This window comes from Bidens hawaiensis, unplaced genomic scaffold (genome assembly GCF_021521415.1).
Source record: "Bidens hawaiensis isolate Kalapana, Puna unplaced genomic scaffold, B.hawaiensis_p1.1 tig00017861_1, whole genome shotgun sequence".
Taxonomy (NCBI): domain Eukaryota; kingdom Viridiplantae; phylum Streptophyta; class Magnoliopsida; order Asterales; family Asteraceae; genus Bidens; species Bidens hawaiensis.
This window is the reverse complement of record NW_027492698.1, coordinates 426,692-498,283: the sequence shown is the minus strand read 5'-3', so window position 1 is coordinate 498,283 and position 71,592 is coordinate 426,692. Positions and strand designations below refer to the sequence as shown.

The following is a 71,592-nucleotide window of genomic DNA, read 5'->3' as shown; positions in this document are numbered from 1 at the left end:
ACCCTCCTCGTATGGCTCAAGAACACATGATTTTATTCGTTGGCGTACAAATATAAAACTTCGGTCGACAAGCTTAAAAAATATAATACGTGATATCGACGGTTGTGATTAGTTTATTTTATAAAAAGCGTACACTTTTCTTAAATCACGAGATGCACGTGTTAATTTATTTTGTCATGACAAAAATATGCATAATATTCCTTATTTAATGAATTCATTTTAATTCTCTTTTAGAAAACGTGAAAGAATAAACCATAAAAAAACGCGTAAGAATACATACAATACGTACATAAAAGTTTGATGTTGGTCTTAGTTCTTACTACGAACGTAGGAGAATAGGAGATAAAATGTTTGTTTTGAAGTCACGCCGTATTTTTATTAACATATGGAATCGTCAACAAGTCAACACTGTCTAGTTGTAAATTATATTTATTTATGTTATTTCGGATAAACTACTTCGTAATTACCGGATGTATTTATATGAACAACCCAGGTGTGAATATTTTAATAGTAGACAAAATGGTAAAACAGATCTTTTATGTTTTCATGGTTTTTCAATAGTCGTCCTCTGGAAAACTTAATGGCTGAAATCATATTCTGTGTTTCCAAAATGTTTCACGTTACGTCCTTTTCCACTAACCCAGTTAAATTTTTTCGTTAACTCTGATCACATGATTTGCACGTGAGGGTAAATGCGTAATTTCATGGTCCAGCTTAGGGTAGTTTTGTAAATTAAAGTGTTTATTTAAAAATTTGTAAATTAATGCGTAATTTCTTACTATATTTTTATAAAATAATTAAAAAAAAAACACCACTTGAGTTGTTTTACAAAATATTGTAGAAATAAATATGACGAGTAAGGTAGTTTTTAACCTTTTATTTTATTTCGTGATGTTGTCATAGAAATCGGTTTCAATAATATGAAAACCAGCTCAGGGAATAATTTCTATATTTTTGTTTCCATTTTACGCAATAACTATAGTCTATAGAGGTGTACAAACCAGTATAAAACTCAAAACCAGTTTGGGTTGAAACTGGTTCGGTTTGGACAACAAAAGTCAAAACCGGTTAATAATCGGTTTTGGTTCGGGGTGAAACCGGTTTCTTACCATGTTACGATCGGTTTCGGTTCGGGTTTTGGCCGATGTCAGTTCAGTTAACCGGTTTCGGTGGATAAAATTACAAACCGGTTCCGAACCTACGGTTTCAATTGGTTCCAAACCGGTTTCTACATAATCGGTTTCAAACCGGTTCAGTTTCATGTTGATTTAGCAAAAAGGTTAATTTGCCCACCTCTAAATAACTAATTTTCATTATTTACATGCTTCTAAATGTTGCATTGATTTGTTAGTTTTAAACTGAAATATGCTTTTATAGACTAGCAATCAGGGCCGGCATGTGCAACCTGAAGTCTATAAACTTACTCTCTAATTAATGGAGAAAATGCTTACTAATGCTTTAGGTTCAATTTTTAGGATGACATTCTCGTAGATGGCCTTGTCTAGTCAACAACTTAAATATGTAACGGGGAAATAAAGGAAATAAAGGTGGTAATGAGCCGACGTTCTTTACAAGGAATTAGGTTTTCGAGTTCAAACTTCTGTTCTTCACAATTCACAACCAGGTAGGTCACAACAAGTCAATTAGGTTTTCGATTTTGGGCTGCCGGCTGCAATTATGTGAAAGATGGAGTAATGGAATTCAAACGGTTTTTTAGTTATGATCATTCTTTTTTATTTATTTTTTATTAGTTTGGGCCCAATACCACAAATGAATCATGGTAACACAAAAATTGGGCCCGATATATAATAAGGGGATTAAGATTTAATCCTATACTATAAAGGAATATATATATATATATATAATACATATATATATATAATATATATATATATATATAAAATTTTATGCCCCCAAAATTAGGTGCCCCGGCCGGTTGTCTGGGTTGCACCACCCAAGAGCCGGCGTTGACAAGGATGTGCATAGGGGTGTAAAGCGTAAACGATCGTAAGCTACTTAAGATTAGTTTGTTAAAAACTCGAAATGAGTTGAGTAGGGTGACGGATCCAGGCCCACTCTCCCGGGAGACTCATAATTATTAAAAAATAAAATTTTTATTTTATATATAACTTTGTTTTAACAAAAAGCCTATTAAATGACTCTTTAATTGAATAGAAAGTGTTCTACTATGGAAATAAATTAAAGGTTAGGGTTGAATTCTCAAAATTAGAGTTTTTTTATTTATAAAAAAACTTTCATTTGTGTTTTATATAAGTCATTATAGTAATATGTTTATTACATTATTATTTGTTTGTTTTGGCATTTTGAAAGGCAACCTGTATAGTAAAATTGTCAAATTATCTATTACATAATTGAGAACAAAATTTTAATGTCCGTATTTTTACTCGTCTCATGTCCCAAAATTTCAAGGGGATTCTGAAGGACGGTTCTGGATTTGAGATTAAACAGACTTGAGCATAGTTTGGATCTCATTTAATACCATATAGTTTTTATTTTGTATGATATATGTATGTACATATTAACATATATAAAATTATGAAAAATAACTAAATAACATTGTCTTGTTATATATAAATTAACTAGTTTTTATACCCCGTCTTACGGGAGTTCTTTTATCTTATTTGTTTATAATATTTATTTATTTTTTGAATTTTTATTTTTTTTATTGTATAAAAGTTAATAATATACATATGGCTTGATGATAAATTGTTTCATAAACAAACGAGATATTATAACCCAGTTTAAAAGCTATATGAGTTTGATGAGACCCAAGACCTGTTTATTTTTTTACTATAAAGTTGGTTTTTAATTATAAATAATATATCTTTTTTAAATAAATCAGATATCAATTTTGGGTATATCCCTACTTTATATGATTTTTAAATCAAATATTTGGTGAGAGTAGTTTTTAATTTAATGAGATGTTATAACCCGTTTAATAAATATTTGGGTTTAATAAGACCCATACCCGTGAATTTGGGTCAAATGCATGAGAAGCCTCCATTTAAAAATCAAGCAAATCTAGTGACTCATAAAAGGGGGGAGCGACCACATCGCAACACATAAAATTTTTGGGTTTTCGTTTATATAGATTATAGATAGTTATATTATGCATAAATAACTTTTGTTTTGTATTTTATAACTTTTTTTTTAACAGCTTGTATTTTATGAAGTTAATAATTATTTTGGTAACTGGTAAGGTACCAAAGGCTGATTAAGTTAGTCAAACACGTTATGGCTGCCTGGCTGGAAGTATTGTGGACTTTCTTCAATCATTCAAATATTATTTCCATTATTCCATATGTTGGCGCGTATTATCACTTAGGCTGAGGGGTGTGGGGCTTCAGCGGGGGGCGCGAGCGGAGGGGCGCGAGCACCACACCACCGGGGCGCGAGAGGGGCGCGAGCGCGGAATTCAAAGCAGGCGCAAGGTGGGTCGCGGGAGAAAGGTGGCGTAAAGGAGCATTGGGGTGCGTGACATAGCCGTTGGAGTGTACACAAATGAGCCGTTGGGCTCTTTAATTTAATAAAAAAAAATTAAAGTTTTTTTCGGTTACACAAACTAGATTCAGGTTATAGTTACGACGATTTATGGTCGTCACCAGACCAATCGATGTTTTTTTCGGGGTCGCAAGAAACATCCGGCTTTCAACAATCCAACATACAACCGTCTCCTAACTTTGTTGTTCCGGAGACACAAGAATCACACGGTGATGCTACGGGAGCAAGAAGACGCGTCCACCGAAAAAACAACTTGCAACGTTGGGAGTACAGAGCGAAACGCCGATATGATTTCGGGTCGGTGGTCCGAAATCAGAAAATTTGTCGGCTTGTTTACTAATCTTTTCAACAGGAACGCCGGTCGTATGAGACCAAGTGGCAGTGATGATTTGGCGGTTTACAATTTCACTGTCGAAGAGTGGAGGCAGGAGTGTCTGCGGAGGTATGGGACGGTGAAGACGTGGGACGATGTAAAGTTGTGGGAGAGGTTGAAAAGGTGTTCCAAGTGGGTTGAGCTGGTGGCGCCGGACCATGATGCGGAAGTAGGGCCGAAACGGACTAAAACTAGTTCGTCTGGAGCGTATAGCACTTCTGCCGCGTCGGATTGCCGCGTTGGATTCGACCTAAACATTGCGGGGGAGGAAACGTCTTCACCGCCGAGGAGGCGGCCATTGGGACGGGACGCCAAGGGGAAAAAACCGGCTGAGGGGGGAGCCGTAAACATCGTCGATCTTGTTGAATCCCTCAATAAATGTGTGTTTTTTTTAATAATTTATGAGTTTTTTTAATAATACGTTTTTTGAATATATTTATAAAAAAATAAAAAAAAAAATCCGCTGGAGCCCCTGCTGGAGTCCCTCCACACCAGGGCCAGGGGCTCCAGCGGGGGCTCCATCACTCATCTTATCCAGTTTCTCTCTCTGCCACACGTCACAATATTATTGGCTGGAGCCCCCACTCGCGCCCCCGTTAGAGCCCCCCACACCCCTCAGCCTTAGAAGTTTACATACAACTTCTTCATGGTGATTGAAAATGTTCCATTCCTATCAAATAAACTCGTTTTTTTCAGTCCCACTTTATTTTACAATTTTATATTATTTAGCAATAATAATGTTTACGATGTTTATATTGTTCAAAATATATGTTTTACGTGTTAATCTTTCGACCATTTGCATATAAAATATTACCTAAATCTAAAGCAGTTAGTTCAAGGTTAAAACTAATCATTTATAAATGTAATTATCATATTAAGTGAATGGGTCGTAAACGAGAGGGTAAAATGTAAAGTTAAAACGATACGGATAAATATCATGTAAAACTTGGTGCAATATCAACTTAAAGGACCCAATGACTAATACGAAAAGTGTAAGGGTGGTACGGAAGATCTCAATGGACGGTTTGAATTACTTGGTGTCATAGTTATATTTTATTTATTATTAAATAAAGTAGAAGTCTAGTTTGATTATGTTTCTTAGATTGAGTAAGATTAGAATTGTGGATGTTATATAAACTCATTAAAAAGTTTATTTTTAGAAAGGGAGTTGAAAGTATTTTGTTATTGTTTCTTGTTAATAAAAAGAGTCGCATAAACGTTTTATGCAAAATCGTGTTTGGTGTTCTTGATTCACTTGTCTAAGGTTTAACATATCAAAGAAGTTCTATGCGAACACGAGGTTATTTGTAAATATGAGACCGTGCTCGGAGATAGTCGGGTATAAATCATGTATATATATGTGTTATTTGTTAGTTTATTTTAGTTTATTGTACGAGCGATGATGCTTCATACATACTTATGTGTTTCAAGACATTAACATTAAAGATGCTAATTTGGGACTGTACGAGCATGGAATGAAGTCTCGGGAAGATTGAAGCACGATTCGAAGTTCAAATATTAAAAGAAAATAAAAATCTGTCAAACGTGTTCTTAGCGTGTTCTTAGCGACACCCAAAGGATATAAGTAAAATCCTTAGCGATGCGTGATCGCCGTAGCGACATGTGAAGTAGCGAAGGAACCGGAATATGGAAAATTAAATTAGTTACTACACAACTTGTTTTTTGAATTCATTTACAAAGATAGATAAAGGTATGTAAGAGACATTATGAGTATCTTTTAACATGTTTAACTCATTCCATAGGTTCATACTTCAACAACGCTATTTAGTTTTGCCGATTTGATATGAAGATAGAACACAGCCAAAATCAAACGTTTTTATGTTAAACAGAATGAATTGTCATTTTTACACCATGAGATAAAAGTTTTGGAAAGAACAGTTAATCATGTGCATAATAGGGTAGATTATGGGTATCATTTGTGACCCATTAGGTTGAATAAGTTATAATAAAATGTATATAATTGGTAAGAAAGGTCAATCTAAAAAAAGAAAATGATTGAAACGGATCAAAACGGGTTGAAATTTCTCGAGTTTTTTTATTTTTTGTGAAACGAGTAAAACAGAGAAAACTTTTTAGTATGTTTATTTTTTTAGTTTTTTATTTATATTTCGAGTTATAGTTTTTTAATTATTTTTTTTATTTTTTTATTGATAGATTTCTGAATTCTCAACTCATTTTGACGCATTTCAAATACTCTTCTTTAAAAAATTCAAAAAAATATTAAAAATCATAACTCGAAGTATAAATCAAAAACTAAAAAAGTAAAATTACTAAAAAGTTTCCTCCATTTTTCTCGTTCCATAAAAAAAACACTCGAGAAATGTCAACCCGTTTTGACCCGTTTCAATCATTTTCTTTTTTTAGTTTTGACCGTTCTAATTTTTCTCGTTCCATAAAAAAAACACTCGAGAAATGTCAACCCGTTTTGACCCGTTTCAATCATTTCCTTTTTTTAGTTTTGACTTATTCTAACCCATTATATACATTTTATTATAACTCATTCAACCCAATGGGTCACACTTGCCACCCCTAAGCTAGATTAATTGACTCGAGAGTTTGCGCAACGAGATAGACAAGATTACAATCACATATTTGACATGATCCGGATTCCGGATAATTTGAAATAATATCAGAAATTTAAATCTATGTATCATATAACATCGTAACTTAGTAACTTAACATATCTATAATATATATAAACAAAAAACCTAAAAATCCTACTTGTCGCGATATGGTCGCTTCCCATTTTTTTGAAGTCACCAGAATTGCTTGAGTTTTAAATGGAGGCTTCTCATGCATTTGACCCGAATTCATGGGTATGGTCTTACCAACCCGGATATTTCTTAAACGAATTATAACATCTCATTAAATTAAAATTATTCTCACCAAATTATTAATGTAAAAATTCTATAAAATAGGATATACTAAAAATTAATATCTTATTTATTTTAAAAAAGATATATATATATATATATATATATATTATTTAAATTAAAAAACCAATTTTATAGTAAAAAAATAAACGGGTCTTGGGTCTCATCAAACCATAAGTATATTATTAACTATCATAAATATTATTTATGATTAAAAAAACCAATTTTATAGTAAAAAAAATAAACGGGTCTCGGGTCTCATCAAAACTATATAGATTTTAAACCGGGTTATAACATCTCATTTTTTTGTGAAACAATTTATCATCAAACCATAAGTATATTATTAACTTTCATACAATAAAAAAAATGTAAATTTAAAAAATAAATAAATATTAGAACAAAAAATATAAAACAACCCTCGTAATACGGGGGGATAAAAACTAGTATCATCATAAATATCTGTTAGAAATAACATATATCTTTATAAATATATTTTTATTAAAATCTCAAAACTCCACAAAACTATAGAAGCGTGACAATAGGGTCACAACTTTAAAGTTGACTTCATGTAACCAAATTTATATAAACGACCAAAAATGCCTCTACTAATAAAATATGTTGCAGTAAAGTACAATAGAAATTTGGTGGTCCATATCTTGTAACCAAATATGAAGATATATGGTTAGGGGTTGGGGGTGAGTTGTTGTCAAAGTGTGCTCTTAAGGGGGTGTTAGTTTTTAACGGTTGTTTGTAATGTATGGCTAGCTCACTTGATAGATGTATGTATCTTTTAAAAAGAGGGTTACATACTTACATGGTCAAACCTGCATAAATGTGTGTATTTAATGGTGCGGACTATGAGTAAAAAATTTGACGTTAAAAAAGAGTTTTTAACCGTTATGAAATTTTTATATTATTATTCTCGTTTATTAAATACAGTTATAAAGTTAATTACTTTTTAATGATTTTTTTAATCTGATTTTTTAAAAAATAATTAGTTTATGATAGACTGCTAGACACACTGAGAAAAAAACAATAATATTAATAAAAATCAAGTATTAACTGATTTTAGTTATTCAAAAAGTAAACATTTAGTTTTAATGAAAAACAATAACAAAATCTGATTATTAAGTTCTTGTATTTGATAAATAAAGTTGAAACTCATCTATCGTTTAAAGGCACACTGGATTATAATATTTGTCCGTTGATAATAATGCATACTATAACTTGATCAATGCAATTTATAACTTTTATTTTAAACGTTTAAAGCAGTCACAATAACATAACTATCATATATTTACATTTAATTTTTACTCAACCGCATTTGTAAGTTTTCTTATTTCATTCATAATCATCATTTTAAGCAAAATCAAATAAAAATTAAGCTTGAAGTGGGGCAATTGATGTAACTTTATATTTAGAGCTCTTAATCTTTTTTATCGTGTGCATTCTTGGCTTCTAGCTATTTAATTTTTCTATAATAATATTTACCTTAAAAAAAGTAGGATATTTAGAAATTGAAAAGTCAGCGTGGGCCTGGTTAAGACAACATAGTCTGACCAGTCCAGAGTGGGACAATGTGACTTTCCAAATTTGAAAGTGCGGTGACCTAGCACGCATGAAAGTTGCCGTTCAAAAAGTAGTAATAATAATTAATATTTGGTTTAACTAAAATTGAATTTTCTACAAATTGCAATTTTTATTTTATAAAATCTAACTTTGATTATAATTTTAACAAATAAATTTATTTATTAGGTTGGACAAAACAAGTAAACAATCATGACTTATTTGGGCTTGTTTACTTTATTAAATGGTTCGAGCTCATATGGACGTGGAAAGGCCAGAAACACTAGACATGACTCTTCAGATTGTGTATATAGGCTAGTTTGTTGTCAGGCCTTTTCAAGTGATCCATCCAAACTTCAAATTGTTGCACATTCTGGCCCAAAAATAGTGAAATGGATTCATGAGAGCCTTATCTAGGGCCGTCCAAACCGCTCGTGGCTCAAACTCGCTCGCCGTTTATAATTTTATACACCTAATAATAAATTTACTATCAAATCCGTTAAATTGTTAAATAGTGAACCTATAATTCTCATAACTTTTTATTCATTAAATTTATTCTAATTAGAAAAAAAACATAATATTTACGTAAAAATCATCTTTAATTACACGTAAATTCATAATTTTATATTTATTCAAATAAACAATCATATGTATTTACATTTACCAGACGAATTTATTCAAATAAACAATCATATGTGTTTACGTAAATTCATAATTTTATATTTATTCAAATAAACAATCGTGTGATACACATGTCAATAACCGGTATGGTTCACTGAGGGAGGGTAATGGTCCTACATGGCTGCTGATGTGGCTCCCCTCACACGAGGGGTCTCATTTGAAACACACACCCCTTACCTCATGCATGACCTGAGCCTACTAACGGCACTCAGTGTCGGCACGAACTTTTGTCTTTCTTTTTTGACCATTCTAACGGTCATTTTTTTAAATAAAATATTATTTAATATTTATATTATGAATACATATATTAACCAATTTCAAAGCCATTTTAACCTATTTCAACCAATTTCAACCAATTTCAACCTATTTGAACCATTCTAAACTCTTATACAAATTACTATACAACCAAAATGGATCCCAACTTTAACCCGAAGGTAACGCAAGGTGCAGTTTTAGTCTTTGACGAATGGAGCAAGTATAACGCATATCTCCAACAACAAGACATTTCAACTCAAACCCTTCATACCGATGACGATGTTCAAGAGGTGGTGCCGGAAACTCAACCTGAAACCGAACCCGCGAAAAAAAACAGTCGAAAAAGCGGGGCCCTAAAGACCCGAAACCTTTGAACCTCCGGTTCGAGAAAATGTTATCATGTGGAACACTACCGAATAAGTCGCTTTGGCAAGAGCTTGGGTTAGCGAAAGCGAGAATGCGTCAGAAGATATTGTTTAAAATTTTATAAATTTTTTAACGATCTCAATTTTTTAATTTTGTTTACGTTTTACATTTTATTTATATGTCATTAGGTAGTGCTCAAACGCGACCGAGTTTTTGGAAGGTCGTCACGCTCAAATATTATGAAATTTTACAACTCCCGACGTATCCAACACATGGTTCCATAAACGAAAAAATTGAGGGAGATGAATAAAAAAGTGGGATGGTTTAACAATCTTCACATCAACGCCAAGGATAATCCAAAGAGTGGTAGTAATGACGTCGATATTTACAAGTTGACAAACGATTTATATGTTGACAAACATAATCATGTTTTTCCCTACCCACAAGTTTGGGAAATTGTTCTACGGTGTGCGAAGTGACATTCGGTGTCGATCGAGGTTGAGTTGGTGAAGCGTGCAAAAATGTCCGAAAGTGGAGACTTTAGTGCGGGTGGTTCGGATGCCCGATGTAACCAAGATCTTAATATGGATTTTAGCGATGTCGATCTGGCTTAACCGGAACATCCGATTGGGGGGGAATTCAAAGGTAAAGGGAAAGGGAATCAGATCGTCTTCAACCGATGACTCGAAGTTGAATTTTATAAAGGATGGGTTGACATGGTTTAAAGAGTTGCAAATTGAGAACGGGAAAAACTTCGTTTAATGGGGGCCGAGCAGAAAGACGAGGCTGAGCGGAAAGATTTCGATCTCTTAACGCGAGATTTAGCCATCTTCAAGGACAAGAGCTCGACTTAGCGTTGGTTGAAATTTAAATTGGCAAAAATATAACTTAACTTTTCTAGTTTTTTAGTTATTTATGTTTACTTTTTATTAGTTTTTTTTTCTTCTAGTTTTTTAGTTTATGGTTTGTATTTTTTTAATCAATGTAATCGTTTTCACTTTTATAATTTATGCAATTTTAATTTATTTTATTATACATTATAATTTCAAATATATACTTTAAATATAAAACTAGTATTAAATAAAAAAATATAGGAAATAGAGAATGATGAAGAATGACCAGAGAATGATGTTGAATAATAATGAGAATAAAGCGGACGTGACGAATAAGAAGAATAATGTTAAGAATGAATATCCCTTAGCAGTTAGCAGTATAAGCCTATAAGGTGTGAAGTTATTACACTTGAAGACGCAGTACCCATTTTCCGCCATTCTTGTTGGCGTTCCTATCTTTTCATGGAGTTACGTCATTGTACCTATTCGACGTATTCAATTCAATGTTGTCTTATTGTTGGGCATCTATTGATTTAGTCATAAACTACCAAGTGAAAGGTATTATATATGTTAATATTTTAAACTCTATTAAGGTTGATAGAGTTAGTGGTTGCTGCCTTGCTGGAACTAATCACACATTTAATTAATTAGTTGCTTAATTGTTACTTGTTAGCTAGGGTTTGTTAAATTAAACGTTTATGAAGTAGGCTTCTAGAATGAAAATTAAAAAGTGAAATATTATATGTATGAGTATGATGTGTAGAAGTACTGTATAATTGCACTGTCACGTGTTTCACGTGTGTACATACATATATAAATTTGTGAAGGTACATACATGAATGAATTTTAGAAAATCTTTTTCAAATATATAGCTATAATATACTCGATCAGATATGTTGCACGATACAAATTGTCGGGTCATCAAAATCACTCATATATATAATATAAGTAGCAGATGTGACTTATGAGAATGTTGTTCACAACAAAGGTTAGATATTAAAAGGAAAGACACATTAAAATGGTTTGGATATTTGTAAAGAATGTGAATAACGATGCCGATTAGAGCTGTGAAAACCCACTCTTTCACCCTAAACTCCATATGCAACCCAATTCCCATTTGATCTTCTGAATTATATGGGAAAATAGATCCATACATGTTCTCATGAAACCGCAAAATCTATAGTTTTATGTTTTATACTATGACGACTTCCAAATAATAGTTTGAATATGATGAATATAAAAGAGAACAATTGTTTAACACGATTATAAAATAAAGTGTTTCTTATATACTCTCGATAGTGATCTCCATGAACACTTCATTGTTTACTAATTCACATTTAGAAATGGTGTTCATGTTTATAGGATATATGACCTTTATTAATAATACACTACACATAAGAATTATCATGACACATTTTGGTACAATTTAGTTTTCTTAATTTAGAGTGTGTATGTACTAATATACAAACACTATCTAGACACGCAACTAGTATATATGGAGATTTTCTCATCAACAATTTGATTGAGTTGCCAATTGCCATTGATTTAGACTTTTGGTATATTTTCTCTAAATCTAAAGCATATTCGTATAAATATCGTAATTTCGTGACAGTGGCGTTTTGTTTTGGAATTACGAATTCCTATAAACATCAATGAATTATCATGTCCAAACACATGCATCCGCATGAGATAGTTTATAGAGACGCTAAAACAATATAGACGCGATATAGTTCATGTTGTACTTTAAACTATGTAAAATGTATATTGTACTGTACTTTTAAATATGTAAAATGTATATTGCACCATTTAGTAACAGATATATAATTCCTTCTTCTGTCATTCATTTTATTTCATCAATGATTTCTTAAGTTTTAAAAATTTTCAGAGTAAATTACAATTTGGTCCTTACTGGTTGCATTCTTAAATCGTTTCAGTCCAAAATTGAATGTTTTAGCTCATGAGCAGGGCCGGCTCAACGTCCTCGGATGCCTAAAACTAACTAAAATGTTGAGACCTTTTTCTTTTCCTTTCTTTATGCGTATAGCGCTAAATAGTATACAATAACTATAGAATATGGATGATATGCACTGATAATGGACTAGAAGGGTGCCCGCACGATGCAACGGGGAATACGGACATTGGTAATTACATTATATATTTATGGGTGTTCGTCGTTTCGTTTGTAACTTTGAAACCATTTATTGGTATATGTAGATTCATAGTTCTTATTTTAAACTTATTTTAATATCGAAGTACAAACGAAACGGAACCTAACCATTGTTAATGGATTTTGTTGGGTAATTTTCAACAGTTTAGTTTCAGATTTGGCAACCAAAAGGCGTTAATAATGGTTTGGCTCATGGTTTAATATAAGACCATTAAACCAGACGACAAACAGCTATATGTAAAAAAAAATTAAACTGAAAAGAAACTATGACAATATCATACTCAAATTAAAGAGAATTAAATGCTCGTTTTTATGATGCAATTTTTAAAAAATAATATTAACGTATGAAAAAGTTATAACCGTTTAAAAATCATTGGGGTATTTGGGTTAAAAATGAAATTATGAAGAATAAATATTTAAAAGATAAAAGACCAAAGTTATAATCATTTTTAAATTTGTAAAATATGATTAAAGTTAAAGGAACATTTTTGTAACTATTTTGAAGAATAATCAAACACACGTGAGATTTAAGGTTAGAATGACCATTTTGTCCTCATTGTTGTACCATGTGCTTGAATGTTTACCCACGAGACGGACCTGATCATGAGGTTTTATTTCTATTACCATTTTGTTTTCTTTTCCTAACTCATTTATATTTTCCAGTTAAATATGACTGTGTCACTCACAGGTTTTATTTCTATTACCATTTTGTTTTCTTTTCCTAACTCATTTATATTTTCCAGTTAAATATGACTATGTGTCACTCACAAGAGGGTTATTTTAATGCTAGATTACAAATATTTTTATTTAATTAAAAGAAAAAAACACATTATAAATGACCAGGCTGGACCAAATTTTTTTTTGGAACGGTCAACTAAGTAACGCCGTGTACCCCGTACGTGGCCTCTATTGGCTAAAGGTAGCCTGAGTCGGCCACTAGTCCGGACGGACGGAGCCCTTAGCGGTCCACCTGTTGAGGGATTCACCGGATAAAACCTGACCCCACGCCCGCCAAACGGCACGACAACGAGGAGTCGGTAAAACCGGGTGAGATCATGACTCGAACCCTGGCACGCCAGGGTCATCCTCATATCTCCCATAGTCCCATATAAGTTGGTGGTAGTGAGGTTTGATCCCTCCACCTCTCACTTATAAAGTGAGTGCTCTACCATTGAGCCACAACCAACCAAGCTGGACCAAAATGATTGTAGAATTTGTAAACCACGAAACTTTTTTTTTTTTTGAATAAAATGGTTAAAGAAAGCAGATTAACCAAAACCATAATCTACTATATTATTTATACTGAAGTAAATTACCATCTCTCATGTTTGGTCCAAAGGTAGTTTGGTCTTTACTAAAGAAGTAAACATAAAATTTGTAAGGGTTTGTAAACTGGACTTTAATTGATACGAAGATAAAACTAATGAATTAAAAAAATCAAATTTAAACTAATGGACTAAAAAGGTTATCTCGGTGAAACGTTTGGACTAAACTGGTATTAAATCTGTATTATAAGTAGCTTTATGCATAATGGGTTCCGTTCGGTTATTTGTTATGCCACACATCAAAACCAAAACCAAACCATAGTTTTCCGTTAATCAATAATGACTTACCCTAAACATAAATTAATTGTTCAATTCAAGTATTTTGATTATTTGCTCACCATTAGCAATGAACTCATGTGTTCACGTTCTATAAAACCCTATAACTTGTAAATATTTATCTGATTGAAATATAGTTACAAGTAGATTGCCACATAATCCTCAAGCAAGTTTACCATGTTTTTGACATACCATTTTATCTAAGGATTACGTCTTTGCTTGTGTGGATTATGAAACTTCCCTTTCCTAATTTGTACGAATCTTTTTATGCATATATTATCACTCAATAGTACGTCTTATCTCTTTATTTTTGTCCAACTATTTGTTACTTGCTTGTGCTCGAGGCGTAAACTGAGAGCCCGGAAAATTTCATGTGCCACCTAACCAATTTCACAAACCGAATGCTCTACCTGAATGTACTAGGGGAGAAAGCCAATCAAGTTGATCTCCATCATCCTCCAATTCAATTCGTTTTCACCAAACCGATTTCACAAGCCAGATCCTCCCCCAAGACCAGCGCCCAAGGCCAGTGTTTTTGAGTAAACCGATCAAACCAATTACCTATGCTGAAGACGCCACGGGCACCCTTGAGCTATGCTGATATTTTTAAACTGTGAAATGTAATTAGTATACATCTTTATACACTTTTATGTGTTCACATTCATCAAGTGGAATTGATCCATCTAACACGTGTCTCTAGAATAACCTTCACTATTTTAGTATTTTCATCTAAGTAGTTAGATGTGAAACACCCTCAACAATTCAATAAAATTTATATTTAGTAGGAACCAATTATTAACTATACGAATAAACAACATTTCTTTAATATCAAAACAATAATAAAAATTTCTAAAGAACCATGTGTTTCAACTCTGTAAGCATACGAGGTACATAACAATCTAACATACAATTATCACTGCACATCGTACATGTCATCACGATCCTACCAAGTACCAAGATTCGATTCATTCTTATCCAAAACATAAATAAAAAAAAACAAAAAAACCAAAGAATCTTCGCCACTAGAAATGAAAAAATTATAATAAACCTTTGCCTGAAGTGTCTATAAATACGCGGCGAACAATACGGTTAAAACAAACATAACATAACAATAGTAATAATAATATCCATTATTATTATTATTATTATTTTGAACGTACGTCCACATTTCATTTTCACCCATTCCGGTCGGTCATCTTCCGCATCAACATCTTGTAATCTCTGCATTGCTAGTTGTACGTTCAGCCGTTTGTACGATAGCCATGTGTGGAATACTTGCTTTGTTGGGTTGCTCCGACGATTCTCAGGCCAAGCGGGTTCGCGTCCTCGAGCTTTCTCGCAGGCATGCATTAATATTATTCAAAACAATAATATTCATATTAATCGTAATAATATAACAATATTAATAGTACATTGTATATATTTTATGGGTTGAAGCACCGTGGGTCGGACTGGAGTGGGTTATATCAGCACGGGGATAATTATTTATCGCATCAACGTTTGGCAATCATCGATCCTGCTTCCGGTGATCAACCCTTGTTTAACGAAGATGAAACCATTGTTGTAACGGTGGGTGCATTTGTGCATATGAATAATCTGATCATGAAATGAATAAATTGTTATCTTAATTTGTCACGTGTGATTTGGCTAGTCTTATGAGTCATTTGGTCCATAATGAAATTTTTGGACATATAGTCGCTCACGTTTAATAATTTTGTTAGAGGTTCATAGGTCATTTTTTGTTGGGATTTTGTAGGTTATTGGCGAGATATATAACCATGAGGAGCTCCGGAAGAATTTGACCGGTCATAAGTTTAAAACTGGCAGCGATTGTGATGTCATTGCGCATTTAGTAAGTAAATTTTAAGGAATTGTTTAATGTGGTATAGGGTTCTACGAGTCGTTTTTGGGCTCAAACTATAACATTGGTTTTTGAGTTTTTGAAGACGAGTTCAGTTTTTTCAGTTTTTGGTTTGTGTACAATTAATTTCGTTTCTAGCATCTTGACCGGAATATTTTAAGCTGAAAAAAAGTATTGAATCAGGGTCAACTTTTTCTGGATGGCGGGCCACCAAGATGTTTACCCAAGTAGGGTTTAAATCTGGGTCTCCGCATGGAGAACCTAAGACCTCAATAGGAATTGGGGTCTAAATATTTTTGTTAATTCATGTTTACTTGATTATTTAATATTCGGGTTACAATATTCGTGAAGTTTCTAGAAGTTCCTTAACTTACTAGATAAAAAAATGTAAATCTTAAGTTCGATTCGGCATTTTGATTTTAAATTTTAATTACATGCAAAACCGGTTTACACAAAAACATAAAACCACACATCAATTTTTATTTGGGTTTGGTTATTCCATTTTTTTTTGTACACCATATTTATTTTAAATTTTAATGCAACTAAGCTTAATATATTTGTAGTATGAAGAACACGGAGAGAATTTTGTGGACATGTTATTAGATACACGCAATAATACTTACATGGCTGCTCGGGATGCAATCGGGATCACATCCTTGTACATTGGTTGGGGACTCGACGGTTCGGTTTGGATTTCATCGGAATTAAAAGGTTTAAACGATGCTTGTGAGCATTTTGAGGTGTTTCCACCGGGACATTTGTATTCCAGCAAAACCGGCGGGTTTAGGCGATGGTACAACCCTCTGTGGTTCTCGGAGACCATCCCGTCTACACCTTATGATCCTCTTGTTCTAAGGCGGGCGTTTGAAAATGTGAGATTTGTTTTGTTGTGTTTATTTGATTAATGTTGTTTAAGGTCAAGTGTTGAATTGTGTTTATGGGATGTGTAGGCGGTGATTAAAAGGTTAATGACGGATGTGCCCTTTGGTGTCTTGTTGTTGGGCGGGCTAGATTCGTCGTTGGTTGCGTCTGTTACGGCCCGTCACATGGCCGAAACGAAAGCTGCTAAGCAATGGGGAGCCCAGCTTCATTCTTTTTGTGTCGGGCTTGAGGTATTATAAATTATGGTTAAGATCGTTAGTGTCGAGCTAAGTAGGGTTTAGCAGGCGTAATTTACATATTTGTTAGTCGTGATTATTGGTGTGCATGAGTCGGTTTTGGGCACAAATGTAGCTAAAAACTATAGTTTTTAAATTTTAGAAAATCGTACGCTTTTGATTTTCTGGTTTTACATTTGGGTCTGAAATTTTTGGGCATGGTAATAGCGGGACCAAAATAATGGATTCGGGCTTGAAAAAGGTTGGCGCAAAATAGTGAACTTGGGCCAAAAATGTGGTTGGCCCAAGATCATGTTTGGACATAAAATAAGGTTGGAATTTGGGCCTATAAACTTCCAATCTAAATAATTTTTCCTTTAACCACCTATTATTGAATGAACCAAAATAATAAGTTTAAGCCACAAGTATAATAACAAAAGTTCGGTTTGGTTCGGTCTTGAAGTTCGATTCGGATGTGGAGCGAGGCATAATCGTAAAGAAACCATAGTTTTTATTTTCTAGGAAAAAAAACCGAACCGTCAGTTGTCTGTCTGGAGCGCTTACTCGGTTCGGTTTTTCAGTTCGTTTGACCAATGTGTTGGTCTGGAACTGGAACGAAAATAAACATAACAAAATTTTGTAACAAAATAAGCATTAGTCGAAAGTGACCAACTTTGTCGTATAATTAAACAGGGCTTGCCCGATCTTAAGGCCGCAAGAGAGGTATCCGATTATCTAGGAACTGTTCATCATGAATTTCACTTCACCGTTCAGGTACTTTCCGAAAGTTTTATGTCTGGGTTGGGCCGGGCTAGGCCGGGCCGGTCCACGGGCCAGATATGGCCCGGCCCATTCATTGCGGGTTGCATTTTTGTAATCTATAAGTTACTTATCTTGGTATTATGTAGGATGGTATTGATGCAATCGAAGATGTGATTTACCATATTGAGACATACGATGTGACCACAATCCGGGCCAGCACGCCTATGTTCTTAATGTCCCGTAAGATCAAATCTCTCGGTGTGAAAATGGTCATCTCGGGTGAAGATGCGGACGAGATATTTGGCGAGTACTTGTACTTCCACAAGGCACCCAATAAGGAAGAGTTCCATCAAGAAACGTGTCGCAGGATCAAAGCCCTTCATCAGTATGATTGCTTGAGAGCCAATAAGTCCACATCCGCGTGGGGTTTGGAAGCCCGAGTCCCGTTTTTGGATAAAGAATTCATCAATGTAGCAATGAGCATTGAAGAAACGTGGATCGACTTACTGGTAGACGATCAACTTTCCTCGGGTATGAGTGTACTATATGACCGATGGTTTTCCGGAGTATGAATTCTTCCACCTACAAAACGAGCAGCACCGTGAACTTACCCCTCAGAAAGGGACAGAGGGGTCCTCTTTGGGGTAACCCTCCGGTGTGAGAATAAGATATTGTAGGAGAAGATAATAATAATCTGAAAGTGAGTAAGGACTTAGAATATATTTTCTTGCTTACCTCCCCTTGTGGAGGTGGTGTGGTATTTATAGTGTTAGGGTTTCCAATGATTGGGCTCAGACCCAATTAGGGCCTTTTTGGCCTCCTCCTATTACTTCGCGCCACGTGTCCTTAGGACACCTGGTGCTTTTTCATTGATTATTCTCTGACCAAGATATTTCACCTGACCCATGTGCAATCACGTGGTAGCACATGGGTTTTGCTGAGTTGCCCACCTTTCATTGGCAGCTGTCAACATCAGCATATTCTTTATTCCTTAAAGGATACCTTCTGGAAGGTTGTCTGATGAGCACAATCATGGTTGTCCTTATCCTGATTTGGATAAGGACGTGGTTGATTATGTGCATGTGTGATATGCGCCTATCCTGGGGATGCGCGAGGTCTTCTCTTTATTCTCACGCGCAGATGTTTCATGCGCAGATGTGATATGCGCAAGCATATGTAATATGCGTGAGCATATGTGATATGCGCCACGCGCAGATTTCCGTGCTTAAAGTAACCGCTCTTTGATTCACCATTGTATGTCTGATAACCCAGACACCACAATTTCCCCCAGCAAACGCCGTGTAAAATCGTTAGTTATGTCCACTTTGAAGAAGACCGGCAAGGGTAAACGGGCTGCCGAGGCCTCGTCGGAGGAGGTGGGGAAGAACAAAACAGTGAAGAAATGGGATGAGATTCCCTGCAAATTGAAACAATATGATTTCGACAATCTCATCGCTTCTCAGGGTTTTCTCCCTGAGTATAGCTGTCTGCTCCCGGCGGCCGGGCAAACGGCGGCAGCTCCGCCCACCGGCTATATCTCTTTATACTCTCACTTTTTCACTCACTGTAACATTCGTCTTCCGATGACAAGGTTTATGGGTGCGCTCCTTCAGTTTTATGGGATTCACATATCCCAAGTCCATCCTTGTGGACTAGTGTGCATGACTCATTTTGAGTTCATGTGCAAAGCTCAGCGCGAGGAGCCCACCCCTCGGCGCTTTCAATATTTTTACAAGCCAAAAATCCAAGATTCTTGGTTCTCATTCATACCGCGCAGTCAGAAGGTTAAGTGCTGCACTGTTTCCTTCAAAAGCCTTCATGACTGGTCTGAAAATTTTTTTTATATTAAGGCTGGTGTGGTTCCCATCCGCATGACCATGCGCGCGATCACTTCTGCGCCCGCGGATGAGAATGTTCTTAAGAACCCAATGGGCACATGGGTTAACAAGTTAACTGCTGAACCATCCCCCGCCAAGAATATTTGCGAGGAGGCGCTGGTGGGGGTTGGTATGAGCAAGAGGTGGAGCGACAGCGCGACTGAGCTTGTCATCCAAGTTGATGGCTTAGGTGAGTTATTAGCTCATTGCATTATTTCTGCGCGAATATAATTCGTTTTGCTGATATCATTTGTCTTGTATTATGCAGTAAGCAAGGAATACGTCCACGCCGCCTATGACGAGCATATGGAGGGTGGCTCTGTCGCGCTGGGCGCTGGGGAAGTTGCTTTCCCCGATCACTTCGATGATATGTTCATCCCTGTTGATTTAGAATTTTGCTTTGACAGCGATGCGCCTGGTAAGCCTTTGTACTTATGCTTAGGCCTTTAGAATACCAAATTTGGTTAACATTTCTGTTGCACGTATTGTAGATGCGCTCGAGAATTATGAGTTGGAGCTTGCGGAAGAGGAGGTGGAGGAAGAAGCTGAGGCGCCACAACTCAAGCGCAAAGCTAAAAGCAAAACTGGCGCAGGGGCCAGTAAAATACAGAAGAAAAATGATGCCCCTGTTGCCCAGGATCCTCCTACCCAAGCGAAGGGACTTGAGAAAACCAAGGGATTTACCTCCAAGTTTTCCTCGTCTTCTTTGCCTCGAGGTGTGGGCAATCCTCCTGTCCACACGAGGTATGGTGCTGCCACCTCATCTCTTCGCGCGGCGGACAAGGGAAGCGGCGCTGCGCCTGCTGTTTCATCTTCTCCAACAGGTATACTTTGTTTATATTTTGTGGTTTTATGAGCGTGATTCCGATAGAGTTATTAATGAAGCTTTGTTCACTCAAATGTTTGTAGAGCCGGCGACTTTGGTGGCTCAACCTCAGGCGCAGCAAGGTACCGAGGCTGCGCCGAAGGTTGCTTTGAAGTCCCCTGTTTTACCCTCGAAAAGGGGGAAAATAGAATTCATGGCGATGCTCAATTCGCGGACGGCGGTGCGCTAAGGTATTTATTGCGCTTTGATTTTCTGATTTTTTCCTTTAGATCAAGTCATGAATCATTTCTCCTTGTTGGTTTTTTCATAGGAATTATAGCTGGCACACAAGCTGCTGGTGGCACTACTGGCGCCGGCGCCGTTAGTTCTGCTCCTGCTCCAACAAGCACTGAATCTCCTCTTATTGGGATTACTAAGGAGCAGGAGACTATTTTACGAGCTGATCTAACGGCGTCAAGACCTCCCTCACCTCCTCCTGCGCGTAGCCCTCCTCGCGAGACTGTTTTTGATTTTTCCAAGTCGCAGGAGAAAAGACCTGTTACAGAGGATGATGAGGAGGTCAATTTTGAAGATTCCGATGGCGGCCGCGCAAGCCCTGTAGCGCCACGAGATTTCGTGGCGCAGCCTTCTTCTCGTGGGGCTGGCGCTGACTTTTCTGCCGGCTCTCCGCAGGTATAAGTTTGTTTTGCTCCGCTGTGCGGACTTCCAAATTAGTGTAGATAGCTAAAACGTTTCTTTTGCGTTGCTTTGTGTTTGCAGGAAGCCGATCACATATACCGCCCGAGCTGGAATATTACTAAAGATAGCTCATTTCAATCCATGGGCGTGTGTGAAGACTTTTGGGCTCACTCTGTGCCTCCGGCTGAAAGGAGGTTTCAGGAGGACCGCGCTCGCGTGGACTTGCTCAACGACCACCTTTTTGCTGGGTCTGCGTTCTTTGCTGCCTCCCAAGAGCTTCACAATGATTATATAAAAGTGCGTGATGCCCTTGCGGAGGCCAAGCAAGAGGCTAAGATTTCTGCTTGGAATCTTTCTGACGCTCGAGAGAGAGCTGAGAAACTCCAAGCAGAACTTAGCGAGAACCGAGCAAGTGCCAACACTGCCTTTGTGAAGCGCAGGCATGAGCTGCAGGCTGTGCGGGAGAAGCTGCAGGCGGCAGAAGCGGATGCGGCCAGGTACGCGCGTCGAGCGCGTGACTTGGAGTTGGAGGCAGAGGCGCGTGATCAAACTCTTGTGCATGCTAACACTGACAAATCTTTATTAGAGAGTGAGGTTGCGCGCCTGAAGAAAGAGCTCGAAGCTGCGCGAGCAGAAAAGGATGAAGCCTTGGCGGCAGCAGCGTCTGGCCGAGAAGAGCTCGATGCTGCGCGAGTGGAAAAGAATGAAGCCTTGGCGGCAGCAGCGTCTGGCCGAGAAGAGCTCGATGCTGCGCGAGTGGAAAAGAATGAAGCCTTGGCGGCAGCAGCGTCTGACAGAGAAGAGCTAAAACAAACCAAGGAAACTGTTGAGTTGTTAAACTCTCAGATTCCTGCTCTTGAGACGTCTGTTTCTTCCCTCGCGCAGGATCGTCAATGGCTAGTTTCACAGGGTGTGACTCGTTGCGCTTACGCGATGAAATACTCAGACGAGTTTCAGACCCTTGTGATGGATTGCAATGCTGCGTCGCGCTTGGTGGGTCGAGCTGAAGGGTTTAAGGATGGCTATGAATATGGCATGCTGAGGAAGAATCCATCCGACTACCCTTATCAGCTCGACGTTGTCTGCGCTGACATGGCCGAGGTGGGGGAGAAGTATTTGAATACTCCCATTCCCATCCTTGAGCAGGTATTTTAACCTTAATGAGTTTATCTTGACTTATTTTCCTAATCTTTTGTACTCATACTTTTCCTTGTGACTTGCAGATAGCCGCGCTTGCTGACCAGCCCGATCTTGGCGCGCTAAAGAAATTACTTGACGAATGTGAAGGGACTGGTGGCAGCGATGATGGCGCGGGCAATGCTGCCTCTGCTAGCGGCTCTGGCGTGGCCAAAAGACCTACTCCTGACACTATCGTGATAGAAGACGACTCCATTCAATACGAACAACTTGATTATGGTAAGTTTGGAGATGACGAGGAGCGGGCTGCGCCAGATGCTGAGGGAGGAGGTAATGATGAGGGTGATGAAGAGGCTGATGTTGATATAGAGACTTGAGAAGCCCTTCATGTTTTTTTTTGTTTGTAGTTTTTATCTCATCATTTTGTAAATTTGTAAACTTCTATGTTTTGGAATGAAATTTTGTTTTTCCCTTATTCGCATCTTGCGCATTCCCAATTCATCTCTTTATATTGCATGTGTTTGCTTGTTGAATATAAGATATGCTTGCACATTGAAACTTGAACAAGGTTGTAAGAAAATTATTTTACTTAATTCTTGTCATATTTCAAGTTATTTTGCAATATTCTGAATATGCTGACACGTGCCTTGGCATTTCATTATTCCTCTTTTGCGCGACGTTATCGCGCATTTATTATAGGGAATTATGAATGAGTTTTTTAGCCTTTACGTGTCAGTATGTGTTACTCTGATGTCCATTACAATCCCATGCGCGACCTCGACCTGAGACCTTAACAACTATGTTTTGGCATGTGCTTTGCCTTAGCTGTGCTTAGGTATTTTTATGGTTTAGCTGCGCAACATGTAGGATGGATGTTGTGAGTAATTTGAGCTAAGGCTCGTATTATTGGGCTAAGGCCCTGAGCTAAGGCTCATATTATTGGGCTAAGGCCCTGACGTTTTAGAGTTAAAGCTCGTTAACGCGTTTGAGCTTGAAGCTCGCGCATGTATGTTTTACTTCGTTTTATTTTTAGTTTGATGTCAATACAATGTTGTCATATTGCTCAAAATTAATAAAGGGAAGTGTGAAACATGTATGCAAAAGGTAATAGAACACACATTAAGAGAAAATAGCGCGCATCATTATTTATAATGGCTTAAAGGGCCTTTATTACAAACTTGATAACTTTTACATGAAACATTTTCTAAGCTGTGCTGCGTTCCATGTGCGCGGGATCTTCTTTCCATTCAAATCTTTTAAAGCGTATGTGCCTTTTCCCAATTATTTCGAGACTTGATAAGGTCCCTCCCAGTTGGGAGACATCTTTCCCGGGGGTATTGCGCGACTAGCTTCATTGTTTCGAAGGACAAAATCATTCTTCTTGAAGTGGCATTCTTTCACGCGCTGATTGTAATATTTTTCTAGTTTTTTCTTGTATTTGGCTTCACTGATGATAGCCGCCTCTCTGCGCCCTTCAAGTAAGTAGAGATCCAACCTCCTTTCGCGCTCGTTATCCGTCTTACTCATCATGAGCACTCTATAGGATGGGCATCCAATCTCTGCTGGAATCATAGCCTCCGTTCCATAGGTTAGGCTGAACGGGGATTCGCCATTGCTGGTTTTGCTTAATGTCCTGTGCGCCCACAGGACATTAGGTAGCTCCTCGACCCATGCATGGGATTCTCCCTCCAACCTTTTCTTCAGCCCATTCAGCAAGCTTTGGTTCGCGCGCTCCACTTGGCCATTCCCTTGAGGGTGGTATACTGAAGTGAAGACCTGGCTGATGCGCAATTCTTTGAGCCAACTGGATATCTTCTTGTCAGTGAATTGTTTGCCATTGTCGCTCACAATTTCCATGGGCAGGCCAAAAAGGCATATGATGTGGCTCCAAATAAATTGCTTCATTGCCTCGGCTGTGATTTTTGCCAGTGGCTTGGCTTCAACCCATTTTGTGAAATAGTCTACTGCCACTACCAAAAACTTTACTCGCCCTTGCGCTTGTGGTAAGGGACTCACAATATCAATTGCCCATTTGTGGAAAGGCCATGCGGAGGTCACCGGAATCAAGTTGTTCTTTGGCCGCATGGTGTTTGGCGCATAGCTCTGACACGCTTTGCATTTTTGGATCTCTTTTAACGCGTCCAAGTACATGCCTGGCCAATAGTAACCTGCGTTCATTGCCTTGGCAACCACCATGCGCGGGCCAGCATGTATTCCACATATTCCTTCGTGTATCTCTCTATTCACATAGCTTGCTTCCTCGGCATCCAGGCATTTCATGAGCGGTCCAAGATAAGAGCGTCGATATAACGTACCATCAAGCAGTTCGTAGTTCTGCGACTTGTGTCTTATCTTCCTCGCCTGTGCGCGATCGTCCGGTACCTTTCCCTCCTTCAAGAATTCCATTAATGGAGTTATCCATGATGAAGGTGTTGTATGAATTACAAGGACAGACTTCGCTCCCACCGACGGGTTGCTCATTACTTCCACCCTGACATCTTTGCCAAAGTGATCGAAGCTGGTTGATGCCATCTTGCTCAGCGCGTCGGCAGACTTGTTTTCACTGCGCGGAATATGTATGATTCTGAAGAAGTCAAATTGCTCGATGAGTTTCTTCGCCTGCTCTAAATACAGAGGCATAGTGTTCTCCTTGGCATCATAAAGGCCATTGACCTGTGCTGCTACCAAGTATGAATCGACATGAGCCTCTAGCTTTTTAACTCCGAACTTGTGCGCGATGCGCAGATCAGCCAGCAGGGCTTCATACCCAGCTTCGTTGTTGGTGCTCTTGAAATCCAACCTGATTGCGTAAGTATACTCATGATTTTCTAGATCCACCAGTTTGAGGCCTGCGCCGGACCCTTCGTTGTTTGAAGCTCCATCAGTGAATAATCTCCAAACATTTTCTTCATTATTGGCTTGCGGAGGGTCTACTTCGCGCTGAGCCTCTTCGACTTTTCCTTCAGGGACTTCTGCAATGAAATCAGCTAAAACTTGTCCCTTGATTGCTGGACGAGGTTTGTAGGTGATCGTGTGCTCCCCTAACTCCAGCGCCCATTTTGTCAGCCTTCCTGAGAGCGCGGGACGTCGCAAGACTTGCTGGATGTTGTAATCAGTCAGGACTTCAATGGGGTGACCATTGAAATATCTATGAAGCTTGCGCGACGCATGTGTTAGTGATAAAACTAACTTTTCTATGATGGTGTAGCGCGTCTCAGGATCTGTCAGCACCCGACTTACATAATGATTGGTGTTTGGATTCCCTTGCGATCCACCAACAACACTGCGCCAATGGCGCGCTCTCCTGCTGACAGGTACAACGTTAGAGTTTCGCCAGGTAGTGGAGCTGTGAGCGCGGGCAGGTTTATCAGACATTCTTTCATCTCACTGAAAGCTTGCTCGGCCTCAGGCGTCCACTTGAATTGGCTTTTCATTAAGCAATTTCTCAATGTGTTAACGAATGGGGTGGATTTGCTTGCATGGTTCGCTAGGAACCTGTTAATTGATACCAATCTACCATTCAACTTTTGAACTTCCTTCATGGTGGATGGTGAGGGCATGTCAAGGATAGCCTCCACCTTCTCTGGGTTCACCTTGAAACCATCCTTGGTGACCATTACACCGAGAAATTTCCCTTCTTCTATGCCGAATGTGCATTTGCTCGGGTTGAGCTTCACGTTTACTTCCTTTAGGCGCCAAAGGGTTTCTTCGATGTCTTTGAGCATTTGTTTTTCCTCCCTGCTTTTAATCACCAAATCATCCACGTAGACTTCTAAGTTTCTTCCAATTTGCTCGTTGAAAACCGCATCCATGAGTCTTTGGTAAGTGGCTCCTGCATTCTTCAAACCAAATGGCATTTTTGTGTAACAGAAAACACCCTTGTCAGTTCTGAAGGCAGTCTTGTCCTCATCTTGTGGTGCCATTTGAATTTGGTGATAGCCCTTATAGGCATCCAGGAAACATTTGAGCTTAAATGGCGCCACAGAGTCCACCTTCGCGTCAATGTTCGGGAGGGGGTAACAATCTTTTGGACACGCTTTGTTGAGGTCCTTGAAATCAATGCACATTCTCCATGACCCATTGCTCTTCTTTACCATCACAGGATTGGCTACCCATATTTGGTATCGTATTGGGCGGATGATATTTGCGCGCAGTAGATCTTCTACTTGCTCATTCATGGCCTTTGCCTTCTCATCCCCCATGACTCTTTTCTTTAGAGCAATTGGCTCTACAGACTTGAATGTGTTGAGAGAATGCTGCGCCAGGTCTCGCGGAACCCCAGTTATATCAGAATGTTGCCACGCGAAGACCGATATATACGTTGTGAGCAATCTTTTCATTCTCACCCTTGTGTCATCTGATATCGTAGCTCCAATTGTGATTGTTTGTTCTGGGAATTTTGGGTTGAGAATCCATTCCTCTGGGGCGTTGTTTGCCATTGGAAGCTTCATTCTCCCTTCACGCGGTATACTTGTTACTGCGCACAAATGATCTCGGTATACAAATGTTACTCCTGTTGGTGTTGGGAACCCCAATGCGCCGTGCGCTGGTGACGGTATGGCATTGAATTGGGCGATCGTTCCTCTACCCAAGATCATATTATGGCATGAAGTGGTGGGCAAGACCAAGAAGTTGACAATTTCAGCTCGCTTGTGTTTCTCATCCCCCATAGTTAGTTCGAATTGTATCTGACCTAGGGGGTGAATAATTTCGTTTGAGACACCCGAGATTGGTGCATTCACAATTTCGAGCCTTGCTTGGTCTGCTGGATCCAACTTCCTGAAACATTGCTCATACATGATGTCTGATTCACTGCCGGTGTCCACCAGGACTTTTGACACCTCATAATGAGCGATGTGTGCAGTGATGACTAGAGGACTGCTGATAGACGGGCCTCCTCTGATTCTTGGGAAGATTACTTGTTGCTCGCGCCAATCCCCTTGGACTTGCGCGCTTCTCTTCCTCGAACTTTGCCCTTGCCTTCCTCCCTCAGCTACACAGATTCTTTTGAATTTTTTACTGGCTGAGGCTCCATCTGGTTGTTCATTTTCTGGTCTTGGGTTTTTCACCAGGTGAGCCAACTTGCCTGATTTCACATCTCTTTCAATCGCATCCTTCAAATGGTGGCATGCATCGGTGTTGTGCCCTGTGGACTTGTGAAACTCACAATACTTGCCACTGTTTGGTGGTCCCTTATGGAGTAATGGCTTGGGGCTTTTAAACTGGACATTCTCTGTGCTTAACACTTGTGAAGGCGTTTTGGTGAGGGGAGTCCATATTCTTGGTAGAGGTCTGTTAGGCTCTCTACCGCCTTCCCTCTTGTCACCTTCTCCGCGATTACGAATGTCTTTTTGGGGCTGGGGTGAACTTTGTTGCGCCTGCTTTTCTGCGGGAGAATAACTGGTTTGTTGCAACCTGGACCATACGGAGTTTTGTTTGCCCCTCCTTTCATTGTTGTGTGGTGCTTCTGTTTGATGCCCTCTATCTCTTGCTCTGTCCTGGGCAATTTGTTTTTCATTTCGCGCGAAGACTCGCGATGCTTCCATAAGCTTAGCCCAAGTGGTTGGCATGCCATCTCTGCTCACGAGAGCTCTGCGGAGTTGATCACTGCGCGCACCTTGTATAAAGGCCACGCGCAAGAGTTGTTCAGTGATACCTCCAATTGCAAGAGATTCCTGATTGAAACGAGTTATGTAGTCTTCAATGGTTTCATCATTCCTGCGCACGCAGTGCATGATGTCATCGGGGTCGCGCGTGTGTCTGCGCTGCTGTACAAAGTGAGCCTGGAACTTCTCCAATAGCTCTTCGAACCCATCGATTTGTCCAGTCGGCAAGCTTTCAAACCAGACACGCGCTGCGCCCGTGAGGCAGCGAGCAAACATGTGACACCATGTTGGCATCGTCCAGCTTTCTAGGTTTCCAGTGTTGTAAAAACCTTGTAAGAAATCATCTGGGTCTGTTGTACCATCGTACTTGCCTAGACCACTTGGCATCTTGGTTTTGTGTTGAATGGGAGCCTTCGCGATGCGCTCAGTGAATTTTGAATGCTTCACCAAGATGGCTGGCCTATATAGTGTGGTTACGTCCACTTGCCCTCTCGCTTGTGGGTTGTAGGGTGTGTATAGATCTAGATCGGCTTTGGTTCCAGGCGCTATGTTCATGTGCGCGCGGAGCTGTGACCCTCCTGCATGAGTATCTCGCGTCTTCCTCATGCTGTGCACTTCTTCCTCATCACTAAAATCAGCATGTTCGGTGTGAACAGAGTGACCATCTTCCGGCGCGCGCGCCCTTTTTGTTGTTCCCTGAATTGTTTGTTTATCAAATGCGAGCCTTTGTGTTAAGTCGGCTAACTTTTTGTGTTTGACCAGCTCATTGTATTTGTCCATTAAACGCCGTTGTTCGTTTATGAGCCATTCTTTAGGGTCATTGGTTTCAACTTCCGGACCCATTGGTCCTTTTTGTTTTGCACCAGTCAGGTTTTGGAACGTGAGATCGTCTGGAGGAGTTTCAGTCTGGCTATGAGGTGTTGTGATGAAGGGATGGTTACTGGTGGTGCGCGCAGTATCACGCGGTGCCCTCAGAAACTGCTGTCCCTCATTAACATCCTCAAGCTCATTATCCTCCAGAACTTGATCGCTGTTTCGAACACCGGAAACCATGGTGAAGATTTTCAGAGAGAACTGATGAGATAGTGGTTTTGTTGCCGTTGTAACAGGTGATGGCGCCAATGAAGAAACGTGGATCGACTTACTGGTAGACGATCAACTTTCCTCGGGTATGAGTGTACTCTATCACCGATGGTTTTCCGGAGTATGAATTCTTCCACCTACAAAACGAGCAGCACCGTGAACTTACCCCTCAGAAAGAGATAGAGGGGTCCTCTTTGGGGTAACCCTCCGGTGTGAGAATAAGATATTGTAGGAGAAGATAATAATAATCTGAAAGTGAGTAAGGACTTAGAATATATTTTCTTGCTTACCTCCCCTTGTGGAGGTGGTGTGGTATTTATAGTGTTAGGGTTTCCAATGATTGGGCTCAGACCCAATTAGGGCCTTTTTGGCCTCCTCCTATTACTTCGCGCCACGTGTCCTTAGGACACTTGGTGCTTTTTCATTGATTATTCTCTGACCAAGGTATTTCACCTGACCCATGTGCAATCACGTGGTAGCACATGGGTTTTGCTGAGTTGTCCACCTTTCATTGGCAGCTGTCAACATCAGCATATTCTTTATTCCTTAAAGGATACCTTCTGGAAGGTTGTCTGATGAGCACAATCATGGTTGTCCTTATCCTGATTTGGATAAGGACGTGGTTGATTATGTGCATGTGTGATATGCGCCTATCATGGGGATGCGCGAGGTCTTCTCTTTATTCTCACGCGCAGATATTTCATGCGCAGATGTGATATGCGCAGGCATATGTAATATGCGTGAGCATATGTGATATGCGCCACGCGCAGATGCGCCCCGCGCAGATGTGATATGTGTGAGCATATATGATGCGTGAGCATATGTGATATGCGCCATGCGCAGATGTGATATGCGTGAGCATATATGATGCGTGAGCATATGTGATATGCGTAAGCATATGTGATATGCGCCATGCGCATAGGTTTTGGCTTTGTGTCTTCATGACATCCTGATTTCAAGCCTCTTGTCTATATCTTGTGGGTTGACCCGCCCCGCTCGATGTTTAGGCGGGTGCATACCTCTTCAAGCATCGACCCGGAAGCAAAAATGGTAAGATACTTAGGCCCGCTACGGTTATGTCATGGGCTTGAAATACCAAGGTTAATGTGGTTATATACAGATCAATATGGATAAAAAACGGATCGAGAAATGGGTTCTTAAACGGGCTTTTGATGATGAAAAACAGCCCTATTTGCCAAAGGTACTGAAAATAGTCAAAGTCAATTGTTTTGTTGATTAATTCGGTTATTTGCTCACCCCTAGTTTAACGGGCTTGTATACACGCCCTGCAGCATATCTTGTACCGACAGAAACAACAGTTTAGTGATGGAGTCGGGTATAGCTGGATCGATGGACTCAAGTCTAATGCTGAAAAACATGTATGTATATGGGCCGGGGCCGGGCCCAGGCCCAACCCAACCCGTTTGATCATTTTTTTTCAGTTCACGAACTCAACGTATCGATGTGTGTAGGTAACGAGCAAGATGATGCTTCATGCTGAGCGTATATTCCCTCACAACACGCCTGTCACAAAAGAAGCTTATTATTACCGAATGATATTCGAGCGGTTTTTCCCTCAGGCAAGTTCCATGCATTAATGACTTGTACATTATGCAATGAATCAAGTAACTCGGTTTTTTGAAAATCAACTTTTTTTCTTTTATGTTGTTGCAGAATTCGGCTAAGTTGACTGTCCCGGGTGGAGCGAGTGTGGCTTGTAGTACTGCGAAAGCAATCGAGTGGGATGCATCTTGGTCAAAAAATCTTGACCCGTCTGGAAGGGCTGCACTTGGGGTCCATAATTCTGCATATAAGAAGGGCCCGGGTGCGGTTGGTTCAGTGAACTTGGTGCCGAGCGTCAATGATAATGTGCCACTGATGATGGGTGTTACGGGCTCTGAGCTCGTGATTCATAGTTAGGGGTTTGTTGTTGAATAAATTAAGTCGAGTTGCAACGTGTTTTTATGATGTGTTGGTTGTTAGCTCGTTTGCTGGTTTTAATTTGTGAGTAATGGTAACTATTTGTAAATCTTTGTTTCATGAAGAATGTTGTCATTCCATTATCTGTTATGTGCATCAATAATAGGAAAATATGTATCCAAATAAATAAATTGTGAACAACTATCATAATTTTGGTCTAGAGACGTACAAGAACTGGGCTCTACAGCTCCTCTAAGGCCCAACTCTGTCTAGTGAAAACAATAAACTATCTAGGCCCATTGGTCCTACTAGCCTAGCTTGAGTTTGAAGCCCAATAACACATAAACAAATATTATTATAGTAATTAATAATTTTACACTATTTATCTAGCTAAATGTTAGATAATAAAGCTCTGTAGTCAAGTAGTATCAAGGTATGACAACAAGGTGTACATTGGCGTGTTACTGTTAGTGTGTGAGTTAGCCATTCTTAAAACACATTAAATCGGAAATAATAAAATCAATTTTAAAGTTATTTGGACTTTTTAACACGAGTGTTTACTTGATTATCACTATAAATATATCTTTGCATTCGTCACCGACTTGGTAGAAACTAAAAATATATTGGAGAATGACGGCAACGTTAATTTTATTTTTTTTATACGTCACCGACTAAAATCATAACTGGATACTTGAAGCCAAATAAATGCATTTTAACTAGGAAAGAAGATATGGTGACATGGTGTTTGAAGAACATGCAGAAAATGAGTTCTACAAAAACAAGGATGAGACCAAAGTAGCCCATTAAAAGTCCCCATTGACCCTGAATCTTGAAAGACCAACCTTAAGGCCCAATGTCTTAACATCATGCTGGACTTGGGCCCTAAAGTCCGGATACGTAAACGGCTTGTAGTTTGGAGTGCTGATCACACAGTCATCACTCGGGAACACGAAGTAGCCGATCGAAAACCGCTCTTTTTCCCTATTCACCAACACCCTATGCTTCACACTCTTGTACTTGTCATTACTTATAGCCTGAAACCAATTTAAAAAGAAGGTAACTAAGAGGGTTATTTTGTATTTAACCTTAAGAGTAGGGGTGTACTTATAATTACTTATAACCTGAAACCAATTTAATAAAGAAGGTAACTAAGAGGGTTATTTCGTATTTAACCTAAAGAGTAGGGGTGCAAATGACCCGAACTGAACCGAGCCCAAGCTCGACTAAGCTCGCACTCGGCTCATTTAACTAACACAGAGCTCGAGCTTGGCTCGTTTCGAGCATCATTTTCAAAGCTCGAGCTCAGCTCATGAATAGATATTCAAGCTCTATATGGGCTTGAGCTCGAGCTCGGCTCATTTACTATTTATCAATTATTTTTTATATAATTAAAATTATTTTTTATATATTTTTTTCTGTTATAATTTTATGTATAAAATTATATATATTATTTAGTTATTTTTATTTTTTCATAACATAATATATATTAGTTAATAACTATTAAATATATATTTTAAAAAATTGTATAAATGGTAGGCTTGTTTAGGCTCATGAGCCGGCTCGAGCTCGATAAGTTAAGCTCGGCATCAGGCTCGGTTTATTAAACGAGCTTTCTTTTAGGCTCGAGCTGGGACTCGGGATCAATTAAGCTCGGATCGGTCAAGCTTTTTAACGAGCCGATCTCGAGTAGCTAATGAACAGCTCGACTCGTTTGCACCCCTACTAAAAAGGAGGGGGGTAAAGTGTAAAAATAAGAAACCTGCATCATGTCACCAAGATGAACTAGAAGTGTGTCTGGAACCGGTTTAGCATCAACCCATGTGTTATCTTTGGAAGAATGTATTTGAAGTCCTCCAACTTCAAATTGATTCAAAATAGTCACCACGGAACTATCAGTGTGCACTTCCATACCCCATACTTTTGGTGGGTTGTCGAAACAGCACCTTGGATATCTGTACACCCTCAAGTGTCCCGTTGATGGTGACAAGTAACATTCATTGTCTTGGGACATTTCTAGATTTTGTAACATCGCACCGAATATTGACTTTGACACCCTTTCTAGGTGGACCCTGTAACTTTCTAATAATCTCCTGTGAATTATCAAATAATAATGATCATATAATTGTTAGTGTAATTATTTTATCCAAAGTATAATAAAAATATAGAAAAATGAAACCGAATAGGGTAAGAAATAAGTTCAAATTAAAACAACTTGAAATAAAATTGGTTAGAGTCAAAACGGGTTTGAGCTAAATAAATTTAAATCTAAACGATGGGTTTTAAAATTTTATCAGTTTGGTTTAGGCTAAAACTGTCAAGGCTTGGTTCAGGTCGAAACAGGATCTGAACAACAATGGGTTCGTGACAATGGATGTTAAGCAACATGTGTTAACCAACATTTCTAAAAAGTTATTAATTTGATTGTAGAATTTTTTTTACAGCTAATTTTCTTTTCACATATTACACATGTCTCAAACAAGACTAGAACCTATAATCATTTGGTTGTAAGACATATATCTTTGTCACTAGACCAAACTAATGGTTATGTATATCAATTTGATTGTAGTTAAAACAATTTTTGATCAAATTTATCTCGGGTTAAAATAAAATCATGTTAAACCATTAGCATGTCCTCTGTAGTCTGTACACGGATGACAACACACATAAGAAAAGTATCAATATGACTAAATCTTTTGTAAATCATTTTTTTATCATAACTCTTGAGATGAACTTAAAATTTTTATTAACACTATGCCAACGAAAATATATGAGGTAACATTTTAAATTAAGGGAGCAAATAATACATATGTATGAAGTTATGAACTTTATTTACTACGTGCTTCTATTTCAAGTTATCTTAAAAAATCAGTATTTAGTAATTGTGTTTCATTTGACTAAGCTTAGTTTTAAAAAACTTAACTATTTATAAAATATAAATTATATGAGTTACACTGATATTATTATCTTCACTTTTATAGTTATACACTAAAAGTCTTAAATGCATATAAATAACCGAATGTATGTTTGAAGGAAATGAGGCTGATCTAAGAGGAGTATTACGAGAAATAAAAGCTTTAAGTTTTCTATGGATACGGAATAGGTCAAAACATACGAGCTTAACTTGGGAGAGATGACACGATTTCAACTTTGATCTATTGTAAAGGTTATGGGCGGTTTGGTGGTTGTTTTTTGTGTTTGGGTTTTATCGTTTGAATTGTTTTTTTGGCTGGGCTAGCTTCTTGTTAGTCTTTTCTTTTTTATTTTTAATATATTTTTTATTGGTCGTTCAAAAAAATAATTTTACATTAATAATTCTATCCTTAATCGAAATTAAGGTCAACGACAAAAACTAACCTGAACTCACGAATCAACAGGTGGTCAACGCAGTCAACCATTGACGGTTGACTAAAAGGAATATTCAACCCTTCAACCCAGTTATAATTCACTGTACCTTGATTCTTCTTCAACGCAAGTGCTTCACCCGCCGGAGTAATCGCCGGAGTACCCCAAAAGTACGACATTACAGACGACGGAATCGATTCAAACAACGCTTGTTTATATTCAAACCCAAGCTCAAATACTTTAACAGCGTGTTCATGTAACTCCGACAACAAACTCGCCGGAATATCGTGGTTGACTAGCCAGAATATTCCCCAGTCTGTGCAGGCTTCGTTGAGTATGGTAAGGTTGATTTGTTGGAGATCTATTGATGGAAGTGGGTCGGGTTTCGGGTTGTTGTCGCTGAGTTGGTCGGAGAGGTGGTGTGTGTTTTTTTGACGGAAACATGGAGGGTAGGAGTTTAAGGTTTCGGAGAACTGTTGCATTGGATTTGGGTTTAAGGTTTAGAGGTTGAAGATACAAAGGATTTGGGGTTTATTTGCTTAGCTATTATATCAATATCACACTAGTTTTATTCTAGTGTGTTACGGAGGTTTATTTCATTTTTGTTTTTATCGTTATTTTTTTATATTGTAATGGTTTTATTTCGATTTAATATGTATACATTAGTTTGTTACGTTTATTATATTTTTTAACGTTTGAGCTTTCAATTAAGATGTGTATGTTTTAATAGTTTTTAACGAACAAACATAATGAATCCGAACAGTTGTTTTTTTTAACGGATAAACATGAATATAAATATTTGTTTTATGAAAATGGGCGGTTAATGTATGAGAAGGGAGGTTGACGATGGTGGGTGGTAATGGAAGTTAGCCGGTGATGGAGAGATAAACCGACGACGAATAATATGTAGATGAGAGAAATTAAATATGGGTTTACACAAATAATGAAATGTTATAATCTGTTTAAATGCTAGGCTATCCGGGTTTGAGACCCATACCCACAAAATTATTATTTGGTGAGACCCATACCCACAAAACTATATATATATGAGATGTTATAACCCGTTTAAGGGCTATCCGGGTTTGGTAAGACTAATGACCCACGGAAGTTATTTTTTTACTATGAAAAAGTTTCACAAATAAATAAGATATTATAACTTATTTAAAAGACAAACTGCGTTTGGTGAGACTCATAACCTCAAATAACAAATCAAACAATCTGATAGTTTAAGATGGATGGAGAGCAACCAGAGAGCGACACTTAACATTTTTTTGATAGATATTTATATTAATAGATTATTATTATTATTATTATTATTATTATTATTATTTAATTCCAAGTAAAGTAAAAAACTTGATAAAACAACAAATATCTGTTAGGGAAAATTAGATTTTAATAATCAATCTATCATCACATTTTGTTCGATTATCATTCATACTTATAATTTGACCAATAATAATCAAAATTTTTATTGTTGTTTCAAAAAATAATTCCAATAGCACAATCATTATAGATTTAACACTAAATTTACATTTGATTTATACACGATTTCTTTATGACACCATGACTCTAGTGTTTCTCAAATCACGAATAATATCCTTATGACAAGTCTCGCGAATATTGTGTGCAGAAGGAACTACACAAAGGTACCAAATAAATGAATAATTGTACCCTAAGCACTATGACGGTCTGTTGTTACGATATTTGGTTTCATATGTGGGACCAACACCTAGAAGCAATTTGGAACCTTTTATAGTTTTATGATAAAAACTTTTGAGCAAATTTGTCATGGTGAAACATTTAACAAGTTTTTTAAGTTGACATAATACACCCTTCAAGCCTATCTTGGATTCTTGGTGTTACTCTAACCAGAAAGTTAGTCATTCATTTAACTAATAGATTTGACTTTCGTTTAACTAATAAATTTGACTTTCGTGCCAAATTTGTATAGATGACAAAACCAATTAATGGGTACCAAGTACCACCAATCATATGGAAATATTGTATATTCCACATTTAAATCACAAAAGTCATGATGCTACAAGGACCTTGCCCATGAAGAAAGTGCCAAAGGCATAAAGCTTCGATTATCATTTGGTATGAAGCATGCATTAAGCATATGCCAACATAACATAAGCATGGAAATGTAACACTTTAATGACTGCATGGTAACACATATGTTTATACTACTAGGGTTGCGGTACCATCCCTGTGATGAGGCTAACAAGTAACAACTACTTCATGATTAGTGTGGCCGAACCTAGTGGATCGGCCATAATTCGGCCACAAAAATACCATCTACAGGTGTGAAGTTAAACATAGTCCTCGTGTATATGGTTAAGGTGTAGAGATTTATTATGTGCCCTTATGAGGTGGATGTTTATAAGATATATTTCTATTCAATCATAATCATCCATTAGTTACGGTGTCCTTTAGTAATATGTTAAATTGATAATGATCGTTCGATTATGAAAGTTAATTCACAACTAGTTAAACTAGCATCTCAATTATTTTAAAAGTAAATAATGTTTCATTCTATCTTGTTACAGAGAAATTTGTTAATAATACAAGAAATGTTGTATCTTGTTATTCTTTATTTTAGTTGTTTTTGAAAATGTAATTACGACACATGAAAGAACAAAGAGACGATATTTGGAGAAGGAAAATGATACGGATAAAATGAGAAAGACAAATGATGTTATTATTATTATTATTATTAATATTTTATGAAGATGACAAAAGACATAGCATATTACGATATTCTTTAAGAAATAAATATATTATCTAAGTTTATGAAATGTGGTTGTTTTATAAGGAAATATAGTGTTATCTTTTAGGATTTCAAGAATTATAACGTATGCTAATATCGCTTAAATTTTTTTAAAATAATTATGTATAAGTTTTAACCTTTTTCTAAAATAATAAATATCTAGAATAATGAATAATGATGATAAACTTAATTTTTTTTAACATTAGTTTTCACTTTCAAAGATAAAAACCTTTATCACCCGGCTAGGATTGGAATGGCAAAGATAAACTTAAAAAATAGACGAAGACAAATTACACATGTATAAGAAAAAAAATGAGAATACCTAGATTTTGGCACACATTAAATTAATCAGATTTGTTTTAGAATTACGTGTTGTGGCCTTTCATTTAATTTAGAAGAACATCTTCAAACAAAAGTTAGTGGGTCACCAGATTATTTGTCTTCATGCCAAAATATGGGAAATTAACGAGTGTTCTAGACTTGTTACAATTTTTATTTTCTTAACTATGAGAATCTTTTTTATTTTATTTTTTTAACAGTACTATAGCATATGCATAATAAATAAGACCAACTGTTCGGCACAGAAAAAACAAAAACAAAAAAACACTCGGAACCAAAAGCCACATACAAAAATTAACACAGAACAAAAACCATTACCATAGAACCGGAGCATTAGATATGTTTTTTTTAACAATTACAATAGTGATGATTCGTTTTTTATCACAAGTCAAAGAAATACGGAAAATATGCGACTATGTGAGTTGGTAATGCGGCTTAAGCCGATCTAATCTGAGTGGTGGACTAGACCGCTTAAGCTGATCCACATGGTGATGACGGGACAACACCAATTACCCATATATAAGTGATGTTAAATGTCATATAACATATGTATTTTAAGATTTACACTTGGTTTAATAAACTTCGTTTGTTTTAAACTTTTAATGCTATTATTATTATTTAAGAATAAAATAAAATTGAAAGAGTTTGTTGAAAACTTGAAATTGCTTGTTTGGAATTCTCCCTAGAAGCTAATCTACTATTGTAAGGTGATCGTCCACTATAAACATTTTTGGATCTTTAAGAGAATAAACAATTATAAAGTCTTTAAAGAAAATTATATTTATTAACTTTTTCTTTCAAAACAAGACACAACGCATATGAAGTCCTTATCTCGCATGTGATGCCTTCACTACCGCCATAACGCCATTGTTTGTAGTTATACTAGCATCACGGTGGTGTTCAAGGATAGATTTAAAATACATATATGTTCATGTGTTGAGATAAGTGTTGTAAAAATCGTTAGGAGCTAGTTGGATGATGGGGTAGAGACTAACAATTAATCGAGATTAGTCGGGATTAATCGAACTTAAATTCATATGTAAAATTTTCAAATATACAATATTCCCAATTTTTTGTATAAAATTTGGAATTTTGACCGATTTTGAACAAATGAGGATTAATCGGCGAAGTTAGTGGGGGTAGCAACTAACGATGAATCGGGATTAATAGACGCCTAATCAAAATTTTCACAACACTGGTTGAGATACAACACCCATTGAATCTCTTCAATATGGATGTAAATAAGCCGAGCTAATTGTAAAAACAAACATACAAGACACGCCAATATAACACTTTATCAAGTATGTATATAACCATGACAAAATAACTAGAAAATAGATATTATGTTATTATATGTTTATATAAAAACCAATAACCATGATAAAATACATATTCACATCACCTTCATATCACATTCTCTATATCCATATTTATCTTTACGGCATTTGTATTATAAACAAGACCAAGTATATGAATTTGAATTCAACGTGACTTGTTTATATCGCATTCAAGACCATTTAAACTTGTAAGCTATAAATAAAGTTTAATAAGGTGATTAAAATTTAGACAAATTGAAAATAAATAATCGAGAAAATTACAATTTTCATTCCTGGGGTTTAAAAGCGGAGACACTATTACTCTCTGAAAAAAAAAGTAAACTGCTTTACTCAAAAACAAACTGGATTAGTCCTTCCATCTAACGTCCGTTAGTTTCTCCATCTAAAAACATGTGCAATTACTAATATACCCCTGATTCATTATAAGAGCTAAAGTGTATCGATCTATCAATTCAGCCCTAATTTACTAATGTCTTCTTAATTTTGAAAGTTTGTTACTATTTTTTTTTTTTTAAAAAATCACATAATCTATAAACTGTATTTGGGCTTAATAGAATTCAGAAACTGGGCCTGAAGTTGGCCCAATTTCCCCTTCAGCTGTAGTAGAATAAAATTCAATCGTTTGGACTCGCCGGAATTAGGTTTTTTCTTCACCGCTATATATTTCAATATTATTCATCAGGTTAACTTCTCATTCAATACATGTGTAATTATGTATGATTATGTGTTCCAATCTAATGTACTAATTGGGGAAAAGTTTCATAAACTCCATAAGTTCTATTTAAGTGTTGAATAATTTCAGAAATTCATAATGATGTTTATATTGTTGAAATGAATGATGAACTGTGTTAATAATATGTATTGTTTAGATCATAGACGGAGTTACAGATCTATATATTATCAGAAGTAGTTCTCAGATAGATTAGTTAACCTTTATTATCTATTCAATGTACTTTGTGCTATTATATGCATCGCCTATGTTGTGAATAAGTTCTGCCGCTTGTAAACAAGCCGAGTTCGGCTCGTTTGACTTACTTGAGCTTGAGCTCGAGCTTGGATCGTGAGTGGTTTTTCAAGCTCGAGCTTGGTGGGTGGTTTTTTAAGCTTGAGCTCGGTGGGTAGTTTTTTTAAGCTTGCGCTCGGTGTAGTTTTTTAAGCTCGAGCTTGGTGGGTAGTTTTTCAAGCTCGAGCTTGGTGGGTGGTTTTCAAGCTCGAGCTTGGTGGGTGGTTTTCAAGCTCGAGCTTTGTGAGTAGTTTTCAAGCTCAAGCTCAATGAATAGTTTTTCAAGCTTGAGCTCAATGAGTTGTTTTTCAAGCTCAGTGATTGGTTTTTCAAGCTCAAGCTCGATGAGTAGTTTTACAAGCTCGAGCTCAATGAGTGTTTTTAAAGCTCGAGCTCGGCAGGTAGTTTTTTTAGGCTCGAGCTTGGTGAATAGTTTTTCAAGCTCGTGCTCGTTGAGTAGTTTTTTAAGCTATAGCTAGGCTCGATTATTAGTTATTGATAATTTATATACATTTATAGTTACTTTTATATATCTATTTTAGTTATAAATTTTTGTATATAAATTATTGTCTGTTATATACTTGTTTTATCATCGTTTTATATATATACTAGTAGAGTAGTAGTTATATAAATTCGTTTAAAAAAGTTGTTATATAAATATATACCTAATACATTTAATAAAAATAATATAAATAATAGGCATCTTAAGGGTCGCGACCCAGCTCGAGCTCAGGGCTTGTTTTTTAACAAGCTTATTTTTAAGATTGAGCTTGTTGAAACTAGGCTAGGTTCATCAAGCTTCTAGTGAACCAGTCTCGACTAGCTTACTAGCGGTTTGGCTCATTTACGTCTATTTTATGTAAAACTACTTTAATTGTTTTCGGTACATTCTGAGGAACTACTTCATGTCTACTGCTGGTTCCTTAACAGTTTGTTCATCTTGAAAAACTTATTTTTCGTAGATTTGTAGTAATTTGTTTTTTTAATGCAAGTTGTTAATTTTTAGCAGTTAAAACCTTGTTGAGGGAAAATGGCAAAGCATCATCCTGATCTGATAATGTGCAGAAAGCAACCGGGAATCGCGATTGGACGGCTTTGTGAGAAATGTGATGGAAAGTGTGTTGTTTGTGACTCGTATGTGCGTCCGTGTACACTTGTGCGTGTTTGTGATGAGTGTAATTACGGGTCGTTTCAGGGTCGGTGTGTTATATGTGGAGGTGTTGGTATTTCTGATGCATATTACTGCAAGGAGTGCACGCAACAGGAGAAAGATCGCGATGGGTGCCCGAAGATTGTGAATTTAGGAAGTGCCAAGACGGACTTGTTTTACGAGAAGAAGAAATACGGGTTTAAGAAAAGATGATATCGAACGGGTAGTTAGCTTACAATGCATGTTTGTAGAATTGCCTTGTGGTTGTAGAGTTTAATGAGCGAAATTTATCTTTTGGCTGTTAAAACTAAAGTTTACCCTTGTAATGGAATGGTGTCGGTTTCAATGGAGGTTGTTACTGCTGAGCCGACTCGTGGCTTATGCCGATTTAAGGTTTCACAGTTTTTCGGTTGTATGAAAATATTAGTTACTTTATTTTTGTATGTTAATGCCTTTGCATTTGTCTAAAATACAGGGTAAATGATGGATATTGACTAGGGATGAGATTGGTACCGTATTGAAAATACAAATACCAAAAAGGAGTCAAAACCTTATGTTGAATGTTGTACCATTTTTTTCTGGTTGGTACCGGTCGGTACAAGTACTCTTGAAAATACCAATACCAAAAACATGAAAAGTTAGTACAGTATGATACAGTACCGGTAAATTATTGGTATTTGGTTAAAATGTTCATCCATACTACTTGTCTACTGCATATTCAATTTTCGTACATTAACTTTTAATAATTTGGTTGAAATGCATAAGCTTGGTTTCATATGTATAGCATGTGTAAAACATCATAAAAATATTATCAGTGTTATTATTTTATAAATTTAAAATGTTATTTAATCTAATTATATATTTTTTAAGTGGCAAAAAGTTATTATTTTAATTTTTGTTTTTTGGATTCAGTATTTTTTTTTTCTAAAAATAAAAATAAAAATCAGAGTTTACACACAACAAAATACAGTTGACCTTTTCATGTAAATGACTAAATGAGAAAGTGCATAATTTTCTCATATGATTTATTATACATAAAACTTTTGAAAGTATATGTATATAATTAATTGCACTAAATGATAAAAATAATTAGTATGCTGAATATAAATTTAAAGATATCTGTATAAATTAATAATGTTAATACTTGTGTATATCTATTTATTTCTTTATACATAATATGTTTGAAATATGTCACCTCAACATTCAAATATCAAATGCATATCCCGCTCCATATTCTCTTTTCCACCTTACCTTTACTTTTGCACCTTTTGATCATCCTATATTTCTTCTACTTCAAACTCATTACTGAAAACCAAGTTCAAAATAATATCCATCTTCCAATATTACCATGAAAATTTTCCAATCTTCTTCCTCTGAATCCCAACTATCCAAACTCAAAACCGTCCGGAACCGCCTTCCGGGAGTCCTATACCGCTTGCCTTGCTTCCATGATCACGCCTCGCACCACCAAATAAAGGATTTAACCGAGCCTTTATATGTTAAAACTAATCCCGGGGTTGTGGCAAGGCTAATGGGATTGGATTCACTCCCACAAAGGATCCCTTTGGTTCAACATCAACAAGTTCATGGTGATTTAACCACTAGAAGTCACCCGTCTGGTCAATCTCCATTGAGTCTCGAGATCAAGAAAGGGAAATTCTTCGTTCTTGGCTTTGAATCGCGTTGTAAAGGTAAGTAATCACAAATATATTATTTTTTCATTCTCTTTTACAAGATTATTAAACTTTTGATAATAATTGATGTGAATTAAGTATGAACATTGTAGGTAAACGAGAGTCGAAGAGGAAACTAGTGGAAGATGATGAATCGGTGAAGAAGAAACGTGTGACTGAGACATTGAAGTCAAATGCAGCATTGAAAGAGGCTTCAAAAGTTGATTTTGAGTTGGGATTTTTGGATCAACTAGTTCTTGAATTAGTATATGTGTTCTAACTTCTAAGTCCACTTGTATTTTAAGTTTAGTTTACAACGAGTTCGATTTCCAGACTGATTCGCGTAGTGTGTTTTGATGTTTGTGGTGTGTTTAGGTGAGTGTTTTTAGAATGATTTGTTATGTAACTTCATCATTGATCACTAACTTAGTGATCATGAACTCTATATCAATGAAATACCTGGCTATTTAATTTCATCCTCCTCTTTGTGGTAAATTACGTACTTATGGTTCATGTAACTTAGTGGTCACTTGTAGTGTTTTGATGCTAGTAATTACGTACTTATAGTTATGGTTCATTCCTTTTTATGATTTTGTACCTTTATCATTACCATTTCTCTTTTTTTCACTCACAACCACTTCCAAAATATATTAAAAAATTATATGGCGTGAATCGTAATATTTCAAATATACAAAAAATTCACTGCATTTTCTAAAATATAACAAATGTCTCACTCACAACACCTCAAATCATTCTTTAAATAATAAAAACATCCCTCACGTAAAATAGAGGGTTGGATGAGAATGCTCTAAGAGCATGTCCCATTAATATAGAGATTCACAATTGTAACATCCTACTTTTGATCATAATAAAATAAAGTTCATCTATTTTATTGTGGGTCGTTATCGGTTTAGATAAATAGAATATGAGTTGGGCTAGTGTTGGGTTAAATGGATATGTGTTATGGACTTGGGTAATAAAAGAATGAAGGAAAGACCATGGGCTTAAGCCCATAATCCATAATTATATAAGTCATAATACCCATTTAATCATTCATTTCACACATACTCCATACACCACCAAAACACACACTTAAGATCTCTCTCTAGTTCTCTCCTTATTAGCTGAACCAAGAAAGAGGAATCGATCCCGACCGAGGTAATAATAGTATGATGTTGTATGAGCTTAAACCCGTTAGATATAATCGCGAAACGACGAGCCGACACCGTTAAACCGGTTAAGTCACGAGATCCGGATGGAATCGGGTATAAACCGAACCTAAGATGATCTTAGGGATCACCCTAGCTCAGATCTGGATCGAACTGGATGAAAAAAGGTGAAAAAACGAGTTAAAACCCGTTTTTCCGGCGAATCCGCGGTTTTCCAGCGACGGCGCCGGAAAGGCGGCGTCGGAAAAGTTAATACGAGGTAAAAAGGTGTCAGGGAATGTCCTGACCTAACCCTAATTCGCTAACATGAAGTTAACGAATTAGAGGTAATTCGTTAACGGGGGGTCAACGAATTAGAAGCATTTCGTCATGCTATTCGTTGAGGATAAAATAACGAACTAGCTTCTGATTCGCCATGACCATTCGTTAAAGGAGATAACGAATTAGAATATCCAATTCGCTACATGAACTGATTCATCAAAGGACCAGTTCGTTATAAGGTCCAGTTCGTTAAAGGGTTCAATTCGCTATAAGGACCAGTTCGCTAAGATAAGCTAATTCGTTAAGAGCAATGTAACGAATTAGAAGTTTAACAAATGGACAGAATGGTCCCTGAACTTAGAAAAAGAATGATTTAATTACAAGGAAGCCCTTGAACTTTTAAGTTAGCAAATTAACTAATGAATTAAAATTCTAATGGAAATAAAATTTTTACAAGCTGACCCCAGCCAGGGGCTCTGCCCCTTGGACCTTGCTAGGGGCTGCCGCCCCTAGAACCCTGCTGCCAGGGGCGCTGCCCCCGGACCCCCGTCCGTTGTGGGTTATATAAAGATAGAAATACGATATGAATAGCAATAGTTAATTAATACATGTAATCGTTATACAGTTAGCCGCGCACAACTCAAGAAATGAATAACTATTAACGGTGAACGTAACCGCATTCAGGTGAGTTTCTAGCCCCATTTCCTTATTATGTTTTCGGGGCTGTGTGCATACTCGATGTGATTAGTTAATACCCTTATCCTAAGAGATAAGTGTATGCCATATATGTATCATGTGAAAGATGTGAATGATTGCTTGTCGGTGCGTGAACGATCTTCGGATATTGCACGTATTGGCAAGTTATGATTATGGATATAATGTTGTGTATAATGTATGAATGATATGTACGTATGTTATGAACGAATGTAAGAGATAGCCAGGTATAGAAGAAAGGGACTGAGCCCTAATAATACTCAAGGCAGAAAGGGACTGAGCCCTAGTAATACTCAAGGCATAAATAAACTGAGCCATAATAATACTCAAGGCAGAAAGGGACTGAGCCCTAATAATACTCAAGGCAGAAAAAAGGGACAAAGCCCTAATAACACTCAAGGCAGAAAAAAGGGACAAAGCCCTAATAACACTCAAGGCAGAAAAAAGGGACCAAGCCCTAATAATACTCGAGGCGGTAGGGCGTAATGCTCTTTAAAGCGTATAAGTATGTAAAGTAATGATAGATGCAAAGTATGTAAAGAAAGAATAAAAGGAAGAATGAAAGAAAGAATGTATATATTTATATATGTACGCAAGAAAGGTGTACAGGTTAAGAATATAATATGTATCTTCGGATGCGTGTGTATAAGTAGGTGAAAGTATTGCATATTACCTGATTAACTAGAATTCACTGAGCGTAGCTGACTTTTAGTATGCACGCAGATGAGTAGAATGAGACAGTTGGCTTGAGCGTGGGCACATGGCAGAAGAATAAGAGTCTGGCATCTGAAGACTTAAAGACGTTTTAGTATTTATATTTGAATTGAAAGACAATATGTTTTATTATGACAAAGTTATGGATTTATATGTAATATTTTATGAATGTTTTAATGTTCCGCGATTGTTTTAATTAACTTTGATATTAAGAACTGCGTTTATGAGTAAATCCAACGTCCAAAGTAGGGCACTGGTAACGGGGCCTTATGACTATCAATCCCTCGAACCTACGAACACGTTTCAAACCGGTTTCACAATAGTTTCAAACCTGTTTCAAATCATGAACACGTTTCAAACCGTTTTCACAATAGTTTCTATCCCCATCTTTAAAATCTAAGAAAATTACTTAAAACATCACTTAATCCCATTCCCGTTCGTCCCATTAATTTGGAGATTCACTATCAATCCCTCAAATTCAAAAAACCAATCAAATGATTTTTTTAGGACGACGATCTTTTTTGGTTGTGTTTAGGCCACCACATTCTCTAATTTGGAGAGCATCGTTTCCCCATTATTCGAGAAATCATACCGCTGACTACCACTTGGCAGTTGTGCCGTAATAAGAACATAATTCTCTGGCGTAACACAACGATAAGAAAAAAAAAATTGAATGAGCTCATTGAATTAAAGCCCAAATAAAATTTTGTAAACCCAAAAGGCGAAGCTAAAAAAGCCCAATAGACGTGCATATACCCTCTCCGCCATTCTTCTTCTCGCCGGATCTTCACACACTTTCTTTCTTCCGGTGCTTTAACCATCGCCGGATATCCATTTATTAATCACTCCACACCATATAAATCTCTACCAATCGAAAGCAGCTTCACTTTGTTATACAGTAAGTTTATTATCGTTTTTCATTTCTAATTAATTTGTACAGTAAGTCAATACGTATTATCTAGCGTTGCCTTTTAACCCTAATCCTTCAATAGTTCAATACAATCTTAAATTAATATCGGGCATTTTTAGTTTTCGTTTATAGAAAACATGAAACTTATTCGGGGTGTTTTATGGTGTCTTGCGGCTGGCAATTCATCTAGTTATATGGGCTTTCAATTGCCAGAACTTTTGGCTACAAACTGCTCATTGGCATTTTAACAAACAGTTGGCGTGCGTTTTAATAACTGAAATTTTATTTGTCATTCATAGGAAAATGAAACTTGCTCAGGGTGTTTTACGGGTCTTTTGTGACTGGCACTTCGCCTAATTATCGTGGGCGTACAATTGCCAGAACTTTTGGCTACAAACTGCTCATTGGCATTTTAACAAACAGTTGGCGTGCATTTTAATAACTGAAATTTTATTTGTCATTCATAGGAACATGAAACTTGCTCAGGGTGTTTTACGGTCTCTTGTGACTGGCACTTCACCTAATTACCATGGGCGTACAATTGCCAGAACTTTCGCTACAAGTGCTGCTTCAGGTATTTGGATTAATCTTTATTGGTTATATATATATATATATTCTTCTCTCAAAAATTAGTGCTTTATGTTGGATCTCGTAATATGAATCTTGATCCATGCCCATTTGTTTAATTTATAATTTCTGCATAGCTACCGACTCGGATGCAAACACAAACTCATTAGAGACTATGGAAGACTTTGAAAGAAGCATTTTTGGTGAACCGGGAAACAGCCAGAGTGCAACATCTTTTCTTCAAATGTTGGGTCAGCCAAAACACGCTCGTGAGGCTTATGCAATGAGTGCTAGGTTGAACGGTTCTAGAAGATCAGGATAGGTGGACGGTCTAGATGATAGTTTCACATCTTTGACTGATGGTATTGATGGGAAGTTGAAGGATGCTGCTACTTATTTTGAATATGATGTGAATGAAGTTGAAAAAGAAGATTATAAGTTCAGACCAGATGTTACATTTTGGCCTGGTAATACTTATGATATTAAGGTATTAACTATAAAATTTTACTTTTTTTTTAATCAGTTTTTAATTTTTTTCCCTCAAGATTTTTACTTAAATGTGGGTTTATGCAGGATCTTGATGTTACAAAACCGGGTGTTCGTAAACCGTCTAAAAGATTCGAGTTTGAAGTAACAACAGAGGAAGTTCTGCAAAAAGCTGATTTCAGGGTGAGCATCTTTAGGTTTAGTTTATTATTATAAAAGCAAATAACAAATTAGTCATTTTATTTGTTTTAAAAGGTTTGTGGGTAGGCTTGTAAACGAACTGAACGGAGCATGTTTGTGTTCGTTCGGTTAACTTTAACTGAACAAACTATCGAACATGAACAATTAAGCGAACGTATTTTTTTTGTTCGTGCTCATTCGTTAAGAAAATGAACATGTTCGTGTTCATTTATGTAATTATGTTCGTTCATTAAAAGTATACACGGACGGTTCACGAACTCGAAACAAACATAACTCAGCTAAAACCAGTTAAAAGCATTGCGTAAACAGTGCGTTGGGCATAAAACATTACTAAAACTAAACTAAAGTTGTAATGGGACCAGAAAAAGTTTAATGAATATATTAACGAACCGACTTCAAACAAACATAAATGAATGATTATAAACTAATTTAAATAAACTGACATAAACAAACGTTCACGAACTTAAATCTACTAACAAACCATGTGTTCATGTTCATTCGTTCAACTAATTATTCGGTTCGTTCACAAAGCTATTTGTGGGGCAACACGTTGATTAAAAGTTGGCCTTTATATGTGTGCAGAATGTACGCTTTCTTGCAAACTTTATAACTGAGGCTGGAGTGATTATCAAGAGGAGCAAGGTACTAATAATATTATTTTATTGATAAAACAAATCTTTAACAGTTATTATTTAAGTTTTATTGTTTTAATGTAGACTAAAATCAGTGCGAAAGCCCAAAGGAAGATTGCTAGAGAGATAAAGACGGCACGGGCGTTTGGACTAATGCCATTCACGTCAATGGGAACCAAACATTTTGTTTATGGAAGGTCAATGCAGGATCTTGACAAAGATTACGAGTATGAAGTTTATGATCACAATTTCGTTGATGATGCGTCTTGAATGTTGTTAATCATATAAGTTTTTGTGATCCAGATGAAATAAATCTAAAGAAACATAAAAATTTTGTGTTCATGTAGGCATTATTGTCACTGGCAGTCCGTTTTTCTGTTAGGATTATTATTATTTTCGTTAATGATGCAGTATTTATGTTTTATGTGAATTCCAAGTTGTTGATAGTCGATTTGTTGTCTCGCCACCGTGTGAGGCTGCTCACTGTTCAATATGATATCAACCCGGTTTTATCACGCCAACATTTTTCTTTATATGTTGAGATTCATTATATGGTTTTAGACACGATGCACATTATTATTAGAATACGGTATGCTATGTTAAGCTGTATTTTGTTGTATCGTGTTATGCTACGTAATCTTGTGTTATAACATGTGATGTTATGTGATGTTATATCATATGATGCAATGTAATGACACAACATATTATACTGCATTATGAAATACTATTATGTTACATTATGAAATAGCCCACTTATATATCGATAAGTTTATAATATTTCTAATAACTGCATCATCGCCGCTATGACAATTCATCGGAAAATCCTACTAGTTTCTTATGCTGGATGTGGCCATATCAACCCATCCCTCACCTTTGCCGACCGCCTCCTCAAACTAGGCGCCGATGTCACCATTTCCTTCCACCAGTTATTTTGTCATACAAAACACCATTGATAAAGAAACCATACCTCCCAACATAACCTTTGCTCCATTCTCAGATGGCCATGACAATGGCAAACCAACCACTACCCTTCACCAATTCGTGTCAGATTTCGCCACAAACGGGGCCCGTTCCGATGTAGAAACCATCACCTCTGCCGCGGCGGCAGGTCACCCGTTTGACCACATGTACACATGCGGCATACCGTGGGCGGCAACAGTGGCCAATGTCAACAAACTCAAATGCAGCCTCCTTTGGTGCCAACCAGCCACTGTCTTGAATGTCTATTATTATTACTGCAATGGCTATGAAAAATTCATATCCAATAACATGAATCAGTTATGGTCTCCAGTTAGTATACCTGGACTGCCACCACTAACTGTGGCAGATCTGCCGTCGTTTTTCGTCCCGTCTAGACCGGCAGAACAGGTGTTTATTGTACGAGTTTCTAAAGATCAGATTGATGCACTCAAAACCACTTCAAGAATACTCGTTAATAGTTTTAATGAGCTGGAAAACGAATCGATCAAAGCGATCGAGCAACTCGAGTACCTTCCGATTGGACCCTTGATCCGATCATATATTAAAGAAAAGGACGAATGCATCGAATGGTTAAACTCAAAACCGAATTTATCAGTCGTGTATGTTTCATTACAGCGAGATGCAGAGGTGTGTGGAGACGGTGGTGATGGCGGGAGATGACGGCGATGAGATGAGGCGGAATGCTCGTAAATGGAGGGATTTGGCGGCCGAAGCTCTCGACAATGGCGGATCCTCCACTGGCAACCTCCAAGCTTTCTTAGACGATGTTTGTTAACAATCTATTAAACTAATTTATTCACATAATGTTTTTCACTTTTAAGCGTTTACTTATACATGTATGGTAATGCCTTGGTCAATAAGTTAAGGTTAGATACAGGATTGGATAGCGGCTTTGGAAGGGTGATCAACAAAGAATAATTGTAAGGAGGTTTTGAATTATTGTTCACTTGTGTTTATCGACCTTGTGCTTCGATTATTTATAGAGTTACGAATTATATAATTTATATTGTCCAACCCCGTGTATGCTTAACATGAATACCTAACATATTTGTATAATAATATTCTTACAATTATGTTAATAATCTAAGTTAAGAGTTAACAGAAAATGTATATATTTTTGGATAACGGATAGAATACAAAAATCCTTACTCTTTTCACTATTTGATTTCAAAACACACTAAACACTAAAATCAATCTTCCTCTACCCAACATTGCTGTTGCCATTGACCACCACTCGCCTGGCATTAACACTCCCCCGTCACTATCAGCGTCGTCGACATTGAGTATCCGGCAACTCGCCGGAAAAACGCAACGCATTCCCCTTTGTTCACAGGTTTGTTTTTAAGCAATTGTTTAACAATTGATCAATTAAACTTCGAAATTGATCAAATTAATCATCAATTCATCCAAACAAACACATCTGGATTTTCAATTGAATCAATTTTTGACTTGAGCGTGACTGGTTTTTCCTTGAGCGTATGAGCCTTTTCTTGTAATCGATCTATGAAATCACATCAAATGATATTGAAATCATCAATCTATATCTAATTAATCATTATTTCATCCAAACAAACTGATCTGGATCTTCAATTGAATTAATTGTTGACATGAGTGTAACTGAGTTTCTTGAGCGTATGAGCGTTTTTTTTTGGGCTGATCGTTTTGTGTTTTGGCTTGAGCGTGATTCGCGTACGTTTTTCTACGTTAAGAATCATTGTACGATAACTAGAGGTGGAAAATGGGTTGGGTTGAACGAGTCATGGGTTGAAATGAGTCATGTGTCAAAACGAGTTTGGGTCAGAACATGTCAATTAAAAAAATGGTTGTTTTGGTTTGGGTCAAACCGGGTTTTGAGTTTTTTTTTAAAGAGAATAACGGTGGAAACATTTTAATTTTTTTAGATTTTTTGTTTTCTATTTATATACTAAGTTATGATTTTTTATTATTTTTTTGAGGGGTTTTCTATTAAGATCAAAAACCCTCAAAAAAATCTTCAAAAATAATAATAAAAAAATTATAAATCATAAACAAAAAAGTAAAAACACTAAAATGAATCCTACGTTGTCCTCGTTCCAAAAAAAAAAACCCACCGAGAATCAAACCGAAACCGAAAAAATTGACGAAAATGAAAAAAAAAAGCCAAAACCGGACCACATCAATCGAAATCGAAAAAAACAATCAAAACGAAACTAAAAGAATTCAAACCGAAAAAAAACGAAACAGACAAAAACGAGTCCGGAATCGACCAAAAAGAAACCAAACCCAACCTGTCACGGGTGAAAACTCATGTTGACTTGAGACCTGAACCGAACCCGTTCCGATCCGAAACCTGTCTTGTACGAAACCTGTTCCGATCCGAAACATGTCATATTCCTTAGGACACATACCCACATCGACCCATTTCTTTGAACTTGTCGACCCATTTTGACTCGAAAATAAAAGGATAGAATTTCAAATGACTCATTTTGACCAATTTAGATAAAACATTTTATCCATACCAACTCATTTAATTTTTAAAACAACTCAAATGACTCATTTAAAAGGCTTTGGGTCAAGATTGTCGCCCTAACGATAACCTAACTCTATATTTTTGATAGCTAAATTAAAGCACAAAGACATGAGGGTGCCCACAATTAAAGAAAATTAAAGCTTTCTCTTGGAAAAGTAAGCATTATTGATCTCACCAATAATACAAACATGGTGTTGATGCATTATTGGTCAGCAGTTGAAAAAAGATGCATGCATTATTGATGAGCAACTATTACATCTTAAAAAACAGGGTGGGCTTATATTCAAATCCAGTTGGTTTGAATCTTGTTTGTTCCGTATTAAGAGATTGATTCTCTGTTTGTACTCAGTTCGTGTTGAATTCAAGTAATGTATCTGTTTTGGCTGTTGAAGTAAGTACACCTTTCATAAATTCAATTCTTTTATCCTTCATCCATGAGTTGATAATTAGTGTCATTGTTTCTTGGTTCACCTCATAATCTTCTTCTTCCCAATTTCCTTTTTAAACTATATATATATATATATATATATATATATATATATATATTCCATCATATATAAAAGAATGACTGAGGCTCGCCCTAGTTGGAAAAGTAGTGGACTACTTATGTGGTGTGGCTAAAACCGAGATAACCTACATTCAAAATTGCTCTGAAAATGTTAAAAACTTGAAAAACTAAATCGAAAAGCTCTCTAGTATGAAGGGAAGGGTTCAGCAACACATAGATTTGGCTAATTCTAAAGGGGAACGTATCCTAAAAGGCGTTGAAGAGTGGATGAAGAAAGCAGATGCTGAAATATTCGACGCCACAGAGTTTATTGCCAAAGAAGCGAAAGCTAACAAGACATGCTTAAATTTACCGCTGTGTGGCAATTTAAGCACCGTCCTTCAATTCAGTAAGACGGCAACAAAAAGAACTTCTTTTCTTCAACAGCACCAAGGAGACGGTAAGGATTTTGAAACTTGTGTTTCGCTTCCTGCACCCGCCCCAGGATTCACAGACCTCTACCGTAGAAAAAGTCTTGAAAATATTGATACCCAAAAGTTAACTTTGAAGAAAGTCATTGAAGCCATAGAAGATGACAAGATACAAATAGTTGGAATCAATGGGTTAGGAGGTGTAGGTAAAACTACACTAGCTAGTGAAGTTGCTGCAGAAATGAAGAATCAATTTGCAGAAATTGTGTTTGTAACAGTTTCGCAAACAGTTGATGCTAAAATGATTCAAGAAAAGGTTCGAGTTGCGGCACAAAGAATTATCAATGGAGAGAAGGTTCTAATAATTCTTGATGACGTTTGGGAGAATTAAAGCTAGAGGAAATTGGCATCCCATGTGGGAGTAACTACATGAATAGCAAGATTTTGGTTACATCTAGAAACCAAGATGTGTGTGAGGCCATGAATGCTCAGAAGAATATTTCAGTAAACCCTTTGCAAGATGAAGAAGCATGGAACCTTTTTGAGCGTGCGGTTGGTAAAAGCGAATGGGATGGTACATTGAAAAAAGTTGCAACGAAGATTGTTAAAGAATGTGGTGGACTACCACTCTTTATTCAAGCGGTAGGAAAAGCCTTAAGAAACAAAGAATATAAAACTTGGGAGGCAACGCTTGATCGACTACAAGATCCAACAGATGAGGATGCTCTCTTCAAAAGAATTGGAATAATGCAATTGAAGCTAAGCTACGACTATCTTGAAAGTGAAGTAGCTAAATCATGCTTCTTATTATGTAGTATGTTCCCAGAAGATGGAATCATTGGCTTTAAAAGGTTGACATATTATTGTCTGTGTCTAGGGATATTTGATAATCACGATTGCAATATTCAAGGTGCAAAATATAGAGTTCAACCAGCTGTTGACTCCCTTAAACCATCTTTCTTGTTATTGCCTGGTGGAGAAGATGAAGATGCTGAAGAATTATTCAAAATGCACGACCTTGTTCGTGATATGGCAATGCTCATTATTTCTAAAGGTAATGACAAGTTTTGGGTGGAATCTGGAAGAGGTTTGAGAGAATGGCAACCAAAAAAATGCTTAGAAGGCTACAAGAAAATATCACTCATCGGAAATAGAATTCGTGAGCTTCATGATCATGATGTTGTTTTCCCACACCTTGACACTTTTCTTATGCAAGACAACTTTATATTCTCAGTTGTTCCTGATGAGTTCTTTCGAGGCATGGACAAATTAAAAGTTTTAGATATGTCACGTAATGACGTGTCATCTCTTCCACAATCACTAAAGAAACTTACCTTACTTCGTATGCTTGATCTTAGTGGAAATAAATCCCTCAATGAAATTTCTATACTTGGGGGATTAACATGTCTTGAGATTTTAAGGCTCAGAAAGACTAGAGTTACAAATATCCCTAAAGAGATTGGGCAATTGACCAATCTAAGGTTGTTAGATGTTTACTCATGTGAAGATCTATCTTATGTGACACCTGGTGTCATATCAAAGCTCATCAAGTTGGAAGAGTTGCATGTTGGGTTGAGGAAGAGTAGTTGCAATTTTCTCCTGGAACTAAATGAGTCGCTTAAAATTCTACATTTAAAAGTTCCAGAATTGCATTGTATTCCTCAAGATTTCCACTTTGAAACTTTGATGGGATTTCTAATCGAGGACAACTTTTACAGGGAATATCCAATATATGATTGTAAACGCATCCTACGTCTTACAAAAAGAAGCTTCCCACTCACGATGCGAGTTATAAAACTGATTCAGGCAAGTGAACGTTTAATTTAATCGTATATAAAAGAATTGGATAGCGTCCTACCATACCTTTATGTAGAAGGTTGTGACAAGTTAAAGCATATTGAAGTGGAAGCGTGTGACGATGTTAGGAGCTTGGTGAAGACATTAGACCTGGATGTAAAACAAAGGAAGGTTTTTTCCCAAGTGGAAAACATCTTGTTAAACTCTCAATAGGTTGGAAGTTTTATGGGACAGGCCACTTCAATATATAAGCTTTTGTAATCTAACGAGTATCACGATTTGGCGTTGCCCCTCTATATTGAACTTATTCCCTTTAAGTGTTGCACAAGGGCTAGTCAATCTTAGAGATTTACATATTGGCAACTGTAGGAGTTTGTCGGTTGTCATTTCGACAGGAGATGAGCGAACAACTGGAAGTGAAATTGAATCGGTGGACACAAATATCATGTTACCTCTTACCAAAATTGAGCTCGTTTATCTTCCCAAACTCAAGAGCTTTTACTCTGGCCATTCTACCATCAAATATCCTTGTTTGGAGAATATGAGAGTGGAAGAATGTCCAAGCATGAAGAGATGGAGTTATGGAGAGAATCATATACCCAAGATCAGATTTGAGCATCGAGGGAGACCATATAGCAATATTAATGAATACATTAATGACGTACAACATGAGGTATGCGAATACATACTCTAATAGCAATAAATTAATAATATCGCTTTGCCATGTATATTAACTTATTACCATTACAGACGGATGGAAACTCTGTTATTTGGAAGTGGTCATCTGATGATACAAACAAGGATCTTTTACTACGTGCGCGTGTAGGTGATTAAACAACATTATAGGTAGGGATATGCTAAAAAGTAAAAAAAGTCAATTGTGTCTAAAAAGGTATTGGAAGCCATTAGAAGGTGTCACATGTCACAAGGGGTTAGAGGGTAATTGTGTTCAACAAAACCTATAAATACCGTAGCTATTAGACGCAAGTAGACACCCCGCTTAAAATCATCGTGCTAAAAAGTTCTAGATGCCCCTTTATACACATTCAATTATCGCGATTTAAATTTTTTTTAAATATACAACAATATCTTTATTTTATGGGATTCAATTTAAAGATAAAAATATGCTTGATTTTATATGTGATTTTTTAAACAATGAGACATAAAAAGTTATTTACGTTTTAAAAGGTAGGTGGAACATAAAAAAACATCATAAAGTCAATATTAATATTTAATTTCAAACATTTATCTTGTTATGATTTCGAGATGTAACATAACTAATGCTTTAATATCATACTTAAAGGCAGGAAGGCAGTCAAGTCCCGGATCAATAATCGAACACAAATTAAATGACTAATTCTCGTTTATATTAATCAGAAAATATTACTAAAAAACTGATTACAACTCTCAAACCCTAACTCGTTTAACTCTTGATGAACCCTAGCTCGGTTACATCTAGATGAACCCTAACTCGGTTACATCTCGTGCGTGTCTCTTGGATGAACCCTAACTCGGTTGCATCTCACACCACCACAATCTGTAATGTCTAACCATGGCATGTTTATATAGGACTAACCTAACTTGTTATCAAAGACATTACCTATTATAATTACAATACAATTAGAAAACATAACCACTATGACCTACTTGTCATTATTGGTCCCTCAAGTTCAGCGACTTGTGAGTTGGAGTCTGAAATTACTTCCAACTGGCAGTTGCTTATCGGGTCACTTAGACAGCACAAGTTAATTATAAAGACCACGCTTTTATTCCAAGCAAACACAAGTAACAAGTGATGAGACTTGAGAAGGGAGAACGCTCCCTACTGAGACCAACGCCAATTTATGTTTACGGTTTCATGCTTGGAGCAGTTGTACAATGGTAAATTCTAATAACATACACTAGTTGTGTTATAAATTTACATTATACACAAATAATGTTGTATTAGACTTTTTATATCATGAATATTTATAACTAGTTTTATAACCGTTCGGTGGACGGGCATTTAGTGTGATAATGGTAAGACTATCTTCTTTGTATTTTTAAACCAAAATAGTATATGTTTAAGATAAAAGCATAACTCGTTTAAAATATTATATGTCTAAAAAAGATGACTGACTTCATTAAAAGTTCCAATTCATTTGGTCTCATATTCACTAAGTATTTTTTACCCATAAAGATGCCATTGCATTATTTAGATCAATATTGGCATTGTATTTATACATGTATATATATCGTGAATACTAAAATGTATGCTTTCACAATCCAAATACAATTCTTATATCTTGTTTAAGTTGCTAAAGACCAAATTGATGCACTAAAAACCACTTCAAGAATATTCCTTAATAGTTTTAATGACTTGGAAATCAAATCAATCAAAGCGATCGAGCAACTTGAGTACCTTCCAATCGGGAGATGGTGATGGGGTGAGGTGGTGGAAGGTGTTGAGATTTTGAGGTGTCTGATGTCTGGAGATGGTGATGGCAGGAGAAGGCGGCGGTGATATGAGATGGAATGCACATAAATGGCGGTTTTTGACGGCTAAAGCTCTCGACAATGGCGGATCCACTACAGTCAACCTTCAAGCTTTCTTAGATGATGCTTGATAACAATCTATTAAGCTAACTGATTCAAATGTTGTTTTTCACTATTAAACGTTTACATTTACGGTAATGTCTTGGTCATCAAGGTAAAGGTTATATCTATTAATATAGGGCTTGGGTAACTGTTTTAAATGGGTGATCAATACACGGTTTTATAAAAAGCTAGATCCTTCAAGGAGTTTTTATTAATAAAATAAATGAATCATCTCAACATTCGATTTGTCATATTTATACATGTAAAGATGAACAAGTCAGGTTTAATGTAGAAAATTGCCCAATTTGACCTTAAGATAGTAAAAGCTAGATCCTTCAAGCTGAATACTAAGTTTTACTTCTTTTCTTGATGACTCAGGTGACATCACACACGACGATAACTGCATTTACAACTCACTATCCGGTCAATGATCGGAGGTGGTGGGGGCGGAGGTGGAGTAAGCTTGGAGAAGACTATTGTTGTGAAGAAACAAGGCAATTTTGTGACGAAAATAGAAGATTAAGAAATCAAGAAGTGAAATCGTTGGAGAAAATTTTTGAAGGCGATTAACAGATAGTGTTTTCGTTTAGAATGTTAAAAGAGTAGTTATGACATTACTACATGCAACAACCCATCCATCAGACGGGTATAAAACTAGTTTATTTGGGTTGAAGTAACATGTGGGCTCGTGTTTTGTGGAACAAGGGATAGATATTACATCCTTTTGAAACTTGGTGCTTTGAGCTCGGCTTTCCTTGTTCCTTTATCGCTTGCAGTGCTGACAGTTCTTAGCCCCAAGTATTAGCTTGCGTGTGCCATCTATGAGATCGCAATTGTATGTGTTTGTTCCAAATATGATGATGACAAGATCCTCAATAAGAGTTATTTCGGTTCCTACTTTCCTGTAACACCCCGCCCATCGCACCACCAATATTGTCCGCTCTGCCCACGAAGAGCTCACGGATTTGTTTTTGGTTGCCCAAAACGCGTTGGTGATGTTAAGAGACAGGACATTACTTATGAACCAAGGATCTCTCTTGTCCACGGCCGATGTGGGATAGCCTAAGAGTGGGACGATGTGTTTGCCAAGGGTGTTACATTTCCCTTACTTGGGACTTGTTTATATGCCTCTTTCGCTTGTTTTGGTGTTATTCGTCCCCCAAAACCTCAACTGGTTTGTGTATTTAGTGATATATCTATTCCTTGGGATGGAAGTTGCACATTTAATTATCAATTGCTTCAAGTGCATGATTATTGAAGAAAAACAAAATTTGGAAGCTCATAAAGGGATCCAACAAGACAAGAGCAACTTCCATCCCAAGGAAGCTCATAAAGGGATCCAAAAAATCAACAATTCGCCATTAACACAAAGTCATTGAATCTTTATTAAAAGATTACTGAATCGTTCAATACATGTTTATGTTATGTAATTGAGTTGGGCTGTGGATTCATATATATGCATGTGCTTGGGATTGAGCTAAAGATAATGTGGACTTGGGCTAGAGATTGTTGTTGGTTGTTGTTTAACAATTATGGTCTTCATCGTATTCGTTTGAGTTAGGCCATGTTTGGGATTCCTTATTGCACCTCCTTTTGACTTATATAAGTTGTTGTGATAAGTTACTCTATCTTAACTTATCAAAACTCATTTTTCCTTCTTTAAAAAGACTAAAAAGTCACATCACCCAAACACCTTTTTAACTTTTAAAAGTTAATAAGTTATAAGGAGTCTTAGGGTTTCGTATTGTTAGGGTTGTAAGCGAACCAGACGTCCGACGAACGTCCGGTCGTCCGTTCGGCAAGAAGTTCGTTTATGTTCGTCCATTTAACAAACGAACCGGACATGGACAAAAAAATTTCGTTCGATAAGCTTAACGGACGAACACGGACATGGGTCAAGTCCGTTCGATAGTGCTCGTGAACGTCCGGTAACGTTCGTCCGATTACGTCCGGTAACGTTCATCCGATTACGTCCGGTAATGTTCGTCCGATATCGTTAGTGTGTAGATGTATCCAGCATTGTAATTTAATTGTGGAATTTCTAGTGTTATTAATAACACTTTTATTTTACAACACATATCTGATGTCTCTTATATACAGTGATCCACTTTATTTAAATATATTAAGTGTTAAGTATATTTGGATGTTATATGGTGTAATTCCAAATTTGTATGTGAATTTGTTTAGATTTATGTTTGTTATTAATATGTAACCATTTATATTTGTCCATTAGTGTTCGTTGTCCATTAATGTTCACATGTTCGTTGGTCCATTAATGTCCATTAGTGTCTGTTTGTCCATTATCGCCCGCTAACGCCTGTTTAAAATATTAACGGACGGACATTGACAAACTCAATTTCTTAATGGACGGACACGGGCATGAATTTTCGTTCGGTAGAGTGTTCGTGAACCGTCCGTTTGTCCGTCAAAAGCTAAACGGACGAACACGGACATGCTCTCGTCCGGTCCGGTCCGGTCCAGTCCGTGTACACCCCTACATATTGTTGATGATTCCTCTCGTTCTTTGTGTTTCTAGTTATATTTTGTATTTATAAAAGATCGTCATGTTGATTATCTAAAGTGTCTTTTGTTTGTTCTCGGGGTTACACATTTGTGGTTTGGGTTAATAAAATGAGATTTACCATTCTTGACACTCTAGAAGGTATCACAAGCAACAAATTTAAATCATTACGTTCTTTAAGACTATAAGTGAGCATCAATATAGCCGGATAATGGACTTTGGTACAGTTATAGTTATTTACTACTTTTGAGAACCTTGCAGTAGTTGGAACATTAATTTGTAACTCTAAAAATTTTTTGTAAAAATTAAGACTTATAAAAAGTTCTATAACTGATTTCAATTCTCTGAATATTACTGAGAGACAAGAACTTATGTGGAAAACCGATCGTGAGCCGAACATTCATAACGGGTGATAGGAATGGTGTTAGGATACGATTATCATACGAAGCCAGTCATGAGATTGATTACAAATTTTTTTCACAGTACGACAACTATTGTATTAGGGGATACTCATCGAAAAAACCCGGCTGGCCACAATCTCATACCCAAACTCCAATGGAAAATATTGAATTTTGTCAAGTACAATATTTTAAGAAAACTAAAAATTTCTTATGAGCAATGAGCAATATTTGATACTTTAATTTGGTAATAATTTTGAGTGATTTTAATAATTGAAATCTCAATGGACAAACGAACACAGAAACCGCAAGAAGTTAATATCATTAACCAGGTTTAACCGAAAACACGTACAGCCAGCAAACTAACAAACTAATCATAGCTAACTAGTAAATGAGTTACTAAAAGTAACTAATAATTCACTGAAACCCGGACATCAAGAACTGCTGCCATGACTCATGCGGAAAGCTATATTGTTCCATTAACGAAGGAGGTTCAACAGTACTGTAATTCTCATCATAAACATCTTCATTCAACATCGTATTCATCATCGAATCAGACGGCCTCATAATAGGGTCCATCAAGTTAGGGTTCCATGATTGCATCATCATCATCATCATCTGGTTATTAATAATATTATTATCATATAACCCCACATAAGGATATTCAACATTATATTCGATACTCTTCAGACATTCAATCTTGCTTTCGACATCAACGATCTTATCCTCCAACCCTACCGCGAACTCCCTCAACCCCGCTTCCGAGAAACCATCCAAGAAACCGAACCAAGAAGGAAACTTGGCCTCCGAGTTCTTCCTTTTCTCCTTCACAAGTTCTTCTTCAACCTTGATCTTCCTCTCATTGTAATAATCCGATAAAGTGTACCACTTGATGCTTTCAGGGTTCGTACGTCGGGTACGGCTATAAACATCGATCGAATTCTTGACCTTGTCATGATCATCGGGTGGGAAGATCTGTGGGGTTTCTTGATCATCGGTGAAGACGATCATGGAAATCTTGACGTCGCAAAGGGTTGCGAGTTCTCGGGCTTTCTTGATCATGCCGTTGTTTCGTGAGTTGAATGTGGTTTTGCGTTTTTTCGGGTTGGTGATGGGTTCCATGGGGATCTTGGCACGACCCATTGAAGAATTAAGAATGATCGGTATGTTAGGGAATTGAAGAAGATGATGTTTGAGTTGAGTGATTTGTTTGTATTGTATTGTATGTATATTAACTGTAGATCGATGTTGTTTATATAAGGAATGAAGAGGGTGTTGTAGGGTTTTCAACAAGGAAGATCAATCTATGAAATTAATGAGAATATATTTTAAAATTAGGAAACCTCATCATAGCCGTTGGTGCCAAATAGAATGTCAGGATTGATGTAATGTTGCAAATACTACTTTATGTAATTATTAAGGGGGAAATGTGAAAATAAGACAAAAGTATTACGGTTGAGATACTATACAATAATGTCTTAATATACGATGGGTACGTGAGACGCTCAAAGGTAAAAATACTAAAACGCTCAGCCAAAAACTAAAACGCTCAAAAACGATTTTCGTGAATAAAAGTAAAAAATTGGTCGATTAACGATCCAAAACTGTTTATTTCGGTGAACCAATGATTAATTGGATATATATTGATGATTTCGAGATCTTGTGATGTGATTACATGGATCGATTTCATGAAATATAAGTATTATTGTATTCTTGTACGTTAAGCAATTATTGTATTGCATCTTTCTCTACATTATAATGTGTTTAGTTAGACTTCAGTTTATCAGGAATAACAGAACCGTTGGTTAATTGTCTGTCTAGTGAGTTAGCGTTGATGTCCCACCAGTCAAGCCAGTGAGGTCAAAAGAAATTGCATTTGTAAAGTTAGACTCGCTACTAAAGAAAGAGCTCTTATTTGACATTATTTCCCTTTTGCGTGCGTATGGCATCGCCACTCCCTTTGGCAACATCCACTAATTTGAAAGCTATAGTTTGACCCAGACGTTTTTGGGATGCCACTAATAACTAACAAATGGCAAATGTATTTACCTGTTTGGATCCTATTTTAATGGGAACTTGATGAGTTGATCTAGATTCTTACGCTAGTAGTGTACACAGTATACTATGAGTGTAAATGAGTCGAGACATTTGTGTGCAACTCGAAATTCAATCTTCTAATTTTAAATTTAGTAGAGATTAGTTTTTTTTCTTGAACAGCAAATGTTACTCATACTATATATTACACCAATAAATCTACTCTTTTACGAGGTTTGAGCTTGTGACCTCGCCGCTAAGAGACAGACGCCTCTACCAAATGTGTTATCCCCACATTGACAAGTCGAGATTAAATGACCTCGAACCTGAATACTCAATTTGTTATGAATCTTGTTGGGCCTAAGCTAATAGGCCCAACTCAAGAGACCCATCAAGCAATGAACTGAAGATGTCTGCGTATCACCTGAATTAACTTGGTTGATTATTATTTTGTATTTTGGGAAGTAATCACTTCACATTTAATAAGTCTAACCCTGAGTTCCATATAAAATAGTACTTTATTAAGTATAAATGTATAATAAAGAGACTGTATAAAATGTTTTATGCATCTGAAGTCATGTTTTGACATGTATAATTCGGAGATGAGGATATGTGTTCATATAATTATACACTATAGTGCACACCACATGTTTATAATTATACAACATACGCAGATAACAACGCATACTATGCATTAGTATGCGTGTGGAAATGGTGATGGCGGAGACGATACTTGATAACAATAAATAATCTATAAACTTTAATTAAATGGATCATACACAATTGAGACTAAAAACTTACAAATTACATCAAAAGTTGCCTAGATTCTATAATTTTCTTTTTCTGTTCTATCATTCTGTCAATCTGTCGGTTCCCCTGCGCAGGGAGTTTGCAGGGCGGGGTTTCTGAAGGCGAAGCTACTGATCTTGCTAGAAACTGTATTTGATTTTGATCAGCAAAACAATATAAAGACTCCACACACTCTTCTAATGCAGACTCGGGCCGAACGGGCTTAAAATCCAACAGCTTTGCGTATTCAACTATTAAATGATACATATAATCATACACTCTATCAATATTCAAACTCTCCATAAAATCCTGCCCTGCTTTTCCTATTGCCTCCGCCTGTTGAAAATGACAACGGTCATATCGAAACAGAGGTTAAAACACGAGTAAATTGCATTTTTCATCCTTATTAAAACACGAGAAAATGACAACGGTCAGTTGAACTGTTCTATAACTATGGTAATTAGAAAGAACGTCCTTTATTTAAAAAGTTGTAAAATATTACGTCCGTTCCACTAACTGGTGTTAAAAATTCTATTTTACTTTTTTACAAACTGACTATTTTGCATTTACACCTAAAGGACAAAACGTGTAAAAAAATTTGTAAAAATTACACTTTTTTGTCTTATAAGTGTAAGAGCGAAAAACTAATTTTGTAAAAAGTTACGAGAATTCTAAGCACCAGTTAGTAGAAAGGACTAAACGTGTTACAATTTTCAAATAAAAGTCGTTCTTTGTAATTACCTTAGTTGACAAAACAAGCAATTTGTGGTAAATCTAAAGTACGAAAAGTGTAATTTACTCTAAAAACACCAAATAAGGTTATGTTTTGATTTGGTTTAGAAAGTGATTAATTGGTTATATGATATTAAATAACTCACTTCAGCTGGATGCACGTTTCCCCAATCAACTGCGGTTTTAATCGACTGACATATGCTGTCTGGAGAGATTGGTAAGTAATTCTTCTTTGGGAAAAGACCACGGCTGAAGAAATCATCGTATGTCGGGTTTATAATAAGCGTAACGCAACCGCATGACAGGATATATTTTAAGCTTACGGACCAAGCGTAACCCTCAGCATATATTTTATACCTACAATTAATAATCAGAATCAGATCATCATAAGTTGATAATCGGTTTGCTTGTTTTAACGTACCGATGATCGCATTGGGACGAGAGCTTTGACTGCTTAAACCCATCTAGTGCTTCCTGTGTCCAATTCTGTAACATATGTGAAAAGAAAGGTTAATGCAGATATAAATAAAAATATTATAAGATTCATATTAACGTACCTGACGCATGATTAACGCACCCCATTGTATCGTGTCGTTACATTGAAGCAATGCTTCTCTAATTGGAGAAACAACATCCGGATTGCCTTTCCAGTACGCGTACGGATGCTTTTTCTTCCAACTTTGCTTTTGTGAACCTTCTTTAATGCTTTGAAACTCTTCTTCCCATGGTCCAATGTTAGTCTCTGGCTTGGTCAAATATGGTCAATGTTAATAGCGGGAAAAAGTCAACCACAAAAACATCATAGATTATTATGACTTCAATGATTTTAAAAAGTGCGTTGACCAGTTAACCCGTATAAGAGTTTTTAAAGAAGCTAATATTTTGATTTCAAAGATAAAAAGTGTTAAAATAAATAGTTATAAATTTTTATTTTTATATATATATCAACTCTTTACTTCCAACAATTTTATTTTATTAGTTCTAATCACCCGTTCTCGAGCTAAATATATATAAACCCAAGTTTGTTAACCAGGAATGAGAGAAATATTCACAACACAAATTGCAAAAACGTTACATATAAATCGGAGTAATTAATTGTTTAAAATGTTACGAAGTCACTACGTATTACTCATGTTCGCAAACGAACATAAACCGGATTAAAATTATTACCAGCCCCAAAACGACCAATCCGGAAACGGGATATCATAATGATTCGCAGTGGTACAATACCGAAAAATAGGCACGGGTTTAACCGACTCATTCCTCTCAATGATCGGCTTATCCATACAATCAAACATCATATCCACATCCGGGATTCTCCCGGGATACCTCTTAAGCAGCTGCAATATCCCCCAAACCGTAAACATCGCCCGACTCTGCACACAATCATAATAATAATCCACATACAATTTCCCACCAACAATCACAACCCGAAACGACGCAAACTTCTTCACTTCCATCAAATGATCATATGAAACGCGGGTTTCGGCCCACGGCTCAAGATCATGATGTATCCACCTAAAAAAGCTAGGACACCGGTTAGATTCACCGGTGAATGTAAATTGTTCATTACGAGACTTAAATCCACAAGAGAAATACGAGCATTGGATGATCTTTGAAGCTCTGGCGATCTTGGTTTCGTTGTTGAATTGTTTTGCCGGGAAATCATGCCAAGGGGTTGGTTTTAGATTGTATCCGATGATGGTTTTGGTTTGGGTTGAGATGTTGTCCACCTGGTGTTCGACGAAATGCCTGAATGAGAAAAAAGTTATAAAAATGTGAAATTTAAATGGGAAAAGAGGTACCTCGAAGAGGAAGATGGCGGTGAGAAGGAGAATAATGAGAAGAACGGTGAAAAGTGGGATGGAATTAGGGTTTCGATTTGGTTTCCGGTGGAACAAGCCCATGGTTTGAGGATGATGATCAACATATTGCTGTGTGTGATTATTGTATGATTGATGTAAAAAGTAAAACACCACCAATTGGTGTTACCTGTCTCCTACTTCGAATGGTTGAATAATATTGTATGCCATATTTGGTCCCTATGGTTTTATGTTTTATAGATTTGTTATGTTGCGGTATCGCGGTATCGGGTCTGATTAGCTAAAACATACATATTCTCGTTTATCGAATTGGGTTTGAAAATGTTTTTATTATATATTATTTTTGTTGGTAATTAAGTAACCTACTAACCGGTTGATTTTAGTTTTTATGTTTCTATTTTACTGGTATAATAAAATTGTATATAATTAGGATAGTAAAAATCTAAAAATACATGTAGGGGGTGTTTGGCCTAGCTTTTTTAACAAAGCTTATAGTTTTTTAGCTTTTTTTTTTATAGAATAAGCTTAATTTGGTGTTTGGTTTAGTTTTTTTAACTTAGTCTTATAAGCTAATTTAAAGAAGCTTATTTAAAGATGATTTTTTAGCTTATTTAAAGAAACTTATTTGTTTAAGGGGGTAAATTACTCATTTGCTTTCAAATTGTGATGGATTAATAATATTGAAGTAGCTTATTACTATAACAAATTAAAAATGATGAATTTAACAACTTATTAAGATGTATAATCAACTTGTAGAATATAAGCTAATTCAAACACTTAAAAGAGCTTATAAAAATATATAAAATAAGCTATAAGCTTCAAAAAGATATAAGCATAAGCACAAAAATATAAGCTAAGCCAAACACCCCATAGCGTGGAATCGCAATTGTTAATTTTCAATGGTATAACGAGGAATTTAATATCCACAAGTTTATTCAATACTTGACGGTAAAAGTAAGACCATATGTAGCGGGCATTAAATGTTAATCAATTGCCATGTTATCAGGGGGTGGTAGCAAACACCAGCTAAGCACTCACAATGGTGGGTGTTTTGCTTGTCCGTAGCCAACTGGCCACCGCGGAGCTCAAGTGAAAGGAGAGGAGAGAGCAGAAAGTGGGTGAGAAGTCTGCTTTGCTGAGCAAGTGGGCAAACAATAGAGTGAGAGGAAGAAGAGAGAGAAAGAGAAAGAAAGAGGGAAATGAGGATGATGGGGTCGATGGTGGTGACTAGGGGTGGCAATCTTGACCTATGGGTTGAATGGGTTGTATCAAAATGTATAAGATGGGTCATAATGGGTCAAACTAAAAAAAGAAAATGATAGAAACGTGTCAAAACGGGTTGACATTTCTCGAGGGTTTTTTTTTATGAAACGAGAAAAACGGAGGAAACTTTTTGGTATTTTTACTTTTTAAGTTTTTGACTTATATTTTGAGTTATAATTTTTTAATTATTTTTTTGTATTTTTTGGTGAGGGGTTTTGAAATGAGTTTTGAAATCTCAACCCATTTTGACCCATTTAAAACCTCTCACCAAAAAATTCAAAAAAAATAATTAAAAAATTATAACTCGAATTATAAGTCAAAAACTTAAAAAGTAAAAATACCAAAAAGTTTCCTCCATTTTTCTCGTTCAAAAAAAAAACTTGAGAAATGTCAACCCGTTTTGACCCGTTTCAATCATTTTATTTTTTAGTTTGACCCATTCTGACCCATCTTATACATTTTGATACAACTCATTCAACTCATGGGTCAAGATTGCCACCCTTAGTGGTGACCTGGTTGTTCGGCTGTTGTGAGTGCTCTTGCACTCTTCAACGGTGAGGGTGTTAGCGCCAACACAATGGCGGCGTGAAGGGAATGGGAAATGGAGCCACATGTTTCTCTAACCAATCACATTTATTCATTAATTTGTTTTTTCTATAATAAAAGACATTATATATTAATTGTGTTGTTAGTTAAACCATTACGTGTTTATTATAAAAATGTTATTGAATGTCTTGCCGCCTACGTGTCAATGATGTAACTGTTGGATTCCAGTGGTGATCAGTCAACGGTTTAACCTTTAAACCCGGTTTTAATTATAAAGGTTTCATAGTTATTGCGTTGAACAAAGTCACAATCAAAAACCGATATCCACTCCCTCGTATCGATGATCTTTTCGATCAACTTCAAGGTGCTAGCTATTTTTCAAAAATCGATCTTCGTTCCGGCTATCACCAACTTAAAGTTCAAACCGAAGACATTCCAAAGACTGCTTTTCGAACAAGGTATGGACATTATGAGTTCACGGTTATGCCATTTGGACTTACTAATGCCCCAGCTGCATTCATGGACATGATGAACCGAATCTGTAAGCCTTACTTGGATAAATTTGTTATCGTCTTCATCGACGACATACTTATTTACTCTAAGTCCAAGGCCGATCATGAAATTCATCTTCGAACGTTGCTATAAATACTTAGGACCGAGAAGTTGTACGTCAAATTCTCAAAATGCGAGTTCTGGTTGCACGAGGTGAAATTTCTTGGTCACATCATTAACGTCAATAGTATTCAAGTGGACCCCGCTAAGATTGAAGCTATCTCTAAGTGGGAGGTCCCGAAGTCGCCAACCGAGATCCGAAGTTTCTTAGGTTTGGCTGGCTATTACCGTAGATTCATCGAGAATTTTCTCGAATCGCCATTCCCCTAACCTCATTAACTTGAAAGAACATCAAGTATGAATGGGAAACGAAGCAATAAGAGGCGTTCGATATACTTAAACAAAAGCTTACCCAAGCACCTATCTCGGCTTTGCCAGAAGGTACTGAAGATTTTGTAGTATTTAGTGACGCGTCTCACTCGGGTTTAGGATGCGTACTAATGCAACGAAAGAAAGTAATAGCTTACGCCTCTCGTCAATTGAAAGTACACGAAAAGAATTACACGACTCACGATCTAGAGTTAGGCGCCATAATCTTTGCACTTAAGATTTGGAGGCACTATCTCTACGGAGTACGATTCACCGTGTACACTGATCATAAGATTTTAAAACATATCTTTGATCAAAAAGAGCTCAACATGCGCCAACGGCGGTGGATGGAGACTCTTAACGACTATGATTGCGAGATTGTTTATCATGAAGGCAAAGCCAACGTCGTGGCCGATGCCTTGAGTCGCAAAGAACATGAGAAACCCAAAATGGTTCGAGCGTTGCGCCTAGAACTTCAAATTGATCTCATTGAGCAAATCAAGTCCGCTCAAGTTCAAGCAATCAATGAAAACCAAATCGCTGATGAAAAACGTAATGGCACCATTGACTCGTTAGTCAAATGTGACGATGGTATCCTTAGACTTGGTAATAGGATTTGGGTACCAATCATTGGAGGTTTGCATGAGAAAATTTTGAATGAAGCTCACAAATCTAAGTATATGATGCATCCCGGAAGTGATAAAATGTACCATAATCTCAAGGAGAATTATTGGTGGAATGGGATGAAAAGGGATGTCATTTCGCATGTTGCGAAATGTTTGACTTGTTTAAAAGTTAAGGCTGAACACCAAAAGCCTTCAGGATTGCTTCAGCAACCCGAACTTCCCATTTGGAAGTGGGAGTTAATCACTATGGACTTTATTACCAAACTCCCAAAGATGACTCGACAACACAATGCTATATGGGTAATTGTGGATCATTTAACTAAATCCGCACACTTCATACCCATCAATGAGTCGTACTCAATGGAAAAACTAGCGCGTATTTATGTGAACAACATTGTTGCTTTGCATGGAGTACCACTGTTTATTATATCTGATCGAGATATTCGTTTTACGTCTCATTTTTGGAAAAGCTTCCAACAAGCTCTTTGTACGAAATTGAACCTTAGCACCGCCTATCATCCACAAACCGATGGACAAAGCGAAATGACTATTCAAACTAACTTCGTTTTTGTACATGCCTCCGGATAAGCGATACCTCTTCGGTGCAGGAGCTTCGAGTTCCGGGACTACACGGGGGTGGCGATGAGTTAGGTAACTGTGGTTCCTTCCCATGAGCATGAGTCATCTGATCGGATAACGATGATGGTGGCGTTGACATCCTTACAGGTAAGCCGTGTATGCGCGCGTATGAGTGAAAGGGGTAAAGAGATAAGATAACAAAGACTACACAAACATATGCAGTGCGTATCATTATAACTAATGGGTCGTCACGGTTATAGTCTAGTATGCATGCAGCTTCTAGTTCGCTATAACCAATGGCTTTGATACTAATCTGTCACACCCTCAAAATCCACTAACGGAGTTTTACCGTCAGAGGGTGTGAACTAACAGGATCGGAATCATTAGTTATAATCAAACCATAAAAACGTTTAAATGAAAATAAGTGCGGAAGCGTAAAAACCAAAGACAAAAGTTACGTCACGCAGGACGACTTAAAAACCCAAGTAATAATAGTTAAAACATGTTTGCATATCAGAATGTTCAAAAACCATGCATGATCCTATACCGCGCGCCCGCCTCGGCTACCTGAGAATAACATACTAAAAGTGTCAACACGGGGTTGGTGAGTTCACAAGTTTATATAAAATAAAGCGTTTAGCGTTTGCGTTCAGCGTTTTGCGTTCAGCGTTTTGCGTTCAGCGTTTTGCGTTACCACATAGTGTTATGTCAATTATATATCTATAGGTAGCTAGCCTATAAAACAAGTATTACTAAGTGTTCGACACCGAAGCTGACTGTTTATCATTTGCCTTGCCACCAGGTCTATCCCGACCATGGTATGTGTTTAGCCAAGATTACACCCACTCGACCTCCAGTCGAGTTTAGCGTTGGGTGGGGTTTGTCAAACCCACTCGCTATTATCCAATATTAAACGGTTCGATGTGAATGAAGGACTTTAGTTAACGCGTTTGCCACTTAGTCTTTACAAGTGATATATAATCTATATTAACAAAATCTTAAATGCGTTTTCGGAGTATGTTATCTCCCCCAAGTGAAAAGCGTTTGAAAACAGTTTAAAAGGGGGTAAGTGAACTCACTGTTTGCGAAGAATTCCCAAAAATAAATCACCAAAGGATGCGCGTCACTAGAAAAACTCTCTCTAGCGTTCTAAAACAACAAAGAGATTTTTTTTCTAAGTGTCGGAACTATTATCGAGTCTCTAGACCCGGCACATAATACCTATGCACACAATGTGTTTCGTGTTTCGTTTGTGAATCGTGTGTGACTTTAACAAGTACATTTGTGATACATTACATGTGTGAGCAACTATTTACGTGTCATGTATTAATAATGTACATCACTAGCAATTACTCCCCGTGAGGGCAATTTGGTCAACACATAACAATTAACTAGCAATTATTCCCCGCAAGGGCAATTTGGTCAAAACACGACAATTAATTAGCAATCATTCCCCTCAAGGGCAATTTGGTCAAAACACAACAATTAATTAGCAATTACCATGTTTCATGCAACTTTTACAAAATTCAGCAACTAGTTTCTTAACGACAGAATTCTACTTGTAAAACTTGTCTATTCCACCGATCATAGCATCTAAATTAACTTACCAAAAATCATCACAAAAGCATATATGTGTTAGGTTTCCAGAACATATTTTGTTGTATTTTTATTCCATATATATTTCTCATAATGATCAATTTACCACAGCAAACTCATAACAGTCAAATTTATGCGCAACAGAAAGTTATTTGCAATTCCCGTTAAATGAAAAATCCAACAAATGCAAGACCACTTGGGTTAGGTTCCTAACTCAACAAGCAAACTTCCAGAAGTGGAACCAAACAAATTGGTCTCGTAGTTCATGAGATATAATATTTACAAAACAACCTAACAGCAGGTCTAACAACTCAGCTTTGCACAACGTTTTTGTAAAATCATAAAGGTTAACTTTTACACGTCCAAAAATTGCAAATTTATATTCTTTAGAAACTAGACTCAACCTAGTTTACTGTAGTATCAATTATCTCAACCAATTTTCACATTTACACCCCGTACAGTCAATTGAACATCAACAACACAATCTGTCCAGAAACTGTTTGCATCCAAACTCAACAAATTAACTATCTATGGACCATAATCCGTTCATATAACACTCTAGACACCATAACCACTATCCATGCATATCAATTACACCATACATACATG

The 71,592-nt window shown here is 36.8% G+C and overlaps 5 protein-coding genes and 5 pseudogenes across 9 annotated transcripts; 7 read left to right on the top strand and 3 right to left on the bottom strand.

Moving 5' to 3' along the window:
- The first annotated feature begins 15,520 nt into the window (after positions 1-15,520).
- Positions 15,521-17,284, top strand: LOC143554891 (asparagine synthetase [glutamine-hydrolyzing] 1-like). Its single transcript, XM_077044551.1, has 5 exons — positions 15,521-15,600; positions 15,668-15,827; positions 16,015-16,110; positions 16,683-16,991; positions 17,070-17,284. Exons 1-5 carry the CDS (start codon positions 15,521-15,523, stop codon positions 17,238-17,240), a joined length of 816 nt encoding a protein of 271 aa, XP_076900666.1. The 3' UTR covers positions 17,241-17,284.
- A 173-nt stretch (positions 17,285-17,457) lies between these two features.
- LOC143554889 (asparagine synthetase [glutamine-hydrolyzing]-like) lies at positions 17,458-31,222 on the top strand. Its single transcript, XM_077044550.1, has 7 exons — positions 17,458-17,478; positions 17,910-17,990; positions 18,125-18,448; positions 30,306-30,386; positions 30,478-30,564; positions 30,658-30,765; positions 30,860-31,222. Exons 1-7 carry the CDS (start codon positions 17,458-17,460, stop codon positions 31,103-31,105), a joined length of 948 nt encoding a protein of 315 aa, XP_076900665.1. The 3' UTR covers positions 31,106-31,222.
- Positions 31,223-31,778: 556 nt separating this feature from the next.
- LOC143554876 (gibberellin 2-beta-dioxygenase 8-like) lies at positions 31,779-34,982 on the bottom strand. Its single transcript, XM_077044543.1, has 3 exons — positions 34,460-34,982; positions 32,865-33,195; positions 31,779-32,139 (listed from the first exon to the last, which is right to left on the bottom strand). The coding sequence occupies exons 1-3, from the start codon at positions 34,927-34,929 to the stop codon at positions 31,909-31,911; spliced, it is 1,032 nt and encodes a 343-aa protein (XP_076900658.1). The 5' UTR covers positions 34,930-34,982; the 3' UTR covers positions 31,779-31,908.
- Positions 34,983-39,518: 4,536 nt separating this feature from the next.
- On the top strand, positions 39,519-41,391 carry LOC143554875 (PHD finger-like domain-containing protein 5A pseudogene; annotated as a pseudogene). 2 transcript variants are annotated; one of them, XR_013139098.1, is made up of 2 exons: positions 39,519-39,575; positions 40,906-41,391. The product of XR_013139098.1 is annotated as a PHD finger-like domain-containing protein 5A pseudogene, transcript variant X2 (transcript). The 2 variants fall into 2 exon arrangements; XR_013139097.1 differs by having other exon boundaries at positions 39,519-39,583; positions 40,913-41,391.
- An 849-nt stretch (positions 41,392-42,240) lies between these two features.
- LOC143554874 (uncharacterized) lies at positions 42,241-43,093 on the top strand. The gene is made up of 2 exons (XM_077044542.1): positions 42,241-42,737; positions 42,833-43,093. The coding sequence occupies exons 1-2, from the start codon at positions 42,395-42,397 to the stop codon at positions 42,997-42,999; spliced, it is 510 nt and encodes a 169-aa protein (XP_076900657.1). The 5' UTR covers positions 42,241-42,394; the 3' UTR covers positions 43,000-43,093.
- A 3,278-nt stretch (positions 43,094-46,371) lies between these two features.
- Positions 46,372-48,956, top strand: LOC143554873 (uncharacterized; annotated as a pseudogene). The gene is made up of 6 exons (XR_013139096.1): positions 46,372-46,475; positions 46,955-47,061; positions 47,192-47,541; positions 47,628-47,723; positions 48,324-48,383; positions 48,458-48,956. The product of XR_013139096.1 is annotated as an uncharacterized LOC143554873 (transcript).
- Positions 48,957-49,176: 220 nt separating this feature from the next.
- Positions 49,177-50,014, top strand: LOC143554888 (crocetin glucosyltransferase, chloroplastic-like; annotated as a pseudogene).
- A 2,217-nt stretch (positions 50,015-52,231) lies between these two features.
- On the top strand, positions 52,232-55,412 carry LOC143554887 (putative disease resistance protein At4g27220; annotated as a pseudogene).
- A 5,079-nt stretch (positions 55,413-60,491) lies between these two features.
- On the bottom strand, positions 60,492-61,217 carry LOC143554886 (MADS-box protein CMB2-like). The gene is made up of 2 exons (XM_077044549.1): positions 60,744-61,217; positions 60,492-60,692 (listed from the first exon to the last, which is right to left on the bottom strand). The coding sequence occupies exons 1-2, from the start codon at positions 61,215-61,217 to the stop codon at positions 60,492-60,494; spliced, it is 675 nt and encodes a 224-aa protein (XP_076900664.1).
- A 1,623-nt stretch (positions 61,218-62,840) lies between these two features.
- LOC143554872 (uncharacterized) lies at positions 62,841-65,675 on the bottom strand (annotated as a pseudogene). The gene is made up of 5 exons (XR_013139095.1): positions 64,783-65,675; positions 64,187-64,371; positions 64,051-64,115; positions 63,776-63,986; positions 62,841-63,233 (listed from the first exon to the last, which is right to left on the bottom strand). The product of XR_013139095.1 is annotated as an uncharacterized LOC143554872 (transcript).
- Between the last annotated feature and the right edge of the window lie 5,917 nt (positions 65,676-71,592).

Excerpts from the sequence above, each read along its gene's own strand:
- LOC143554889 (XM_077044550.1), top strand. The coding sequence starts at position 17,458 with ATGGATTCGGGCTTGAAAAAG. Across the intron at positions 17,479-17,909 it reads TGGATTCGGGCTTGAAAAAG|GGCTTGCCCGATCTTAAGGC; the intron begins GTTGGCGCAAAA and ends ATAATTAAACAG. Across the intron at positions 30,387-30,477 it reads AACAGCCCTATTTGCCAAAG|CATATCTTGTACCGACAGAA; the intron begins GTACTGAAAATA and ends CACGCCCTGCAG.
- LOC143554891 (XM_077044551.1), top strand. The coding sequence starts at position 15,521 with ATGTGTGGAATACTTGCTTTGTTGGGTTGCTCCGACGATTCTCAGGCC. Across the intron at positions 15,601-15,667 it reads GTCCTCGAGCTTTCTCGCAG|TACATTGTATATATTTTATG; the intron begins GCATGCATTAAT and ends CAATATTAATAG. Across the intron at positions 16,111-16,682 it reads GTGATGTCATTGCGCATTTA|TATGAAGAACACGGAGAGAA; the intron begins GTAAGTAAATTT and ends ATATATTTGTAG.
- LOC143554886 (XM_077044549.1), bottom strand. The coding sequence starts at position 61,217 with ATGGGTCGTGCCAAGATCCCCATGGAACCCATCACCAACCCGAAAAAA. Across the intron at positions 60,693-60,743 it reads TGAAGAGTATCGAATATAAT|ATGATGATGATGATGATGCA; the intron begins GTTGAATATCCT and ends ATTAATAACCAG.
- LOC143554876 (XM_077044543.1), bottom strand. The coding sequence starts at position 34,929 with ATGCAACAGTTCTCCGAAACCTTAAACTCCTACCCTCCATGTTTCCGT. Across the intron at positions 33,196-34,459 it reads CTGTTGATTCGTGAGTTCAG|GAGATTATTAGAAAGTTACA; the intron begins GTTAGTTTTTGT and ends GATAATTCACAG. Across the intron at positions 32,140-32,864 it reads ATCTTGGTGACATGATGCAG|GCTATAAGTAATGACAAGTA; the intron begins GTTTCTTATTTT and ends AATTGGTTTCAG.
- LOC143554874 (XM_077044542.1), top strand. The coding sequence starts at position 42,395 with ATGAAAATTTTCCAATCTTCTTCCTCTGAATCCCAACTATCCAAACTC. Across the intron at positions 42,738-42,832 it reads CTTTGAATCGCGTTGTAAAG|GTAAACGAGAGTCGAAGAGG; the intron begins GTAAGTAATCAC and ends TGAACATTGTAG.